The 63050-nt window shown below is 36.3% G+C and overlaps 1 protein-coding gene and 4 long non-coding RNA genes across 5 annotated transcripts; 3 read left to right on the plus strand and 2 right to left on the minus strand.

The window, feature by feature from the left end:
* The first annotated feature begins 123 nt into the window (after positions 1–123).
* LOC137749499 (uncharacterized) lies at positions 124–2041 on the plus strand. The gene is made up of 3 exons (XR_011070217.2): positions 124–244; positions 590–637; positions 1233–2041. It is a non-coding gene; the product is annotated as an uncharacterized LOC137749499 (long non-coding RNA).
* A 44921-nt stretch (positions 2042–46962) lies between these two features.
* Positions 46963–49378, plus strand: LOC148689272 (uncharacterized). Its single transcript, XR_015958170.1, has 2 exons — positions 46963–48332; positions 48475–49378. It is a non-coding gene; the product is annotated as an uncharacterized LOC148689272 (long non-coding RNA).
* A 462-nt stretch (positions 49379–49840) lies between these two features.
* Positions 49841–56786, minus strand: LOC148689273 (uncharacterized). The gene is made up of 2 exons (XR_015958171.1): positions 56681–56786; positions 49841–50228 (listed from the first exon to the last, which is right to left on the minus strand). It is a non-coding gene; the product is annotated as an uncharacterized LOC148689273 (long non-coding RNA).
* On the plus strand, positions 50606–52048 carry LOC148689274 (uncharacterized). The gene is made up of 2 exons (XR_015958350.1): positions 50606–51420; positions 51723–52048. It is a non-coding gene; the product is annotated as an uncharacterized LOC148689274 (long non-coding RNA).
* A 2838-nt stretch (positions 56787–59624) lies between the features above and the next one.
* On the minus strand, positions 59625–60476 carry LOC137709252 (uncharacterized). Its single transcript, XM_068448344.2, has one exon. The coding sequence runs from the start codon at positions 60474–60476 to the stop codon at positions 59625–59627; it is 852 nt and encodes a 283-aa protein (XP_068304445.2).
* Positions 60477–63050: the final 2574 nt, after the last annotated feature.

The raw sequence follows: 63050 nt of genomic DNA on the forward strand, positions 1-63050 counted from the left end.
GTCAATCACAAAATAATTTGAGGGTGGGATTTATGTAAGTCCAGTGTGAAAATGCACACTTCTGAGAAAGAAACAGGTAAAGCCAAATATATAAAGAACCATTGCGCACTGCGCAGTGCAAGCCCTGCCCTGAAGCTCTACAAGTATAATCCAGAGACGGCTTTCTGATCCAGTAATTTGCATTTCAAGCGACTCACACTGTCCAGAGCTCCTTCCATTGTTCTACCGTTGTGTGATCATAAAAGTAAGTGCTGTTTTTTTTTTTTTTTTTTTTTTTTTTTGTGCTTTCATTTTGTTAGTAGCTCAAAACTAACCGGCTTTTTTTGCTCACATTAACCGCCGGACCGGTTACGGTAGCATTTGAATATATGCCTGCCATCTTAAGTACTGTCTTAAGCTTGACGGCCTCTATTGATCATCTTCTTCGTCTCTAATTTCTGTTTTGGAGTTCTCTTTCGCTGGAAATTAAAAAAAGAAAACAGAGCTCTTGTTTTTCAGGAAGAGAAAACAGAGCTCTTGCGTCTGTGTGAAGGTGTGACGAGTTTTCGATCTGACGATCTGGATTTTGTGTTTGTTTTCCTCTGTACAGAAGTGTCATATATACACAGATGGATCTCCCGCGTTCGGAACTGGAAGGGTAAGCATACACTCTTCTTCCCCTTTTTTTTTCCTCGCCTTTTATTCGGAGAAAATGTTAGGATATCACATTTAATGGCACATATTTACGCAGTGGATGTAGCCCGACTTGATTGAATAACGATAAATCCATATTATTGTGCGATGAGGCCATGGGGAAGTGGGCATCCAAAACAACACTTGTTATAAACGATGTTGTGTTGGAAATGAAATTGGTTCATGCGTTGTACGTACCGAAATAGCTTATTAAAGTATGGGGGGGATACTACCCCAATTAGTGAGAGAGGGTGGGTTCCAAGATTCCATTCCCTCGTATCTAACCTAAAAATGAAGAAAATAACTGATTGATTAGCGGTTAATTTATCAAGAACTCACCTCTCGATAAGTCTAGGCATTTTTTTTTTCACAATTAAGAGCGTCGAATGTCTAGATCGATTCGTTGTAAAAATCATTTAAGAAAATAGCAGCTAGATAGGTACCCTGTTACAACTTACTATTGCTTGAGTACTTAGTTGATTTCAGTTCATATATTGACTTGATTAATTTCTAGAAATTCCAATTCCATTTAATTTTCTCTTTAACTCTATATATAACAGCACAAGCGACGAAGAACGTTCTACAATGGTATTGCATAAATATATCTCTTCCCTCATCACCATGCTAGGCATCTTCATCCAACTGAAGCAGGGAGCCAAAAATAAGTCTCTGTTCGATACAAACTACCCGACTATGATGTCTCTTATCGTTGCCATACTCGCGTATGGCGGATCACTAATTGGCTTTGGAGGCCCTAATTCGTGTTTGGCAGAATCAATCATCAATAAGATTAGCCTCCTCTTTGGAACTCTTGCCTTGGTTTTAGAAGTGGTGATCCTTGTGCCAGTTTTAGGGCTAGTAGCCGGATTGGTCTGGGTTGTTTGGTTTGTGAAAGTTGTACGAAATGAATACGCCTTCGAGTACCTCAAAACGTTGTATGAAAATGCAATTGCATTTGTTGTTCATACATTTGGCAAATTGAAAGACCATCTGAACATGATCATCCGACATTTCGCAACGGAACCCGAAGAACAAACTGATGAGCTTCCTCAAGTAACCACAGTTTAGGTTTGGGGTATTTCTTTCACTCGTTATTTTTTTTTCCTTATTTTGTTGAGTTGGACTATATTGAACTCAGCATATGAATAGTTAAGTGCGAAGTGGTGTTATGTGAAAGAAAATTCAAGCAACCACATCCTGATTGATTAGCTCTTTCATGCACGACTGCGTTTTATGCTCCGTTTTGCTGTCTCATTTCATGTGCTGCTCTTTCTTTCTAGCTCCATGTGGAGTGTATTACTATGAAACTTATTGAGTTAAATAGATAGTGTTAAAGTATTGCTATGTAAATTTATATGAATTGATTTTAGTTTTGTCTACTTTTTTAATCAGGGCAAGTCAATCTCTTTGTTTGCCAAAAAAAGAAAAGAAATTTCTAATCTAATTTTCAAATCCTTGGCCAACTTGTGGTCAACATTACTGATCAACGAAGAGCTCTTTCAATCAGGCATTAGAAAGTGAACCAATAAATTTAACTAGATTGGTTAAAAGTGAACCAACATGTGGATGGTAATGCTAAATTGGAGATGACGGTGTCCATGTTCTGTCGAATGAGGAGATAAGCTTAGAGGAAGGGCAGAGAGGAACGGAGTCTGGGTTTTGAGTGAAGGGGAAAAGCAGTGTCTGTATCACACTTTGGCGTGGGAGGTTATTGGCCACGAAACGATATACTAAGGGTTGTCATGCCATCCACTGTGGAAGGGAGGGAAAAAAACATTTTTGTGCTAAATTTTATCACCTACATCCCATTTCACTTTCATCTCTTTTCAATTAAAAACGGGTTTAGTATCTCTTCTTTGGTGAGGAAAATTTTAAACTTTGGTCATTGGATCACATGATTGTGAACTCACCAGTGTCTAAAATTTTTTTGATACGGTTGATATTTCCGTAGAAATATCCAAAAAAATCGAAAAAAGATATGGAAAACTAGCTAACTCAAATTGTAGTTGTTGGTTCGACTTTTACCATTAAAAAGTCAAATGGTTTAGAAATCGAACCAAACTTTTAGTGGCGGTTTTGGTTACGGGTGAGCATGGTTCGATTTGTTTCAATTTGACACAAAAAATATAATGAAACTAATTGCCATTTAATAGTGGGTTTGATTTTTTATCAATACCACCATTGAAATCGAACCAAATCATTGTTAATCGGTTTGATTTGGTTGGTTTATGCCTAGTCCAAAACAAATATTAAAAAAGGGTTCAACATTTTAGAGTTTTAATTTTTTAAGCATCCACACATCCTTCACATTCCAATTCAATCAAAAGATTAAGTTTTCCGATACATAAATATTTATCAAGTCAAATAAAACTATGTTTTAGTTTAAAAAATCTCAGACTACCAAACGACTTATCTAAACTACATATTAAAATAACTCTCTTTGTCAACTAAAATAGAGTGAAAATACTATTTAGTCTTTTATCACAACAACAAAATTAAGAGCAGTAATGTAATTTTACAAAACAAAATTTTGCTATTTTTTGTTTGAGCCTCACCTACATGTAATTTAACATCTCTAATTTTGATTTTGTTTAAAAAAAAAAAAAAACCTCTCTTCTTCCATCTCCACTCTCACGTTCTCTCTCACTCTCTTATTCTCTCCAAATTTAATAACAAAAATAAAAAATTTGGCACACATTTTGTAAGCATAAAAGGAATTGGATCCCATCCGGATCCACTTTGTGGGGATCCTAGGGATCCCCACGTCTTAGCTATTCATCGTGTATTGTATGGTCAGAAATTATATGATTTTTTTATATTTAAAATTAAACACAAATAGTATTTGACGAAAACTGATTACACGATTTATGATTAACGGCTAGGATGTGGAGATCCTTAGGATCCCCACAAAGTGATCTTGAGGATCCTCTTCAAGCATAAATTACACACAAATGTCTATTTGTAAATAGTCATTAAGCTTATATTATGCTGTGACTTAAAATACACATAAATCTCTAAAGAGTTTTTATCATAAATAGTCCCTGAGATTGATCTGTCCCATCAAGATGGTCTATAAAATTGAAAATTGATCAATGTGGTTCCTGAAAATGGGTCTCGCACATCAATGTGATCATTCCATCACAATTCTGTCAAAAAATCTATTATGTGCTAATATGACACATACCACAAGTCTATTTAAATACTGTCATGTAAATTAAAAAAATTAAAAAAACTATTTATATTTAAATATTAACAAAATTATTTTTGTATAATTAAAAACAAAAAATAAAAGAGGTTTTTGTTGCAACCCTTCTACCAATAGCTCCTCCGTCGCAATTTCGCTCCGTCCCTCCCTTCAATATAAACCCCACATCCTGAACCCCTCCAAAATACCAAAACCTTCAAATTCTTCCATATAAAAGTCTACTAATTGTCGATAATTACTTTCAAATTCCAAACCGCAATCCCTCCTCCATTTGATGATTCTGGACAATCTGGAGAGTGGGTTCAAGGATTTGGGTTTGATTTTTGCACCCATTTTTCTCTGAACGTCGTTCAGTTTACGTGCGCCTCCGGCATCTCAATTCGGTGAAAGTCTAAACTCATGTAGAGGATACAATTACATCAATTCGCCTCTGCATTTCATCAAAAGCAAAAGAGTCATAAGAAATAATGTACACATTCTTGTTCGGAACTCATGAATAATATCTGCCTCTTGTTTGGAAATTGGAACTCTTGCTTCGATTGTGTTAGTTCACTATTACCTGACTATTGTATACAATTAAGTGCAGTTGCTAAATTCCTTTTTGGTATTTCGTTCTAAATTCCAATTCTTTGTTTTGACTTTTGAGCCTGTGAAATAAAAAATAAAAGTTTTTTCTTCAAACTAATACCACAGAAACCTTCGAATTCTCTCCCATTTCATTCGGTTGAAGAACACAATAATCTCACATTAAAATTAGAATTGACAAATTTCAGTTTAATATCTATTAGTTCCACTTCTAATTATACCGATGAATTTTTGTAATAAAACTCAAACATTTGTCTCGTTGTGCAAATAGTACAATGCAAGTCCACCATATAAACTCATATTTTTGAAATCTTGACACATTTTTAACTTCGTCGCTGACTTTCCCTTGGGTATAAATCACTACACATCTCACTTGAAGCTTTACATATAGGAGCTTCCTTCGTGTGGGTTTACAATGAGGATTACTTGACTAATCATTTTTTGTTGGTCGGTTAAAGGATGCCATTATCACTGCGCTAGTTTATTGTCTACGGTAATAATATTTCCACGCCACGACCACTCCAAAAGAAAATGACACTCTCCGTGGCAGCGATGTCTACATCTGGTGTTTTCTAAAGTCAAAGTTGCTTGGAGGACTCGTTGGTCGAAGGAAAGCCGGAATTAACGCTTTAATACAGATCTTTTTATTTTGAGCCAAAAAAAAAAGAAGCTTTAATCCTCTTTTTACATCACAACTTCACTTTTTTTTACTTAAATTATGGCCCGTCAAGAACTTCATCGTCCACAACTGGTCGCTTTCTATCCCACAGGGCAACTTCAAGCCGGAAAACTAGTCGCCTTCTTCTGTTCGACAAGAACCCATCCCACACCAAGCCAGTCGCTTTCTTCTGTTCCACAAGAACCCATCCCACACCAAGCCGGAAAACTAGTCGCTTTCTATCTTTGTTTTGCATGTTCGAAGATGTAAGCTGAGTGCCGCTTCCTATTCCTACACCGGTATCAATATACTCAGAGACGGCCTTCTCTTCTGCCCAACATCGCGGCAGCGCCCAGTTGCATTTTTTCCCTCACAAGTTCATATTTCTGGTTCAATAATTGCATTTGAAGACGACGTCCACTCTACACAGCTCCTTCCATTCTTCAACCCTTGGCCGCTCACAAAAGTAAGTGCCTTTGTTTTCTGCTTTCATTTTTTGAGTGTAGCTCAAATCGCACTCACCGCCGGACCATTTGAATGTCTGCTTGCCATCTTAAGTACTCTCTTAAGCTTGACGGCCGCAATTGGCGATATTGTTTTTCGCAAATCAGATTTGGAGTACTCTTTTGCCGGAATTTAAACAAAACAAAACGAAAAACAGAGCTCTCTGTTTTTCGGTAAGAGAAAACAGAGCTCTTGCGTCTTTGTGTGTGTGTGAAGGTGTGACGATTCTTCGGTCTGAATTTTGTTTTTGTATTGCTCTGTACAGAAGTGTCATATATACGCAGATGGATCGTGTTCCAAACACTGCTGGTAGCGTCCCTGTACGTTCGGAACTCGAAGGGTAAGTGTATCCTCAGCTTGGTTTTTTTTTTTTTTTTTTTTTTTTTTTGTTGCATTTTATTTGGGAAGAATGATAGGGAGACCAAAAAGAATTGATTAATTAACAATTGATCTATAGAACTGATAAGTCTCTCTAAGGCTTTTTTTTTTTTTTTGGGTTCTTTAGATATACGTCCTTGAAATTCCTACTTTTCAAACAAAAACCCATTCAATTTTAAACATTCAAATAAAACTCAAATTTCAAATAAACAGCCATGTAGATAAATATATAACCAATTATCACAACACATTTAATACTTATGCCCAAAATCCTAATTTTTTCAATAAATATTATTACTCATCCTAATTATGATGAGCAATTAAATCCATATGAATATTTTACCTTTCTTGTATCATAAATATTAGTAACATATATAAATTAATTTACCATATTCAAAAAAAAAAAAAAAATAGTAGACATATCTCGTATTGAAAAAGATAATATTTTTTTAATCATGTATTTACCTACAAATAAATTAATTTACCTACTGATATAAAATATTATGGGTTTTTTTATTCACACCCCATAATTTGTTGAAAACACCCCACAATTAAATTTTCTCCCTACAATTCGAACTTTACCCTTCCTTTTGTTGAATTCACCCCAGCTCCCAAATACAAAAAATCTCACACAACCACCCACCCACCACCACCCTTCTCCGGTGATTCCATTCAACCTAGCCAAAACACAAAATTGAAATTTCGTCGCAACATCCAACCACTCTATCATAGAAACGATGGAAAGGGGTTTTGAACAGTTTTCTAGGCTGCATTTTCATCCATAATCGCAGTAGCCCAACGCATGTATGATCATTCCCCTCAATCCTATGTCAAATGCCAAACAAAAGCATAACTATGAAAGAAAGAAAATTAAGATAGAATAGAGTCATAATTATACTAATTTACCTAAGTTTAAATTAATTTACATATTCCAAAAAAAAAAATAGTGATATTAGATATTGTTTGAATGTTGTGGTTTGTGCATGTAGGTAATTAAATAAACTTGCAATCTACTGCACATAAATCATGTAGGTAAATTAGACAATTTTCGAAGTAAATTAGACCCTTTAAATTTTGGTTTGATGGAATAGGTAAATTAGACTATTTTGTAGGTAAAAATTACGGTACATATAGCTTTGTTTTGGTGCATTAAGGATTGGAGTATATATACAATAGCCGAAGCTGTTTTAGGTTTAGTGCTACACTGGTAGGTAAATTAACTTGTATATTTAATGCACAAAGTCAAGAAATTGGTATTATTATTTTTCAATCGGCACCTTATAACAATTTGAAAGTTAAACCTTGAATACAATGAATGGCATGAAATATTTTGTAAAATAAATATAATAATTAAATGGATATAAAAGGTCCAAAAACTCTATCCAGGTATTAATATGGGTAGTTTAGGTATTTGAAAAATACACAATATGAAAAGTCAAATTTAATTAAAAAATTTGCTTAGTTGGAGTCTAGTCAATGGACTTTATCAAGAAAACAAAAGGAAATGGGTTCTAGTTAAGGAAAATATAGTTTCAAGGGGTAATGTCAAATTTTTTTTTTTTTTTTTTTGACAAATTAAGAGCGTCGAATGTCTAAATCAATATGTTATTAACAAACATTGAAGAAAATGGCAGTTGGCTTAGCTAGGTACCCTGTTATAACTTCCTTACGTACAGAATTAGTTGATTTCAAATGATATATTAGCGTGATTAATTTCTAGATATCATACATTCTCATTCTTCTTATTAGTTAGAGTAATACTAGGAAGACCAGATATTTATACCACACGAGTCACTTTTCATATTAGATGCTATAAAAATATTGTATTCCTATCATTTTTCTGTTAGTTAAGATTACTATATATATTTCATTAATGCAATTCCATTTAATTTTCTTGTTAACTATATATGTATAACAGCACAAGGGAAGAATTTTCTACAAAAGTATTACATAATTTCAAAGTTGCATTTCATTTTCTAGTGATTGTCGTTAATCCTAGCTCCACACAAGCACATTTCAACCCAATGTTCCTTTCCTGTCCATGAATTTGATGATTCCTCATCCAGAATCAGATTGCCCTGTCCTCCCAAGGCGTTCAATTCCTCCAAAACATTGAATTCTTTTTTTAACACGCTATATTCTACAGTAGTTTTCTTTATGAAAGAGAAAGTCCGTACTATAGTTGTAATTACATTTTTTCTGTTTTACTTTTTTTTTTTTTTTACTCTGTTGAAATTAGTCCATACTAGTATAGAGCAATCTCCGTATCAGCAAACTAACAAGAAGTCTCCGAGTTTTGTTAGTACCAAACGGATTGCTGTAGAAATAAACGGATTTGAAAATTAGATTAGATTTTTCTTTTTTTGGGCAAACGAAAAGAGTGACTTGCCCTGATTAAAAGGAAGTTTAATTAGGTCTTTTTTTTAAGGAGAAGATTACGATATTTTATTCATTGATAATAGAGCATTACAAATACATATCATGAAGAACTCGGGCCCAATATAGTCCAACTCATAAAATAAGGAAAAAAAAAAACAAGTAAAAGTAATACCCCAAACCTAAACCTAAACCTAAACCATGGTAGAAGTTACTTGAGGAAGCTCATCAGTTTGTTCTTCGGGTTCCGTTGCGAATCGTCGGGTGATCATGTTCAGATGCTCTTTCAAATTGCCAAATGTATGAACAACTGATGTAACTGCACTTTTATACAACGCTTCAAGGTATTTGCAGGCGTACTCAGCTACAACACTCACAAACCAAACAACCCAAAAGAATAGTGCAGCTAGCCCTAAACCTGGCACAAGGATCACCACTTCTAAAATCAAGGCAAGAGTTCCAAAGAGGAGAGAAAAGGGTGAATGGCCAACACGCGAATAGAAAAGGGCGAATGACCAATCAAAGAGGAGAGAAAGCCTTTAGAAATTTTTGCCTTTTCTATTCTAATAGAAAAGCCTTTTGTATTCGCCCTCCCCTCCCGACTTTACCCTCGCCAAATATAATCAGGTACTATTACATCAGTTTGCAAGTCCTGCTCTGAAGCTCTACAAGTATAATCAGAGACGGCTTTCTGATCCAGCGATTTGCATTTCAAGCGACTCACACTGTCCAGAGCTCCTTCCATTGTTCTACCGTTGTGTGCTCATAAAAGTAAGTGCTGTTTTTTATTTTTTTTTGTGCTTTCATTTTGTGAGTAGCTCAAAACTAACCGGCTTTTTTTGCTCGCATTAACCGCCGGACCTGTTACGGAAGCATTTGAATATCTGCCTGCCATCTTAAGTACTGTCTTAAGATTGACGGCCGCTATTGACCATATTCTTCGTCTCTAATTTCTGTTTAGGAGTTCTCTTTCGCTGGAAATTTAAAAAAAAAAAACAAAAGAAAAAAGAAAACAGAGCTCTTTTTTTTCGGAAAGAGAAAACAGAGCTCTTGTTTCTGTGTGAAGGTGTGATGAGTTTTCGATCTGACGATCTGGATTTTGTGTTTGTTTTCCTCTGTACAGAAGTGTCATATATACACAGATAGATGTCCCGCGTTCGGAACTGGAAGGGTAAGCGTACACTCTTCTTCCCCCTTTTTTTTTTTCCTCGCCTTTTATTCGGAGAAAATGTTAGGATATCACATTTAATGGCACATATTTACGCAGTGGATGTAGCCCGACTTGATTGAATAACGATAAATCCATATTATTGTGCGATGAGGCCATGGGGAAGTGGGCATCCAAAACAACACTTAACTTGTTATAAACGATGTTGTGTTGGAAATGAAATTGGTTCATGCGTTGTACGTACCGAAATAGCTTATTAAGTTATGGGGGGGATACTACCCCAATTAGTGAGAGAGGGTGGGTTCCAAGATTCCATTCCCTCGTATCTAACCTAAAAATGAAGAAAATAACTGATTGATTAGCGGTTAATTTATCAACAACTTAGCTCTTGATAAGTCTAGGCAATTTTTTTGACAATTAAGAGCGTCGAATGTCTAAATCGATTCATTATAACAATCATTTAAGAAAATAGCAGCTAGATAGATACCCTGTTACAACTTACTATTGCTTACATACTTAGTTGATTTCAGTTGATAAATTGACTTGATTAATTTCTAGATATTCCAATTCCATTTAATTTTCTCTTTAACTACATGTATAACAGAACAAGCAACGAAAAACGTTTTACAATGGTATTGCATAAATATATCTCTTCCCTCATCAATATGCTAGGCATCTTCATCCAACTGAAGCAGGGAGCCAAAAATGAGTCTCTGTTCGATACAAACTACCTGATTATGGTGTCTCTTATCGTTGCCATACTTGCTTATGGTGGATCACTAATTGGCTCCAGAATATTGCATGTTCAAGCTCACCCTAATTTGGATTTGGCAGAATCAATCATCAATAAGATTAGCTTGTCGTGATTTTAGAAGTGGTGATCCTTGTGCCAGTTTTAGGGCTTGTAGCCGGATTGCTCTGGGTTGTTTGGTTTGTGAAGGTTGTACGAAATGACTACACCTTCGAGTACCTCAAAACGTTGTGTGAAAATGCAATTGCATCAGTTGTTCATACATTTAGCAAATTGAAAGATTATCTGAATATGATCATCCGACGTTTCGCAACGAAACCAAAAGAACGTAATGAGCTTCGTCAAGGAACTTCTACCACGGTTTAGGTCTGGGGTATTTCTTTTACTCGTTATTTTTTTACTTATTTTGTTGAATTGGACTATATTGAACTCAGCATATGAATAGTTAAGTGTGAAGTGGTAATATGTGAAAGAAAATTCGAGCAATGACATCCTAATTGATTAGCTCTTTCAAACACGACTGCATTTTGTGCTCCGTTTTGCTGTTTCATTTCTTGCGCTGCTTTTTCTTGCTAGCTCCATGTGGAGTATATTAGTATGAAACTTTTTGAGTTAAATAGATAACGTTAAAGTATTGCTACGTAAATTTATATGAATTGATTTTAGTATTGTCTACCTTTTTAATCAGGACAGGTCACTCTTTTTGTTTGCCGAAAAAAGAAAAGAAAATTCTAATCAATTTTCAAACCCTTGGCCAACCTGTGGTCAACATTACTGATCAACGAAGAGCTCTTTCAATCAGGCATTAGAAAGTGAACCAATAAATTTAATTAGATTGGTTAAAAGTGAACCAACATGTGGATGGTAATGCCAAATTGCTGGAGATGACGGTGTCCATGTTTTGTCGAATGAGGACATTGAGGAGATAAGAGTAGAGGGAGGGCAGAGAACGGAGTCTGGGTTTTGAGTGAAGGGGAAAAGCAGTGTCTGTATCACACTTGGCGTGGGAGGTTATTGGCCACGAAACGACATACAAAAGGTTGTCGTGCCATCCACTCTGGAAGGGAGGGAAAAATTTGTGCTAAATTTTATCACCTACGTCCCATTTCACTTTCATCTCTTTTCAAATAAAAACGGGTTTAGCATCACGAGGAAAATTTTAAACTTTGGTCATTGGATCACGTGGTTGTGAAGTCACCAGTGTCTGAAATTTCTTTGATATGGTTGATATTTCCGTAGAAATATAAAAAAAATTCAAAAAAAGATATGGAAAACTAACCAACTCAAATTGTAGTTGATGGTTCGACTTTTCCCATTAAAAAGTCAAATGGTTTAGAAATCGAACCAAACTTTTAGTGGTGGTTTTGGTTATGGGTGAGCATGGTTCGGTTTGTTTCAATTTGACACAAAAAAATATAACGAAACTAATTACCATTTAACAATTCGGTTTGATTTTTTATCAATACCACCATTGAAATCGAACCAAATTATTGTTAATCGGTTTGATTTGGTTGGTTTAAGCTAGTCCAACACAAATATTGAAAAAGGGTTCAACATTCTAGAGTTTTAATCTTTTAAGCATCCACACATCTTTCACATTCCAATTCAATCAAAAGAATAAGCTTTCCGATACATAAACTACATATTAATAAAACCCTCTTTATCAACCAAAATAGGATGAAAAGACTATTTAGTCTTCTATCACAACAAAAAAAATTTAAGGACAGTAATGTAATTTTACAAAACAAAATTTTGCTATTTTTTGTTAAAACCTCACCTACATGTGATTTTAACATTTCTAATTTTAAAAAAAAAAAAAAAACAAAACAAAGAAACCTCTCTCCCTCCTGCTCAACTCCCACGTTCTCTTTCAATCTCTTACTCTCTCCAAATTTAAAAACAAAAATAAAAAATTTGGCACACATTTTGTTTGTGGGCCCATATACTAGTTAGTTAGGGAAAAGAATCCTTGCCGGATCCTACAGAAGTATTGCATAAATATATATGTTCCCTTAATCTGCCCATATACTAGTTCATTAATGCAATTCCATTTAATTTTCTCATTAACTATATATGTATAACAGCCCAAGGGAAGAATTTCCTTCAAAAGTATTGCATAAATATATATGTTCCCTCATCACCATGCTCGGCATCTTCATCAAACTGAACCAAGGAGCCAGAAATGAGTCTCTGTTCAACACAGACTACCCGACTATGGTGTCCCTTATCGATGCGCTAATTGCTTATGGCGAATCACTAATTGGCTCTAGAATACACGTCCAAACTCGCCCTAATTCGGATTTGGCAGAATCAATCATCAATAAGATTAGTCTCCTCTTTGGAATTCTTGCCTTGATTTTAGAAGTGGTGATCCATGTGCCAGGTTTAGGGCTAGTCGCCCTATTCTTCTGGGTTGTTTGGTTTGTGAACGTTGTAGCTGAGTACGCATGTCAATACCTCGAAATGTTGTATCAAAGTGCAATGGCATCAGTTGTTCATACATTTGGAAAATTGAAAGACTATCTATACATAATCATCCGACGTTTCACAACAAAACCTGAAGAACAAACTGATGAGCTTCCTCAAGTGAGTTCTACCACGGTTCAGGTTTAGGTTTAAAGTATACTTTTTACTCGTTATTTTTTTTTCCTTATTTTGAGTTGGACTACATTGAACTCAACTTATGATTAGTTAACTGCGAAGTGGTTATATGTGAGAGAAAAATCAATCAACGACATCCTAATTTCCGTGAAAAGAGTTGGTAATTAACTTTCTGATATATTTTTCGTGTTAGAGATAGAAAATATATGAGGAAATAACTCTCGTGTTCCTCAACAATAAACATGGAGAGCTACCCTTTCCATAAAGATACAGAAGTGCATCGCAGTAGAGTTAATATGCATGGATATCTTTCCTTGGATTTTTTAAGCCGTGGAGTTGTAATTGTACACAATCCTTAATTTGGTTTCCGGTATTCAGAGTGAACTTGTATGAATAATCAAAATAAGTTTACTGAAGAATTTGTTAAACTGAGACAAAGAGAGTGTAACATAAACTGCAGGAGTCTTCGAACCCAAAATCGTGTCCATGCTGGTGCGCTTAACCACAAGGCTAGGAAGAAGGCCGGTACTTGACGTTGATTTTTGCATCCATTTTTCTCTGAAACTATTTCATTCGCGCATGCCACCGGCGTCTCAGTTTGGTGAAAGTCTCGACTTATACCGAGAATGTTGCATCTACTCGCCTCTGCATTTCGTCCCAAGCAGATTGTAAATTATAAGAGAAACAGTACACAATAACTTTCCTTTTCATTTTCAAATTCTAGTCCAAGTTATGTATCAAATAAATTTTGTCTCCAACCATAGCATTTGTTGATATTCTATAACACACCTTCTCATCAATTCTCTCTCTTTATACTAATTGTAGTACGAATGCTAGTATCGACTCTCTAACATGTAGAACCACTAATATTGAATTGATGGTTAGGGCATTCCTCTTCAATTTATTATATTTCGGATTCACATTATTCCTCTCTTTAATCTAGTATAAAATAATAATATCGTTTGTAATAAAAAACAAACAAGAAATTAAAAAAAAAATATTTAAATCAAAAACGACTTTGTTACGTACAAAGTAAACAAATAGCCTGAAACTTCTTTATAAATGGAAACTTTACACAAATAAAATCACATGCATTGGGATTGGTCTATATATATGAGGGAATCATGTCACATTCTGGTTGGAGGGGATAATCATGTCATTCTACCCAAGGGTCCATCATCCTCCATAGTCTTCTCCAGATTCCAGGAAAAGGAAAGGAAACAGTCTTGTTCGACTCAGCACAGTCAGCAGCCGCTACCGACCAGTTGCACATTAAGTCAGCACATAATAAACTCAAAAGGGAAACAATTTAATTTCTGATTGTTTAAGTTGAAAAGACTAACCTGCTCCAATTGGGCACTCAATATTTATCTGAGCCGTTGATTTAATCTTGTGCATCTTCCATCTTTTATGATCAGATTAGAAGACATAAATATTGTGGCATCAACATTTATCTGAGTCGCTTTCCATTTTGTTTTCATCGTCAACGAGTCGCTTTCCAGTGTGGTTTCATCCTCAACAGTCGTTTTCCATTTTGGTTTGATCCTCAACACTCGCTTTCTGTCTTTGTTTTGCATGTTCGATGAAGTGACCCTATTTCACACATCATTTTTAACTTCTCACACATCTTCTTGATTTGCGATTGTTGGATTGAATAAATTGAAGAACATCAATGAATCGAAATTAATTAGGGATGTGTGAGAAATAAAAAAGAAAGTGTGAATAGCACACACATTTTCGTATAGTTTCAAACGGTATAATTTCACCTTTTCGTATAGTTTCAAACTCTTCGTATAGTTTCAAAATTTTTGTATAATTTCAAACTCTTGGTATAGTTTCAAACTCTTGGTATAGTTTCAAATTCTTCGTATGGTTTCAACTGTTTTTTATTTTTATTTTTATTGGGTTACGAGCTAGGGGGTTGTCGTTGATGGTAGGCCCACAGTTTGTCGCCTATGGATGCTGGCTCGTAGAAGTTATCCTACTCATTCAATTACTAATATTCCAATACCTGTATAAATATAATCAGAGACCGCCTGCCCTTCCGCCCAACATCCAGGCAGCGCCCAGTTGCATTTTTTCACTCACAAGATCATATTTCTGGTTCAGTAATTTGCATTTGAAGACGACGTACACCCTACAGAGCTCCGTCCATCGTTCTACCCTTGTCTGCTAGGTGCCCTTTTTTTTTGTCTTTTTTTTTTTTTTTTTTTTTTTTTTTGGCGCTTCAATTTGAGAGTGTAGCTCAAAAGTAACCGCGTTCTTTTGCTCGCATTCATCGCCGGACTGGTTACAGTACCATTTGAATATCTGCTTGACATTCTTAAGCACTGTCTTAAGCTTGACGGCTGTAAATGGCCATATTCTTCGTAGCGAATTTCTGTTTTGGAGTCCTCTTTTGCCAGAATTTAAAAACGAAAAGAAAAAAAGAAAACAGAGCTCTCGTTTCTGGAAAAGAGAAAACAGAGCTTTTGTGTCTGTGTGTGTGTGTGTGTGTGTGTGAAGGTGTGACGAGTCTTCGATCTGAATTTTGTTATTGTATTCCTCTGTACAGAAGTGTTATATAACGCAGATGGATCGTGTCCCAGACATTGCTCTTAGTGTCCCTCTACGTTCGGAGCTGGAAGGGTAAGTGTATGCTCCGCTTGCCTCTTTTCTTTTTATTCCTTTTATTTGGGGAAAATGATGGGATGCCAAAAAAGAACTGATTAATTAGCAATTAATCTATAGAACTCAGATCTTGATATGTCTAGGCATTTTTTTTATTGAGAAATTAAGAGTGTCGAATGTCTATAACTCTATATCGATTCGTTATTAACAAACATTGAAGAAAATAGCAACTAGCTGTGTACTTTGTTACAACTTACCTACTTAATCAGTTTATTCCAGATGATTTATTAGCTTTATTAATTTATAGGTAGATCATACATTCTCATTCTTTATATCACATTAGTGTACCATCTCATCTGACATGTGACACATATGCAACATTCATTAATAAGATTAGCCTCCTCTTTTGAACTCTTGCCTTGATTTTAGAAGTGGTGATCCTTGTGCCAGGTTTAGGGCTAGTCACCCTATTATTTGGGTTGTTTGGTTTGTGAACGTTGTAGCTGAGTACGCCTGCAAATACCTCGAAACGTTGTATCAAAGTGTAATTGCATCAGTTGTTCATACATTTGACAAATTGCAAGAGCATCTGAACATGATCATCCGACGTTTCACATTGGAATTCGAAGAACGAAATGATGAGCTTCCTCAAGCAACTTCTACCACGGTTTTAGTTTAGGTTTGGGGTATTATTTTTACGTGTTGTTTTTTGAGTTGGTCTATATTGAACTCAGCTTATGAATAGTTAAGTGCAAAGTGGTAATATGTGAAAGAAAATTCAAGCAATGACATCCTAAATTCTAATTCCTGCGAAAAGAGTTGGCAATTAACATAATGTACTTTTGTGCTAGAGAGAGAAAATATATGAGAAAAATAAGTAACGAAGAGGGATGAAAGGAGGTTGTGGGAGGAAGGAGGGATGAAAATTATATGAAATTAAAAACTTGATATAATGATAACTATCCTATATTAAGTTTTTGTTGTGTGTGTCATTTCATACACATTATTTTTACATTTCTTCCACCATCATTCTTTCACTCTTTTGAATTTCTTATTTCTCTAAAACGTACTTTTCCTTTATGTATAACACAAAAAATGGTTAAAAATTAAAACCGAAATAAATACCAAATTAGTCTATAATTTTTGTTTTGTAACTTAAGTTCCTATGGTATACTCAGTTGTCACAGACTCTTTAATGAGATCGTGCGGCTGGAACTTAACCGTGCCTTAATTGTTGCTATCTTTTTTATTTCCTTTTTTTGTTTTTCCTTTTTCTGCCTCTCTTTAAGGAGACGCGCAGCAAACCACCCAGAGAGGTTCAATCGAACCCCAATCCCTCCTCCTTTTGATGATTCTGGACAATCTGGAGAATGGGTTTAAGGATTTGGATTTTTATTGAAAGTAATAGTTTTCTGGAGCATGGATTCAGTGATATGTGAATACTCCTCCTTGGTTCAAAACTTCAAATTGCACATCTCAATTTCTGGAAATCGGGTTCAAGGAATTGGGAGTTTCAAAGTTTTATATTCTGAAATCTTCTCTGAACGTCGTCAATGCGAGCAGATATTCAAATGCTACCGTAACCGGTCCGGTGGTCAGGGCAGGACTTGCACCGCGCTGCAATACTTGGCGAGCTGGAGAGGGCGAATAGAAAAAGTATTTTAGGTGGAATGACCTAAATGGACGCGGATAAACTCTGATTTTTTAATACTTGGGGAGGGTAAAGTTGGGAGAGGATGGTAAATAGAAAAAGATTTTTTGGGTGGAATGACCTAAATGGACGCGGATAACCACTGATTCTTGCTTACTTGGCGAGGGTAAAGTCGGGTGAGGATGGCGAATAGAAAATGTTTTTTTTGGGTGGAATAACATGCACCCGGTCTTGAACATTGACCTGGTGGCTCTTGATTTAATTTTTTTCTTTTCTTTTTCTATTTCTTGTTTGTCTTTTTTTATTACAAATGATATGATTAATGAGAAATCTGTCACAGTTTCTGTCCTCATAACCGGGGAAGCAGCAGTCGTTTCGGTTTCTTCTTCAGTTAAACATCTATTTGAATCTATTTGGTGTCTTGGACCTGAATTGTATGATTCCTCATCTATTTGAATCTGTTATTAACAAACATTGAAGAAAATGGCAGTTGGCTTAGCTAGGTACCTTGTTATAACTTCTTTACGTACTGAATTAGTTGATTTCAAATGATATATTAGCGCGATTAATTTCTAGATATCATACATTCTCATTCTTCTTATTAGGTAGAGTAATACTTGGAAGACCAGATATTTATACCACACGAGTCACTTTTCATATTAGATGGTATAAAAATATTGTATTCCTATCATTTTTCTATTAGTTAAGATTACTCTATATATATATATATATATATATATTTCATTAATGCAATTCCATTTAATTTTCTCGTTAACTATATATGTATAACAGCACAAGGGAAGAAATTTCTACAAAAGTATTACATAATTTCAAAGTTGCATTTCATCTTCTAGTGATTATCGTTAATCCTAGCTCCACTCAAACACATTTCAACCCAATGTTCCTTTCCTGTCCATGAATTGTATGATTCCTCATCCAGAATCAGATTGCCTTGTCCTCCCAAGGCGTTCAATTCCTCCAAAACATTGAATTCTTTTTTTAACACGCTATATTCTATAGTAGTTTTCTTTATGAAAGAGAAAGTCCGTACTATAGTTGTAATTACATTTTTACTGTTTTACCTTTTTTTTTTTTACTCTTGTTGAAATTAGTCCATACTAGTATAGAGCAATCTCCGTATCAGCAAACTAACACGTAGCCGGTTACGCAGATATTATCTGAAGTGTGCATATTCACATTTCTGCCCTAGAAGTGTGCCACTAGGAAATTTGCATTTTTTGCATTTTCAAGTTTCTAGAAGTGTGCCGGTAGGAAATTTGCATGTTTTGCATTTTCAAGTTTACATTTCTGCCCTCAGTTCAATTTAGGGTCCCAGTGTGAAAATGCACACTGAGTAGGAAATTTGCACGTTTTGCATTTTCAAGTTTACATTTCTGCCCTCATTTCAATTTAGGGTCTTCAAGTTTCTGCCCTCATTTCAATTTAGGGTCTTCAAGTTTACATTTCTGCCCTCAGTTCACACTGAGAAAGATACAGGTAAAGCCAAATATATAAAGAACCATTGCGCACTGCGCAGTGCAAGACCTGCCCTGAAGCTCTACAAGTATAATCCAGAGACGGCTTTCTGATCCAGTAATTTGCATTTCAAGCGACTCACACTGTCCTGAGCTCCTTCCATTGTTCTACCGTTGTGTGCTCATAAAAGTAAGTGCTGTTTTTTTTTTTTTTTTCTTTTGTGCTTTCATTTTGTGAGTAGCTCAAAACTAACCGGCTTTTTTTGCTCGCATTAACCGCCGGACCGGTTACGGTAGCATTTGAATATCTGCCTGCCATCTTAAGTACTGTCTTAAGCTTGACGGCCGCTACTGACCATATTCTTCGTCTCTACTTTCTGTTTTGGAGTTCCCTTTCGCTGGAAATTAAAAAAAACAAAAGAAAAAAGAAAACAGAGCCTGTTTTTTCCGGAAGAGAAAACAGAGCTCTTGCGTCTGTGTGAAGGTGTGAAGAGTTTTCGATCTGACGATCTGGATTTTGTGTTTGTTTTCCTCTGTACAGAAGTGTCATATATACACAGATGGATGTCCCGCGTTCGGAACTGGAAGGGTAAGCGTACACTCTGCTTCCCCTTCTTTTTTTCCTCGCCTTTTATTTGGAGAAAATATTAGGATATCACATTTAATGGCACATATTTATGTCATATATACGCAGTGGATGTAGCCCGACTTGATTGAATAACGATAAATCCATATTATTGTGCGATGAGGCCATGGGGAAATGGGCATCCAAAACAACACTTAACTTGTTATAAACGATGTTGTGTTGGAAATGAAATTGGTTCATGCGTTGTACGTACCGAAATAGCTTATTACGTTATGGGGGGGATACTACCCCAATTAGTGAGAGAGGGTGGGTTCCAAGATTCCATTCCCTCGTATCTAACTTTAAAATGAAGAAATTAACTGATTGATTAGCGGTTAATTTATCAAGAACTCACCTCTTGATAAGTCTAGGCATTTTTTTTTTTCACAATTAAGAGCGTCGAATGTCTAGATCAATTTGTTATAACAATCATTTAAGAAAATAGCAGCTAGATAGGTACCCTGTTACAACTTACTATTACTTGCGTACTTAGTTGGTTTCAGTTGATATATTGACTTGATTAATTACTAGATATTCCAATTCCATTTAATTTTCTTTTTAACTCTATATATAACAGCACAAGCAACGAAGAACGTTCTACAATGGTATTGCATAAATATATCTCTTCCCTCATCACCATGCTAGGCATCTTCATCCAACTAAAGCAGGGAGCTAAAAATGAGTCTCTGTTCGATACAAACTACCGGACTATGGTGTCTCTTATTGTTGCCATACTCGCTTATGGCGGATCACTAATTGGCTTTAGAGGCCCTAATTCGTGTTTGGCAGAATCAATCATCAATAAGATTAGCCTCCTCTTTGGAACTCTTGCCGTGGTTTTGGAAGTGGTGATCCTTGTGCCAGTTTTAGGGCTAGTAGCCGGATTGCTCTGGGTTGTTTGGTTATTGAAAGTTGTACGAAATGACTACGCCTTCGAGTACCTCGAAACGTTGTATGAAAATGCAATTGCATTAGTTGTTCCTATATTTGGCAAATTGAAAGACTATGTAAACATGATCATCCGACATTTCGCAACAGAACCCGAAGAACAAATTGATGAGCTTTCTCAAGTAACCACGGTTTAGGTTTGGGGTATTTCTTTTACTCGTTATTTTTCTCCTTATTTTGTTGAGTTGGACTATATTGAACTCAACATATGAATAGTTAAGTGCGAAGTGGTAATATGTGAAAGAAAATTCAAGCAACGACATCCTAAGTGATTAGCTCTTTCATGCACGACTGTATTTTGTGCTCCGTTTTGCTGTCTCATTTCTTGTGCTGCTTTTTCTTGCTAGCTCCATGTGGAGTATATTACTATGAAACTTATTGAGTTAAATAGATAGTGTTAAAGTATTGCTATGTAAATTTATATGAATTGATTTTAGTATTGTCTACTTTTTTAATCAGGGCAAGTCACTCTCTTTTTTTGCCAAAAAAGAAAAGAAATTTCTAATCTAATTTTCAAATCCTTGGCCAACTTGTGGTCAACATTGCTGATCAACGAAGAGCTCTTTCAATCAGGCATTAGAAAGTGAACCAATAAATTTAACTAGATTGGTTAAAACTGAACCAACATGAGGATGGTAATGCTAAATTGGAGATGACGGTGTCCATGTTTTGTCGAATGAGGAGATAAGAGTAGAGGAAGGGCAGAGAGGAACGGAGTCTGGGTTTTGAGTGAAGGGGAAAAGCAGTGTCTGTATCACACTTGGCGTGGGAGGTTATTGGCCACGAAACGATATACAAAAGCTTGTCATGCCATCCACTGTGGAAGGGAGGGAAAAAAACAATTTTGTGCTAAATTTTATCACCTACGTCCCATTTCACTTTCATCTCTTTTCAATTAAAAACGGGTTTAGTATCTCTTCTTTTGTGAGGAAAATTTTAAACTTTAGTCATTGGATCACATGGTTGTGAACTCACCAGTGTCTGAAATTTCTTTGATACGGTTGATATTTCCGTAGAAATATCCAAAAAATTCGAAAAAAGATATGGAAAACTAGCTAACGCAAATTGTAGTTGTTGGTTTGACTTTTACCATTAAAATGTCAAATGGTATAGAAATCGAACCAAACTTTTAGTGGCGGTTTTGGTTACGGGTGAGCATGGTTCGGTTTGTTTCAATTTGACACAAAAAATATAACGAAACTAATTACCATTTAATAGTTTGGTTTGATTTTTTTATCAATACCACCATTGAAATCGAACCAAATCATTGTTAATCGGTTTGATTTGGTTAGTTTATGCCTAGTCCAACACAAATATTAAAAAAGGGTTCAACATTTTAGAGTTTTAATCTTTTAAGCATCCACACATCTTTCACATTCCAATTCAATCAAAAGATTAAGTTTTCCGATACATAAATATTTATCAAGTCAAATAAAACTATGTTTTAGTTTAAAAAAATCTCATACTACCAAACAACTTATCTAAATTACATATTAATAGAACCCTTTTTGTCAACTAAAATAGAGTGAAAAGACTATTTAGTCTTTTATCACAACAAAAAAATTAAGGGCAGTAACGTAATTTTACAAAACAAAATTTTGCTATTTTTTGTTTAAGCCTCACCTACATGTAATTTAACATCTCCAATTTTGTTTGGTTATTTATTTATTTATTTTAAAACCTCTCTTCCATCTCCACTCTCACGTTCTCTCTCACTCTCTTACTCTCTCTCCAAATTTAATAACAAAAATAAAAAATTTGGCACACATTTTGTAAGCATAAAAGGAATTGGATCCCATCCGGATCCTAGGATTCCCACATCTTAACTATTCATTGTTTATTGTACGATCAGAAATTATATGATTTTTTTTATTTAAAATTAAACACAAATATTATCAGACGAAAACTGATCACACGATCTATGATTAACATGTGAAGATCCTTAGAATCCCCACAAAGTGATCTTGAGGATCCTCTTCAAGCATAAATTACATCAATTCAGATTACGTGCGCCGCCGGCATCTCAGTTTGGTGAAAGTCTAAACTCATGTAGAGAATACAATTACATCAATTCGCCTCTGCATTTCATCAAAAGCAAAAGAGTCATAAGAAATAACGTACACATTCTTTTTCGGAACTCATGAATAATATCTGCCTTTGTTTGGAACTCTTGCTTCGATTGTATTAGTTCAATATTACCTGACTATTGTATACAATTAAGTGCAGTTGCTAAATTCGTTTTTGGCATTTCGTTCTAAATTCCAATTCTTTGTTTTGATTTTTGAGCCTGTGAAATCAAAAATAAAAGTTTTTTCTTCAAACTAATACCACAGAAACCTTCGAATTCTCTCCCATTTCATTCGGTTGAAGTATACAATAATCACACATTAAAATTAGAATTGACGAATTTCAGTTTAATTTTTTATCGATTAGTTCCACTTCTAATTATACCAATGAATTTTTGTGATAAAACTCGAACACTTGTCACTCAAACACACGTCTCGTTGTGCAGATAGTACAATGCAAATCCACCATATAAACTCGTCTTTTTGAAATCTTGACACATTTTCAACTTTGTCGCTGACTTGCCCTTGGGTATAAATCACTACACACCCTACTTGAAGCTTTATATATAGGAGCTTCCTTCGTGTGAGTTTACAATGAGGATTACTTGACTAATCATTTTTTGTTGGTCGGTTAAAGGGTGCCATTGTCACTGCGCTAGTTTATTGTCTGTAGTAAAAATAGTTCCACGTCACGACCACTCAAAAGGAATCCAGATCCTCTTTTGTGGGGATTCCGAGGATCCGTCAATATTATCTGTTCATCATATATCGTGTGGTTAAAAATTATTTTAAATATTTTTATTTAAAATTAAACACAAATAATACTTAAAAAAACTGACAGTATTATATACGATGAATGGATACGATTCACGGATTGCCAAAATCCTCGTCAAAAGATCCGGAGATGATCATGTTGCAGCCGATGTCTACATCTGGTGTTTTCTAAAGTCAAGGTTGCTTGGAGGATGATGCTGTGTTGGCTACAAAAGAAAATGACACCCTCCGTTGCAGCCGATGTCTACATCTGGTGTTTTCTAAAGTCAAAGTTGCTTGGAGGACTCGTTGGTCGAAGGAAAGATGGAAACGATTCGATTTAAATTATGAATAGTCCTAGCAAACCTTAAGAAACTTGATGCTCTTTTAGCTTTAATACTCTTTTTACATCACAACTTCACTTCTTTTTTATCTAAATTATGGTCCGACAAGAACGACATCCTCGGGGCAAAGATGCCAAATTGATACATAGAAGGCCTACACAACATCCTCCACAACAATTGATACACAATGAGGTATCCTGTTCACCAAAAAAAAAAAAAAAAAAGAAAGGAACATCCTCCACAACAATTTATACATAATGATGATCCTGTTCACCATAAAAATAAAATAAAACAAACAACATCCTCCACAACTGATCGCTTTCTATCCCACAGGGCAACTTCTGTCCCACAAGAACCCATCCCACATAACTAGTCGCATTCCATCTTTGTTTTACATGTTCGAAGAAGTGACCTGAGTCCCGCTTCCTATTCCTACACCGGTATAAATATACTCAGAGAGTTCTCTTCTGCCACATCCCGGCAGCGCCTAGTAGCATTTTTTCCATCACAAGATCATATTTCTGGTTCAGTAATTGCATTTGAAGACGACGTCCATTCTACAAAGCTCAAAGTGCAGTGGCATCAATTGTTCATACATTTGACAAATTGAAAGACTATATTTACATGATCATCCGACATTTCACAACGAAACCTGAAGAACAAACTGATGAGCTTCCTCGAGTGAGTTCTACCATGGTTTAGGTTTAGGTTTAAGGTATATTTTTTACTTGTTATTTTTTTTTTCCTTATTTTGAGTTGGACTACATTGAACTCAGCTTATGACTAGTTAATTGCGAAGTGGTTATATGTGAAAGAAAATTCAGTCAACGACATCCTAATTTTCGTGAAAAGAATTGGTAATTAACTTAATTTATTTTTCTGATATATTTTTCGTGTTAGAGATAGAAAATATATGAGAAAAATAACTCTCGTGTTCCTCAACGATAAACATGGAAAGCTACCCTTTCCATAGAGATACAGAAGTGCATCGCAGCAGAGTTAACATGCAGGGATATCTTTCCTCAGATTTTTTAAGCCGTGGAGTTGTAATTGTACACAATCCTTAATTTGGTTTCAGGTATTCTGAGTGAACTTGTATGATTAATCAAAATAAGTTTACAGAAGAATTTGTTGAACTGAGACAGAGAGGTAACATAAACTGCAGGAGTCTTCGAACCCAGAACCGTGAGGCATCCATGTTGGTGCGCTTAACCACAAGTATTTCATTCACGCATGCCACCGGCGCCTCAGTTTGGTGAAAGTCTCGACTCATACCGACAATGTTGCATCTACTCGCCTCTGCATTTCATCCCAAGCAGATTGTAAATTATAAGAGAAACAGTACACAATAACTTTCCTTTTCGTTTTCAAATTCCAGTTCAAGTTATGTATCACATAAATGTTGTCTCCAGCCATAACATTTGCTGACATTCAGTAACACACCTTCTCATCAATTCTCTCTCTTTATACTACTTGTAGTACAAATGTTAGCATCGACTCTCTAACATGTAGAACCGCTAATATTGAATTGATGATTAGGACATTCCTCTTCAATTTATTACATTTTAGATTCACATTATTCCTCTCTTTAATCTAGTATAAAATAATAATATCGTTTGTAATAAAAAAAACAAACAAGAAATAATAAAAAAATATTTAAATCAAGAACCACCTTGTTACAAAGTTAACAAATAGCCTGAAGCTTCTTTATAAATGGAAACTTAACACAAATAAAATCACATGCATTGGGGTTGGTCTATATAAATGAGGGAATCATGTCATATTCTAGTTGGAGGGGGATAATCATGTCATTATACCCAAGGGTCCATCATCCTCCATAATCACATGCACAGTTGCACATTAAGTCAGCACATAATAAACTCAAAAAGGAAACAATCTAATTTCTGATTGGTTAAGTTGAAAAGACTAACCTACTCCACTTAAAAATAGGCAGTCAACATTTATCTGAGACGTTGATTTAATCTAGTCCATTTTGATTTAATCTTAGAGTAATGCTATTCATATTGTGTTTTTAATTTTGCTCATACTGTGTTTTTATACCATTTGAAAAATTTTGCAAAACTCAAGGAAAGGAAGGAGAAAGACTTCTCATATACCACAATCATGATTTAATTAACTAGTTTTTCTTAATTATTAATTTATTAAATAATGAACTAAATTTAAAAATATGATTAATTTAAATGATGTGGACAACCATATCAAAATGAAAATGTGATACAAAAATATAGTATGAATAACATTACTCTTAATCTTGTCCATTTTGGTTCTACGCCTATAAATATAAATCAGCGACGGTCTTCTCTTCTGCCCAACATCCCCGCAGCGGGCAGATGCGTTTTTCACTCACAGGATCATATTTCTGGTTCAATAATTTGCATTTGAAGATGACGTCCACTCTACAGAGCTCCTTCCGTTCGTCTACCCTTGTCTGCTCAAAAAATTAAGTGCCTTTTTCTTTTGTGCTTTCATCTTGTGAGTGTAGCTCAAATCGCAGTAACCGCCGGGCCATTTGAATATCTGATTGCCATCTTAGGTACTGTCTTAAGCTTAACGGCCGCAATTGGCCATATTCTTCGTCGCAATCTGTTTTGGAGTTCTCTTTTGCTGGAATTTAAACAAAACAAAATAAAAAACAGAGCTCTCGTCTTTCGAAAAGAGAAAACAGAGCTCTTGCGTCTGTGTGTGTGAAGGTGTGAAGGTGTGATGAGTCTTTGATCTGAATTTTGTTTTTGTATATCTCTGCTCAGAAGTGTCATATATACGTAGATGGATCTGTAAGAACTGATTAATTAGTATCCCGCTACGTCCGGAACTGGAAGGGTAAGTGTATGCTTGCACTTTTTTTTTGCCTTTTACGTGGGGAAAATGATGGGAGACCAAAAAGAACTGATTAATTAGCAATTAATCTATACAACTCAGCTCTTGATAAGTCTAGGCATTTTTTTGACAAATTAAGAGTGTCGAATGTCTAAATGTCTTAGATCGATTCGTTATTAACAAACAATGAAAAAATAGCAGTCAGCTAGGTACCCTATTACACCTTACCTACTTAATAAGTTGATTTCAAATGATATATTTACTTGATTAGTTTATAGATATATCATACGTTATCGATTAGTTGATTTTAGATGATATATGGACTTGATTAATTTATAGATATATCATATATCATACGTACTCAATTAGTTGATTTTAGATGATATATTGGCTAGATTAATTTTTATTATATATATTCACAAGTGATGTATATAACCAACATTCAATGAGATAAATTCATTAATTGATGTTGTTTGTACACATCACTTGCCATATGATATTAGTACACAACAAAAATGTGGTCTCCTCAACATTTTCTTATTAGTTAAGATTACAATATATATTGCAGATGCTTCATTAATGCAATTCCATTTAATTTTCTCATTAACTAAATATATATATAACAGCACAAGCGATGAACGTTCTACAAAAGTGCATAAATATATATGTTCCCTTATCACCATGCTAGGCGGTTTCCTCCAACTGAAACAAGGAGCCAAAAATGAGTCTTTGTTCGATACAAACTACCTGACTATGGTGTCCCTTACCGTTGTGCTAATTACTTATGGCGGATCACTAATTGGCTCTAGAATACTCCACGTCCAAGCTTGCCCTAATTCGGATTTGGCAGAATCAATGATCAATAAGATTAGCCTCCTCTTTGGAACTCTTGCCTTGATTTTAGAAGTGGTGATCCTCGTGCTAGGTTTAGGGAAAGTCGCCCTATTCTTCTTGGTTGGTTGGTTTGTGAAGGTTGTAACTAAGTACGTCTGCGAATACCTCAAAACGTTGTATGAAAATGCAGTTTCATCGATTGTTCATACATTTGACAAATTGAAAAACTATCTGAGCATGATCATCCAACGTTTCTCGACAGTACCCAAAGAACAAACTAATGAGCTTCCTCAAGTAACTTCTACCACGTTTAGGTTTTGGGGTATTATATTTACTCGTTATTTTCTTTTTCCTTAGTTAGATTATATTGAATAGGTTGTTGGGTTTTCACCTATGCGTTCCCGGTTCAAAACTCTCCATGCCCTGAATTATTGTAATAGTTTTGAAACTCCCCTCCCCTAAATTATTGTAATAATTTTGAAACTCCTTTCCCTAAAATCATTGTAATAGTTTCAAACTCTCCATCATCTCCTTAATAATAATAATTTAAAGAGAGAATACATTGAACTCAGCTTGTGCTATATTATAAATATATGATTAGAAAAGTAAGCCTAGGTATCAAAACTGTAAACCTAAAAAAATACTTGTGTCATAACCACAAGCATGGGCGAAGAGTGGCAGCCGCCCCTCCCCTCGCCAGAGAAACACGCATGGAGCGCAGTTCAGCCCCTCGCTTTGCCGGAAAACCCAACTGGTTTTGCTGCTGCTGCGCAGTAAAGCTGAGTTAGTTTTGTTTATTTGTTCTTTTTTTTTTTTAATTCCAGGACAAAACGACATCGTTTTGGTCCTGGTAAAAAATTGAAAAAATAAAACGAAACGGTGCGGTTTCGTTTATATTGGAAAAAAAATACATATATATATATATATACACATATACATATATACATATACATATACGTATAGGTGGATCGCGTGTCCCCCGTTGGCCCGTTCCCTTCAGTTTCTCTTTTCAACCTCCAATCACAGCAAAGGTGCAGCAACGCATCCCTAAGTAAAACAGTAAAAAAAAAAAATCAGCAAAAATAAACAATTTATTATTATTTAGGCATTATTGTGCTAAATTTTTCTTTTTATTCCTCTCTCTTTTTTGTGTCTTTTAATTTGGACTTCTTTTATTAATCAGTTCTTTTCATGAAATTCATGAATTTATGATCTTAAGCCATATAAGGTTTAGGAGCACTTTGGCATTTAAAAGAACTATATATAGGACTAATACATATAGAATTTGGTTTGTACAACAAACTGTACAAGGAATTCAAATTAGTAAATGACCAAGTATAACAAGTGCATCTCCCGATAAATTGGAATTAAAAAAAAAAGGCGTAATAGCTCTCTCTTGATCATTCTTGAAATGTGTAGTAAAGAGTCAATGGTTATCAAATATGACAACTTTTTATCATTTTGATCTTCCCAAAAATCACAACTCCACCTATATTTATCTAGGACACCATCACCAAGGGCGGTTAGGTCATTTGATAGGTACATATTATAACAGACATTAATATTGTCCACTATTTGGTTGTCTAAATTTTTTAAGACCTTTTACCCTTTGAAGTCCCGCCCCTCTCCCTGAAAATTCCTGACTTCGCCACTGACCATAAGTAGGAGTAGTTTCAGGTATATAAGAGCAGCTAGGAAGCTAGATATAGGATGTACTTACGCATGAAAAGATGAAGAAGAAGGGGTAGTACAGTACTGCTCATAGTTACAAGAAGATTCTCAACTGGTTGAATCATCATATTCATATATCGTGCTGCACAAAGTACAAAGCCTTGTTTGATGGAGGTGAATGCAAAGATGCAAAATCTGACCTGGAATTCCACCGACCACCTGTACACATACTTTACACCAACCCACCGTATATAGGTTAAAAAGGGATTTGGATCCCTCTAGTCTCTGCATCCTATCTAGGAAATTAATTTTTTTTCAAAATAAAATAAAATAGTTTTAAAGAAATGTGGTATATACCTATAAAAAGACAATACATGTAACAGAAAACGATGAAAGCATATATGATATCTCCACTTTACGGTTAAAATACATGTATAATATACCTACATTACAGGGCAAACACAAAAAACCCAACTTTTGCCTACGCTATAGTGGAATATAAAATTTGTAATAGAGATAGATAGATAGATTACATTGGCAAACACAAAAACAACTCGTGACAGAAGTAGATTAAAAAAAATGGTACAAACTGCCACATCCCCGCCCAGGGGGACCACTTCCCAGGCCCGCTCCACCACCATAGCACGATATTGTCCGCTTTGGGCTTACTATTCCCTCACGGTTTTGTTTTTGGAAACTCACGAGCAACTTCCCAGTGGGTCACCCATCCTGGGAGTGCTCTGACCTCCTACTCGCTTAACTTCGGAGTTCGGATGGAACCCGAAGCCAGTGAGCTCCCAAAAAGCCTCGTGCTAGATAGAGATGAGAATATACATTTAAGGATCACTCCCTTGGGCGATGTGGGATGTCACACAAACAGATAAATACATTTAACGTAAGACGTAAATGAAATCCAACAAAAACTCAAAGATATGGTAGAGGTAGATTAAAATATCTTGTGTCATAGGTAGATAAACAACATGCTTAATTAGAGGAAACCTTTCATAAAAGAAATACCATGTTGGTATTCAGAACTTCTTCCATGTTTTATCAAATCAATATATAAAGATGATAAAAAATGATCTCAAAGAAAGCAAACAGTGGCAGAGAAGATAAAGAAACAGAGCAGATGAAGTTTTTCATGAAGGGACTTTCTAATATTTCCTTTTGGATATTGTTAATTTGTTACCAGGACAGCTCCCGAAGACCATAGCGCGGCAACATTACAATTCATCTCTGCCATACATGTGGCAATAGGTTAGAGTAACAACTGCTAGTACATTTTCCTTTTCTTTCCTTTTGCCCCACCCTTTGCTCCTTTTTCATATACTTCGTCATGTATGTCTGTATGTATGTATGTATGTATGTTGTATTTTGTTCTCATAGTTCTTGATAGTTTTATGGAAAGCTCTTTTTCCCCTTTCTCAATTTTGTTCTTTCAAAGTCAGCTGGGAAAAAAGTTTATGTGTTCTATGTAAAACCCGTTGTTAATTTTTTGAAGTGAGTCCAAAAAATACTCGAGGCAAAATAAGCCTAAAATATTGGATTGGGGTGGGCTTCTTCAGTTTTTTTAGGTTTATGCTCTACTCCGAGTAAAATCCACCCGATTTGGGGTTGCACATATATGACAAATGCTCCAATACCACGTCCTTTTGCTACGACTTTCTTTTTACAATTTATTTCACGTCGTATAATAGATATTCAATGCATTTATCATATTACTTGATTGACTAACAGTTTGAAATCACTTCTATTATAAATAAATAAAGAAATATAATATGATAGAAATAGTAATCATAAATAGATTTATTACTGATTTTTCGTGTTTTGACAATTTAACTTGATTAAATTGGCTTTTTTTGGAATTGAATCAGTGCCTGTTGGATTACTATTTCATTTTTAATATTTGTGTGCAATAAATAGAGGAGAAATATGTAGATATATGGAAGAAATGCCGAATGAAGAAGAGCAAAGAAACGGGGTCTTGAATAAGCTCATGTTCTTAATTAGCTAGCAGGTTGTTATTCACGAGTCATGAAGTAACCAGGAACCTCTGTTAGTCATTAATATTAACAAAATGCCACTTATTTCCATGTAATTTTCATATCCTAATCCTATATGTTCTTTATAATACAGCACCACTAGGGAAGGAGGAGGGTAGTCAGTACAATTCTCTACTGGCAGTACACAAATGTACATTGTTTCTCCTCTCCATGCTAGAAGTCCTCCTCCAGGTGAAGCATGCGACCGGAGATTTGCGTGCCTCCATTTGTCAAAGACCACAACACTGTGGTGATGTTGTTTGCTGATTTTATTTGCTTACGTGGGGGCATTGGCAACTGTCAAGATTCTCCAAGCTTCCAATGATACATACATGTGTGAATTGATGAACAACCTCAGCCTCTGACTTTTACTTTACTCTCGCATGTTGGGCTGTATATTGTGCGATAACTGTGAATAGTCCTACCAAACCCTAAGAAAACTGTGTACTGCAGGACACCGAAGAACCCCAAAACCAGAACGGGATGTCTTAACAAATTAGTTAATAAATGACTGTTAAAGTTTCTAAACTGATAGTTAATAAATGACTCTATTAGTGACAACTGATAGTCACTTTAGCAACCTAAATGACTGTTAAAGTTTCTAAACTTTAACCTTGCAAGTGCACAAAGATGTTGATAGTATAGTAAGCTAGTAAGGGTCAACCCCACATAAGATTGTTTAGTACTTTGCAACTCAACACACACATTTAAAATGATTCGATTTGGTTTTGAATTAGTACTAAACAGAAAATTAAATGAAAACAATAAACAACATCAAGAATTGATTTAAAAATCAGATATGAGACCTTCATAACACATCCTAGCATGATTTTTACTCAAGTTAACAAAATAAAATCCATTAAGCGCAAAGAGAATATGAATATCACAAGAACCTTAAAACATGTTGTATATTACTAAGAATTCAAGATATTACTTCACTTATCATAATTAATTAGTGCCATGGAAAATATGATAGATATGATGATCATCACATAATAACAACAATAATAGCCTAAGACGTGATTAATAAGGTCATCAGTAAAAGAAACAAGTCATATGCATCCATTAAAATAGTAAAATAGCATTCATCCACAAACTGGAAATTATAAACTTGAGACATATTATAACGAAGCAAGAATCCTGTCTAGAGCTTCATACTAAGCTCTAAGTACAACGAATTTAGTTACTCATGTCCAATAATAAAATAACAAATTGAAAACACATCAAAAGCTTGAAAATTTGAGAAGAAACGGAGGAACGAGGAAACACTTTTATAAACTCTTGTCGTGCGGTTGCTATCTATCTAAAGTTTGACAAACTCAGCACGTAACAAACTCCAATTTTGCCATTCAGTACTACGGTCTAGTGATATTTATCTTCACTTGTAAGTGAGAGGTTAGGTTCGAAGCTCGTGGATGGCGAATTCAGTACCAAATTAGATTGCTTATTGTTTGGTTTAGCCGAACTCCCCCTCCCCTTAGACCATCTCCAACCCTTGGAGTGAAACCTAAAAGCAGTTTTTCTGCTCCAACCCTTCTGTGTAACATCCCACATTGCCCAAGGGAATGGATCCTGTAAGCCTTATATGTATATCCTCATCCCTACTTAGCACGAGGTGTTTTGGGAGCTCATTGGCTTCGGGTTCCATGGGAACACTGAAGTTAAGCGGGTAGCGCGCCAGAGCAATCCCATGATGGGTGACCCACTGGGAAGTTCTCGTGTGAGTTCCCAGAAACAAAACCTTGAGGGCGTGGTCAGTGCCCAAAGCGGACAATATATTGCTACGGTGGAGTCGAGCTCGGGTTGTGGTGGGGGCTCGGGGCGGGATGTGACATTCTAGCCTAAATTTTAGCCCTGGATTATTAAATAATGAATTTAGGCTAATTTTAAAAAAAAAATTAACTTAAAAAAAATTATGTAGACTATCCTAAAACATTTTAACCTAAAAATATTTAAATTCCGATAAATATTAAAAAAAATTACTAAACCGATGCCAAGCATAGAGCAACATCTTCCTCAAAGGTCCAATTATGACCTCTAATATGATCTTTCGCCATCTTGAAAATTTTGGAAATGGGAACAAATGGTTGTGGAAGATGGTAGAAAGAAAAATTGGAAGAATTGTAGGAGAAAAGTGAGTTTTGTGTGGATGTTTGAACAAATCCATAGGTATTTATAGAGTTTTTGGATGAATTTTGAGTTAAATATATTTTTTAATTATTTTAACCGTTGGATTTAAATTTGGGTAGGTAGATTTTTTTTTACCATTAGATTTGATTATATTAGATCTTAACTGTTGGATTCAATAAATATATAAATATAAAACTAAAAATTAAATAAATTAAAGTGGACCGTTGGATCTCCAAGATTCATTTGAATTCTGGTCGTCAGATCACCAAAAAGAGCCGTTGGGCTCGTGTCACGGGCCGACAACAGCCCCATATACCCACATGGGTGGGCCAGCGAAGCTGAGGCGGGCTAGGTGAGTGAGCGCATGATGGGCCTTTGGCACGTCTGGGCTAGGTGAGTCTAGTCCACTTCCCTTGTTCCACTCTCACATATGAGCTCTATTACTAATTTTGAGCTAAATCTTGGGGGGAATTTGAGTTTTTTTTAGGTTTTAACACTTAACCCAATTTTAGAACAAGGGTTAGAGAGAAATGGGAGGGGAATAGAAGGAAAAATTTAGGACTTACTCCAAGGGTTGAAGTTGATTTTAGTGTAAAAATATATTGTTGTACTCAAAAAATAAACTCCAATTTTTGACCAACCCTCCTTTGGACCCCTTAGGCTAAAAAGACTAACCCATTCCAATTAGGAATAGGTAATCAATATTTATCCGAGACGTTGATTCAATCTTGTGCATCTTCTACCCTTTATGATCAGATTAAAAGACCTAAATACTCCTCCTTTTAATGTCTTTGGACGCTACTAAATCTCCAAAATTTCGAGAATATTTGCAAATCTACGAAAATTTTCATTATCCGTTGTCTGCACCAAAATAACAATAACGTCTTCTAGAAAAATTGGAATGGTGAATCGTAAAATTCTTCAGAAACTAGACATCCAGAGATTTCCAAGCATATAGGGCATGTTTGGTTGGCTGAATGAAATAGCTTGTGACCAATTAAAATGGACTTGAGTCTAGTCTTTTATTTATTGTATCAAAATGTAAGATGGATAAGACTGGACATAATAAGTTATGAATCCACAATAGAGTGAATTATCTAACATATTCTTATACATACAAGTTCTGTCTTACAAGTCCATACCAATCTAATCTTATCTCTTAGGTCTAATCTCATTTAACCCACCAACGGGCCCTTAAGGCTCAACATCTGGTTATTTCCTAGAAAGTATAGTTTAATCTTTCAACTTGACCACTGATCAGCACAAAAAACCTCCACTTCCATGGTGGAAAATGGGTTTCATTCTCAGTAAAACTTTTTTTAGCTTTAACTTCAATTTTCTTGCTTGAGAACGCATATTTAAACAAACTAATAAAAAGTAAAGTCAAACATGGGATACGACTTTGACCGATTTGTTTTCAACAATAAAAAAAAAAAAGAAAATTAATGAAAATGGTTTGAAAACTTTGAGTTTTAATAATAAGGACAAAATAAAGGGTAAAGTGAATAGTACCAGGATTGACTTTTTAGTGTAAAATGTGGTTTTTCGTTAAAATGAACAGTACCGTGAGCTTTTCGTTAAAACTCCCTAAAAAAAACTGTATTAATTGGACTAGAATTTTCTCGCAATTCTCTTTTTATCTCATCTTCTCCCTACTTCGCATTACTTTTCCATTGTTTTCACTCTGCTGTTTTAAGAGTAGTGCTGGTGATGTTGGCTTGACCTTTCCCTTTTTGCAAGAGTAGTGCTGGTGAAGTTGACTTCACTTTTCCCTTCGTTTTCATCCTCTCCTGTAAGAGTAGTGCTGGTGATGTTGACTTTACAAATATATATGCCGCCACTCTCAAAGATCACTAAACAGAGTATTGTTTGGATATTGCTATGAACTTTATTTGAGTTATTATAAAATATAAGCTTTGGTAAATTATGACGTAAATTTAAGTCCACATCACAACGTCAGTAATGGAGAAACCGTCGCTTTCTCTCTGGAAAAATGCTGTTTCGAAGAATTGCATACCCAAGTCCGGCTTCCTATACCCACACCATATATTTATATTCAGCGACGGCCTTCTCTTCTGCCCAACATCCCCGCAGCGCCTAGTTGCATTTTTTCACCCAGAAGATCATATTTCTCGTTCAACAATTTGCATCTGAAGACGACGTACACTCTACAGAGCTCCTTCCATTCTTCTACCCTCACCTGCTCACAAAAGTAAGTGCCTTTTTGTGCTTTCATTTTAGTGAGTGTAGGTCAAATCGCACTCACCGCCGGACCGGTTACGGTACCATTTGAATATCTGCTTGCCATCTTATGTACTCTCTTAAGCTTGACGGCCGCTATTGGCCATATTCTTCGTTGCAAATCTGTTGTGGAGTTCTCTTTTGCCGGAAATTAAACAAAACAGAACAAAAAACAGAGCTCAAGTTTTTCGAAAAGAGAAAACAGAGCTTTTGTGTGTGTGAAGGTGTGACGAGTCTTTGATCTGAATTTTGTTTTTGTATTCCTCTGTACAGAAGTGTTATATATACGCAGATGGATCGTGTCTCAAACGTTGTTAGCTTCCCTCTACGTTCGGAACTGGAAAGGTAACTGTGTACTCTGCTTGCCTTTTAATTATTTGGGGAAAATATTAGAGAGGAATCACATTTTTGTACCACTAACACGTGATGTGCAAAGTCATGTACACTTGACACATAATTAATAAATTCATCTCATTGGCTAATAATTATATGATTCGTTTGCAACATTATGTGTTACACGGTACACCAATTTATTGAAAGGCTCGATACAACTCAGTGTGGATGAGGCCATGGGGAAGTGAGCATCAAAAACAACATTTTACTTGTATATAAACTTACAAATGTTGTTGTGTTGGGATTGAAAATTGGTTCATGCGTTGTACGTACCTAAATAGCTTATTAACATGATATATTGACTTGATTAATTTATAGATATATCATACGTTCTCAATTAGGTGATTTCAGATGATATATTGGCTTGATTAATTTCTAGATATATCATATGTTCTCATTTTTCTTATCAGTTAGAGTGATACTAGGGAGACTACATATTTATATTACATTGGTGTATCATTTCATGTGACATGTGATATATACAAACAAGATCCAATGAGATAATGATGTGATATGTACGCTTCACTTACCACATCATATTGGTACACAAAAGTAATACAAAAATGTGGTCTCCCTAGCATTTTCCTTTTAATTAAGATTAGAAACTTAAAATATATATTGTAGACAATTCATTAATGCAATTTTCTCATTAACCATATATAACAGCTCAAGCCAAGAACGTTCTACAAAGGTATTGCATAAGTATATATTTTCCCTCATTGCCATGCTAGGCATCTTCCTTCAACTAAAGCAGGGAGCCGGAAATGAGTCTCTGTTCGAGACAGATTACCTGACTATGGTGTCCCTTATCGTTTCGCTAATCGCTTATGGCGGATCACTAATTGGCTCTAGAATACTCCACATCCAAGCTCACTCTATTCCGGATTTGGCAGAATCAGTCATCAATAAGATTAGCCTCCTCTTTGGAACTCTTGCCTTGATTTTAGAAGTGGTGATCTTTGTGCCAGGTTTAGGGCTAGTCGCCCTATTCTTATGGGTTGTTTGCTTTGTGAACATTGTAACTGAGTACACCTGTGAATACCTCAAAAAGTTGTATAAAAGTGTAGTTGCATCAATTGTTCATACATTTGGCAAATTGAAAGGCTATCTGAACATAATCATCCGACGTTTCGTAGCGGAACCTGAAGAACAAACTGATGAGCTTCCTCAAATAAGTTCTACTGCGGTTTAGGTTTAGGTTTAGGGTATTATGTTTACTCGTTAATTTTTTTTTTCTTTTTGAGTTGGACTATATTGAACTCAGCTTATGAATAGTTAAGTGCAAAGTGGTAATATGTGAAAGCAAATTCAAGCAATGACGTCCTAATTTCCACGAAAAGAGTTGGTAATTAACTTAATTTACTTTTCTCTATATTTCTTGTGCTAGAGATAGAAAATATATGAGAAAAATAAGTAAGGGAGAGGGACGAAAGGAGGTTGTGGGAGGAAGGAGGGAGAAATGAAGAAAACTATACATATGAAACTAAAAACTTGATGTGGTGATCACTATCCTATATTAAGTTTTGATTTTCATACATCTCTTCCATGAAAATAATTAAAATTGTTTTCAAATTTTAGTTTTAATTTTGTGTCATTTCGTATAAATTGTTTTTATATTTCTTCCACTATCATTCTTTGGCCTTTCTTCATTCTTGTTTCTCTAAAACATACTTTTTCCCTTATGTATAGTACAAAACATGGCCAAAAATTAGAACCGAAATGATTATCAAACTGAGTCTTATAATTTTTATTTGTAACTTAAATTCCTATGGTATATTCAGTTGTCATATTCCTATACAGGCTTGTTTTGTATATATGACTCAAAACAGAAAAGGTCTTGTTTCCTATAACTTTCGCTTTCCGGCCGCGCACTCATAAAGTTCCAATAACCGCTTGGGACTTCCTGAGAAGTTATCTATTGAGAGTAAATCTCACGTTGGGGAAATGAGCGACTTGTATGTGCTTATAAGTAACTAAGCTATTCTTTATATTGTCATTTAGTTTTTATGGTGAAACTCCAACTTTTTTCAAATTGATTGGTGAAGAAATGTTGCTTTTTAATTTGGTTGGGGAAATTCGATTTTAATTAGGAAACGTAAATTCTGCTAGTTTTGATGTTCTTTGTTTGCAAAACACAGTTGAAAAGATTAGGCAATGATACTCTACTTTTTTTTTTTTTTTAAGTACATAAATATTTTTACGTTAGGGGGAGTGGGAGTTTGACTAAGTCACACAATTGACAGCTTAATTTGGTATTGATATTTCGTTTTTGTGAGGATTTATGTTTGATTGATCTGAGGTGCTTGTGCAACAAGGGTTTCACGTATACTGCATACAAAAATTACAAAAACTGTACGTGTATATGTGCAATGGCATATATCGTTAGCTTTTGTGTCAACCAGCTCGGTCACTCGGAACCAACTCATCAACTCATTCGCTTCCAATACAGGAAAGACGGAGTGTATATATGTATTAATTTCCCGAACGTTTTTTAGCTAAAGGCCAAAATTGTGCATGCGCATATATATATATATGACCGTTAGGTTTTTATGAAAGTCAAAACTATTCAAAATGTATGTGGGTTGGCTGCGTACTTCATAGACGGGTAAATTATATGAGTTGATTTGCTCTTTCATGCACGACTGCATTTCGTGCTACGTTTTGCTGTTTCGTTTCTTGTGCTGCATTTCTTGCTAACTCCATCCTCCACGTGGAGTATATATTGCTATGAAACTTTTTGAGTTAAATAGATAATTTTGAAAGCATTACTCTGTAAATTTGTATAAATTGATTTTAATATTTGATAGGATTTAAGCGTTGCGGATGATTTCATTTTGTTCAAACTTCTGAAATTCTACAGTTTTAAACTTTTGTTCATAGATTGTAACGTAGGGCCGAGATTAGAACTAGCTCATAGGCTAGATTAAGGACATCTCTCATACCGGATGGGTTGTTTACGTTGTGCATCTGCCTGCACGTGAGGTGAGTTGCGTGTGTGAGTCCGCATTCAACGGCTACATCTCTCTACCTCTCATTCTCTCTTTTGTAAGTTACAATCGAATGCAATACAGTAGGGGCTACGTCTCCAATTTGCTCTCCTCTTCTTCTTCGTTCTTAGCACTGCTAGATGAAATCAATAACTCAGATTTCAATCTGAAGCATCAATTTATATTCAAAACAAATACAAAACAAACACTACCGGTATTCTCTACCTTTTGTAGAAATACTTCAAATCTGTAATCGTAGAGAAACAAAGCGCGCTCCTTAAGGACGTAACCTTTTAATCAGGGCAAGTCACTCTTTTTGTTTGCCTAAAAAAGAAAAATCTAATCTAATTTTCAAGTCCGTTTATTTGTACAGCAATCCGTTTCCCAGACTTCTTGTCAGTTTGCTGACATGGAGATTGCTCTATACTAGTATGGACTAATTACAGCCAGAGTAAAATAGTAAAAGAGTAATAAAGTAATTACAACTAGAGTATGGACTTAATTTCTCTTCAGAATGTAGACTACGGTTCGCTTGTGTTAAAAAATGAATTCTTTGTTTTGAAGGAATTGAACTCCTTGGGGGACAAGGCAATCTGATTCTCGGTGAGGAATCATACAATTCCTTTGCCCATTATGCCCTCACATTTCAAAGATTCCAAGTTGTTCATCGCTTTAACCGAGCAAACACAGGAATACTATGCACGCACACAACCATCACACCGGCAACCTATCAATCTCTCACCAGAGCTGACTGCTCCCTTTCTGAGCTGGAACCCTTCATAATGTTACTGATATAGGGTGCTACTTACAGTATTCAATTTCAAAGGCTTACAAGAGTACTTATCCATTACACTCACACGTACATTATAAATACAGTACATATAGGGAAGCCCCTAAAAGAGCAAACCATCACACAGCGCTAGCAAAACGCGAAACGTATTGTATAGTACATATTAAGTTATTAACTATTAATTAAAGTAGATCAAAAGGCAAGTGTATGTAGTAGAAGTGTATAACTAATTAAGGAAGCCCCTTCCGCTGATCATGAAGAGCTCTTTCGATCTGTTAAAGGCATTAGAAAGTGATGCACTTGCACCAATATTCTTGAACAACTCTTTCAACTTGTCAAACACTTGAAGAAGCTGTTCAAGTGTTCTTTAATACAACCTTTTCATAACAACTGCAATTTCAAGGTACGACTTTGTTACTGCGATCATAAGGCAAATGCTCCATGCCGCGAAGGTGAACCACCCAAAAGCTGGAACCACGATCAACAATTCTAAGGTTACGGCAAGAATTCTAGACGGGAGGCTAATCTTATCCATGAACTCAGACAAATCTGGATTTTCACGAGCTTGGAGTATCTTGACAGCCAATGAACCGATGTAAACCAAAAAAGCAACAATAAACGCCACTACTGCGACGTATTCAGTGAAAAATAGAGATACCGCAGCTCCAGCTCCGTACCTATGTTCGAGAAGCACGGCTAGCGTGGTGATGACGGAGATAATATACTTGTGCAATGCCTTGGAAGAACTTTGACGATAATGTTCCCGACCCTCGCTCGTGCTGTATTATATATAATTAATACGGTTAGAAATTTATGTTGGGTTATAAGCAATTTCCTTCTAGGTATGTAGTGATAAACAATTTAGGCGCCGCATGGTTCATCACTAACGGCATCAATATGATTTCCATTTAAGCACTTATTACTAAATGTTGGGTTTTATCATAAAATGCATCGTTGATATTGAAAGTAAAATCTCTCGTATTTTAAATGTGACACTCTGACTTATAATTTTGATGATAGAAACAACGAATAATTAAAAGCATGCATGCAGCGTGGATATGGTGATGGCCTTGCTTGTATAGAAATAGACGTAAGTCAAACTATTATATGGAAAAACTTATTTATGAGCGCGTTAATATTGTATATCTAAATATCATTGATTGAAGAAAGAAAATGCTCAAAATTTGGAACTTCTACTTATTTTTGTGAAAGGAAAAAAATTGTACTTATTCTCTGTAATTAGACATTTTCTTTTGTTTGAAATATTTTGTAATCCCACTTTTCAAGCGCCTCTCATATAAAATCATAAACTTCATGCGGTGAAAAAGTATAAGTGCAAGCCTATGTACTTTGCCACACTTTTAATATGTGGGGTTTACAAAGTATGACTGATATATCATCTTATCTTTTTTTTTTTTTGTCAAACGATAAATTTTTGTTTGATTAGATGTTAGATTAGCCACTAACGGGATTGCTGTCAAGGAAGGGCTCAACTCATTTTCACAACTGTGATAAATGACCACTTGTTATCTATTTTTTAGATTAACATATTTTTACCACGAATTTTGTCATTAAAAATCATTCATTTCCTTAATTATCATTTGATGATCATCTATACAAAAAAATGAATTAAACCTTAAATTGTTTTTAATGTTTTATATGCATCCTTTTAGGATTTTCAATTTGATATTTTTTTTTAAAAGATGGTCATTATATGATGATTAAAAAAATAATTGCTCCGATTTTAAAATTTAAACTGTGATAAATATGTTAATTATAAGTATTTTAATCAAAATAGTCGCAGATCCAATGTTACTGAAAAGTTCATGGTCACAAAGGCTACTTTGCAACAAACACTAAAAGGGTAATGTTGGGCAAACATACTTGTTCATGACTAAAAGTAGGAGTAGTTTAAAGTACATAAGAGCAGCTAAGATGCTAAGATAGGAAGTACTTACGCATGATGAGATGAAGATGAAGGGGAAGTACTGCTCTCAGTCACTGGAAGGTTCCAGCTGCTTGAATCTTCATATTCGTCGTGTTGTACAGAGCCCTTTATCCAGAGATATAGATTCGGTTAAGTGTTTATATATAGCAAGGAGAATAAAAAGGAAAGAAGACAAGTGTTGATGATACGATTTATCAGGAAGCTACCACAATGTGCAGTCAGTGATTCTCGCTGGGATTGTAACCGTGGTGACGAAGGGGGGAAGGAGGCTGTAATTGCGTGTGGAGTGGGATGCCTTGGATAATTAGTTTAGGCCGAAGAGGCAGGGCCGTAGGAATTGCTAGAATTGGCGGGATCCCCCTGCATGCAGAGAAATGCGAACGAAATTGTTTAATTTGGTGGGTGGGTGTGTGTTTGAAGAATAATTAACCTTTTTTATTTTTTTTTGGGTAATCGAAGAATAATTAACTTTGAAGCAATGTAAGTACGATTATAAAACAAATTTAGTTGGTGAAAGTGCGATCCAGTTGATAGGTATTTATAGATGTGAATGTCTTGTATTTTGAATGATACGTGGGCAAATGGAAATAACCATCTTTTAATAAAAATAAATCTATTTAATTATTTTCATATAGATAAATCTTATTATATAAAATTTAGTTTGATTAATTAACATGAAGATAATTTATTCAAATAAGGGTAATTTAGTAATCAAGCTATTTTAAATTCTGATTCAAGTGAATTAGTAAACAACATGGAACCAACATTATTCCTACTCTGATTCCAAATAAGTTCAATAAACAATATCAACATGAATGTGATTCTGATTACACATCATTCCAATTCCTTCTCAATTCAGTTCCACCTTAATTCAATTCATCTCAATCTGATTATAGATTAGTAAATGAGTCATTAGGGTTTATACGTTGAAGAGGAGGCAAAATATTGGATGCGTGATTTTTTGTGTTGGTTGTGATTCTTTTTACAATTTTGTGTATTTTCTAATTGCTATTGGGTGTTTGAAAGGTCAAAAATAAAAGTATAAAAATTGTTATCAGATTAGACTTCCTATTTATATTTGAATGGTCAAAAATAAAAATAAAAGTATAAAAGTATAAAATTGTTATCAAATTCTTTTTACATTTTTCATTCCCACGCATGCCTCAGCCGCCACGGCCTCCATCTCCGGCGTCCCCCGCCTCTTTGAATAGCCATATGAATTAATTTCAATTTCGTATTTTTGCTTAGTTAGGAGCAAGGCCGGTCCTGAGATTTTGGAGACCCTATGCAAGACTCAAACTGTGACATCCCCAACACAAAAGCTGTTATATTCCCATCCCTACCTAGCACGAGATCTTTTGGGAGCTCACTGGTTTCGGATTCCGTTGGAACTCCGAAGTTAAGCGAGTAGCGTGAGAGTAATCCTATGATGGGTGACCCACCGGGAAGTTCTTGTGTGAGTTCCTAGAAACAAAATTGTGAGGGTGTGGTAGGGGCCCAAAGCGGACAATATCGTGCTACGGTGGAGTCGAGCCCAGAATGTGGTGAGGGCCCGGGTCGGGATGTGACAAAAACGGAGGCCCTTGCATGGTCTAAAATTTTGGTTGCTATATTTTCTTTTATATTTTTTATTGTGTGTAAATTGATATAACGCAAAAGAAAATAAATACAGAAAAATGAAGCATAGTGTGGTAGTCATGTACCTATTTGCGTTCTCTATATTTTTGGTTAGAATCTTCATGCTTTTTAAATACAAAAACCATGGTGATATGACTATGTACCTATCATATCACCATACAAATATCATAAGCAAAACCATTCATGCTCTTTTTATCATCTAGAGTTCATCTCAAGAAAAATTTATGTGTTAAACGAATCACTAGTTATGATATTAGTAGTATCTTATAATGAACCTTTTTCATTTCATTTTTCGTCACACCCTAAAGTGAGGATGATTCTCACTCCCTTTCTCCCGTTGATTGCCATTAGATTAGTTAAAATTTTGAGATTCATGTCTTAAACAATTAAACCAACTTAATCTAACAATATAGGTGTAGTTGTATTATAATTTTCTTTTTGATATGGATGACTCAATAGTCTTCAAATGGATTGAAAAATAGATGACCTTTAAATGTTGACCAAATGAATAAACGATTCTAATTATGAAGTGTATTCTATTAAATGATATCATATAAGGAATGAGGGCTTTTAAAGATTATATCAGATTTGAGAATTTTAATTTATTATGATATTCGTAACTACAAATTTATTAGCAAAATTATCTTGTATAATGAAAGAAATTAAACTACAAATTTTTAAAAATAGAAAAAATCCCAAAATAGTTACCCTGCACATGCCCTATGTGAAAGAAACATGGCTGAAAAATAAAAAATAACAAATAACAAATATGAGAAAGTAAGGAGTCAAACCCGTGCACTACCACATGAAGGTACCAGCGCTTGACAAACATGCTAGGTAAACATATATAAATTATTTCCCATCTTTTTTTATAGTCTAAGGTACAAAAAATTACCTCAACTATTGGTATCACGACACTTTCATACCTCATCTTTTAAAATTGACAATGTCATACCTCATCTTTAGAATTTGGTCCAATGTTATACCTTCCGTTATTTGGCATTTTACTTTTCAGTTAAATGCTGACGTGGCTTGATCCGTGTTCCACTTTCTATTAAAAAATTAATAAATATTATTAAAAACTAAAAGAAATCATTTAATAAATTTTAAATATTAAAATAATAAAAAAAAAGTAAAAAATAAAAATAAAAAAAACCTTATGTTCGTACCCTTTCCAATGAGGAAGAAGAAAAACAAAAAAAAAAAAAAAAAAAAACCCGAAATTGCTACCTAGAAGAAGGAGGAGGAGGAGGAGGAGGACGAAGAAGAAGAAACCCAAATCTGCAAAAGAAGTAGAAGGAAGAAGAAGAAGAAAACAAAAAAAAAAATAAATAAACCCGAATTTGCAAAAGAAGGAGGAAGAAGGAGGAGGAGGATGAAGGAGGAAGAAGAAGAAGAAGAAAAAAAAAAAACTCAAATCTGCAAAAGAAGGAAGAAGAAGAAGAAAAAAAAAACCCCAAATCTGCAAAAGAAGAAGGAAGAAGAACAAGAAGAAGAAAAAATAAAAAAAATAAACAAAAACCCAAATCTGCAAAAGAAGGAGGAGGAGGATGAAGGAGGAGGAGGAGGAGGAGGAGGAAGAAGGAGGAGGAAAGTGGGATAAACATATATATATATATATTACTTTTCTTTTAATATTTAAATTTTTTTTAAAAGTTTTTAATAATAATTTTTTAATTTTTTAATAGAAAGTGGGATCCAGATCAAGCCACGTCAGCATTTAACAGAAAAGTAAACGGCCAAGTAACGGAAGGTATAATATTGGACCAAATTCTAAAGATGAGGTATGACATTGTCAATTTTAAAATATGAGGTATGAAAGTGTCGTGACATCAATAATTGAAGTAGTTTTTTTGTACTTTACCCTTTTTATATATAGAATATTAAGATGGATTTTAGAATTTGGGGGCCCCAGAAAATCGGGGGCCTATGCGGTCGCACTCCTCGCACCTCCTCAAGGCTGGCCCTGGTTAGGAGGCAGATATTAGTAAAAAGAGTAAATTGTAGTAATAATCCATTAATTTTAACTCAATTGGAGCAATGATCATTTAATTAAAAATTCATTATCATTGGTTTCTCAACTCATCAAAATGTGTAGCTATAATCCCTCAACTAGAAATTCATTACCATTGGTCTCTCAACTTTAATCTAACCAGAGAAATAATCCCTCAACTTTAATCCAATTGGAGTAATGGTCCCTCAACTTTAACCCAATTGTAATAATGGTCTTTCTAATATAACTCATTTTGACAAAATTTTGACGAAGTTGACGAAAATGATAGAGCTACATATTTTGATGGGTTAAGGAACCAATGGTAATTGATTTTTAGTTAAAGGACTATTACTCCAATTTGATTAAAATGGAAAAATTATTGCTACAATTTACTCTAAGTTAAAAAAAAAAAAAAAAAAAAACTTGGCTAGTTTTCTGTTGATCGAATTGTTCTTTAAACATACAAAAAGAAAACAACTCTCTCGCTCTTGTACAGTGTTGGTAGTACTGCAAGTCTGTAAATATTCCGACAGCAGTACTCTATAAAAGAGAATGAGAACGAGGGTAAAGTAATGCAGCTTGTTTTCTGTTGAAACAAATGCCACATCACTATCACTGGGGTCCAACGTCTAGCATGCGATCTCCTTGCCTTTTTATGTACTGTTGTAGATGCTGCTGGGCCCACAATCTGTTGATGCCAAATGTGATGTGCATAATAGATTAATGTCAATCACGACTTCCTTGTACTGCACGAGAAAAAATCAAAATCGTTGGCCAGAAAAAAAAAAAGAAAAAAAAGTTTTATAAAAAAGTTCGCGATATTGTTCATTTTAATGAAAAATCATATTTTTATATTAAAAAGTTAAATTTAGTACTATTCATTTTATCCTTATCATTAAAACTCAAAATTTTCAAACTTTTTTCATTAGTTTTCCTAAAAAAAAAAAATTGTCAATGCTCTTGCGTCCGTGGGAATGGGGATGGAGTTCTTCCAAGTACCGTCACTGGGAGGAGATATCCGTCATTTGCTCCATTTGAGAGCAAGTTCACCCATTGCGCTGTATGGCGGGCTGATTAATTTGGTGATGATGAGGACGTCAGCTTATTTAATATTATTATTATTTGGCTATTTATTCTTGCATGATTCTCCATGCTGCATAGCACACAGAGGTACAGAAGTAGAGACTAAAATAGGCTCGGGTTGGATTATCCTTCAAGTAACCTAGCTTGGGGACCTTTTTGGTTTGTTGGCTCCTTCTCCAAGTAGACACTGTAACAGTACCTCTATTCCTCCCAACTGTCGAGAAGACCGATCGAGTGACTGAGTACCTACTTATCTTCTTTTGTACGTACAAGACCTCTGGGATGAATCATCAAGATGCTAACCTTCCTGTAAGCTCCGTTTTACCTGGATACTTTTTTCTGTGAATACAGTCACTAAGTCGTACCAATTAATTGCAGGTGTTGTGGCCAGTTATCACCATATCGGGGCTGCAAACACTGACACCGTTCTCATCTTTAGAGTTTATGGGTATTGCAGGTATAAAATTTAGAATCTTGATGGATACCATTTTCAGGAATTCAAATATCTCATCCCACTCAAGAATCGGACTCCGGCCATTTCAGGACTTGAATTCCTAATTTTATGTGGGTCTCACAATTATTTTGATTCCTGATGGTTTGGTAAACACTGGAATGGATGTGGATATGTGCAATTCATGTTCCCACCATTCCATTCCCCCTTGGTAAACACTAGCAATAAAGCCCGCGCTACACAACGGGTTTTGAAACCGTAATTACAATTTAACACTCATTTCTAAATAATTTAGTAACCAATCAAAGCAGCTAAATCCACATGCTAAAAATAAATCTTAGGTTACATTCATATTATATTGAATTTACATTAAGAGGAATACAATAAAAGAAAGAAGGTCCGCCTGAATTTCTAAAACTGTTCATATTCATAATTCTTTCAATTTGCACCTAAATTGTAATAAATTTAGACTGACAGCCTATGTTCAACAAATTCTGACGATCTTCAAACACAGAGAGGGAACCGGCACATCCCAAGGCTCAATGATATTTAATCTGTTGAATAGTGGCCAAATTAATGGCCAACTTGGCATCCACTCTGGGTTAGTAAACAAAGGAAAAGAAAAAAGGTGGACATCATTCCTTGTTTTGGGGAGAAAAGGAAAAGCAACAACACCTTTCATTATTGTGTTTGTTGTCATCAACACCCGTGAGTTTTAGCCTTTGTTGAAAGGCAGATGGAATTGGGTTGTTTCGGCTTTTTCTTTTGCAACTTGACAAGTGCTTGTGCTTTAGGAGAAAGAGAAGAAAGAGAGCCTTTTCTTTTTGGTATATAGGGAGAAGAGCTCATTGTTTTCGGATGTGGGGGGAGCGGCAGATGAGAGAAACCAGGGAGAGCATTCGGCTCTCCCATTTGAATATGAGCTGCTCCTTCCCACCATTTGTAATAATCCCATTTTGTTAGTAATCACTCAATCAAAGATGTTGGTGCTACTTGTGTAGCTTTTGGGAGAGAAGGATTTTGATATGTGTTTCTTCTTCTCCATTTGTTTCTTAGTTTGAGTGAGAGCTATTGGTTGTATGTGGGATTTGGGTTTGAGAGTTAAAACTCTATTTGTAATCTCCTTTTGACATTAGTGGAATTTCCTCGCCGTCTCGGAACTGGATGTAGGCTTACGCCGAACCAGTATAAATCCTTGTGTTTTTTTGGATTATTTGTCTTGTCATATTTTGCCGTATTAGCTTTGGTTTCATATTTGAAGCTTCCGCACAACAAGTGGTATCAGAGCTCTGGGTTTCGACTTGGAGGCTTTGTACTAGTATGTCTATGAAATCTTCGAATGACGGTGAAATATGTTTTTTTGAAAAAATTCGACAGGAGGAATGACTTTGGTATTTGGTCAATTGGAGATGCTGGCTGCAAAATGTGGGCTGTTGTCGACGAGTTGAGTGGGAAGGAGAAAAGGTAGAAGCAGTTGAAAATTGAAAAGAAAATGTTGTTTTTTTCTTTCGGCATTTGTTTAGGCAGAAGGACATCATGATGACAAATGATGTTGTTGGCTGGAAGAAAAGGGAAAAAAGGCTAAGGCTAAGTTTTCTTTTCTTTGGCATTTTTTCAACGGCAGAAATTTTTGGTTGTTTTTTCCACTCCCATTGGTTGACTTTGGAGCAAGTTGCTGGAAACATTGGAGGAGTTTGTGAGGGCCAATTTGTTGAGTTCTGCAAGTTTGGATAGTGAGGCACCACACTATTTTGGATACACCACATGCACTGCAGAACATTTGTGTGGAACCCTCTTGTAGAAGGCAAGTTATATGCTTTCTAACTTTGGTCTATGGACATTTGGTTGGATTTGTTTGCCACTGCTATTTGGTCTGTTGGTCTCCATCATCTGCAATTAGTTTTCTTGAAGACTCCAGTTGAGGTATGGTTTTGGATCTCCTACTGATTATTTGAATTTGAAATTTTGGTTGTCCTGTTGGTGCTCATGTGATGATAGTAAACTTGAGTGAAGGGCATATTTTCGTATGTGGTATGTGCGACTATGTTGCCAAATTTGTAATCAGTTTTGACTTGGAGAATATGCCATGCTATGTGAATGAGTTTATTGGTGCAGTTTCAGACCATGGTGTTTGTGAGCAGGTGGAGTTCGTTGTGTGTCCAACTTTGGTATGGTGTGCTTGATCTTTGGTTGGTGATATTGAAGAATTTCAGTTCTTCGTTTGAATCACCTTTTGTTTTGATCAAGGCACTTATGGTTTGCAAATTTGGAGAAGACGGTAGAGAAATGTTCACTTTTGTTGGCTTTGGTACAATTTGGCCAAGGTGGAGATTGTTGAATAGTGGCCAAATTAATGGCCAACTTGGCATCCACTCTGGGTTAGTAAACAAAGGAAAAGAAAAAAGGTGGACATCATTCCTTGTTTTGGGGAGAAAAGGAAAAGCAACAACACCTTTCATTATTGTGTTTGTTGTCATCAACACCCGTGAGTTTTAGCCTTTGTTGAAAGGCAGATGGAATTGGGTTGTTTCGGCTTTTTCTTTTGCAACTTGACAAGTGCTTGTGCTTTAGGAGAAAGAGAAGAAAGAGAGCCTTTTCTTTTTGGTATATAGGGAGAAGAGCTCATTGTTTTCGGATGTGGGGGGAGCGGCAGATGAGAGAAACCAGGGAGAGCATTCGGCTCTCCCATTTGAATATGAGCTGCTCCTTCCCACCATTTGTAATAATCCCATTTTGTTAGTAATCACTCAATCAAAGATGTTGGTGCTACTTGTGTAGCTTTTGGGAGAGAAGGATTTTGATATGTGTTTCTTCTTCTCCATTTGTTTCTTAGTTTGAGTGAGAGCTATTGGTTGTATGTGGGATTTGGGTTTGAGAGTTAAAACTCTATTTGTAATCTCCTTTTGACATTAGTGGAATTTCCTCGCCGTCTCGGAACTGGATGTAGGCTTACGCCGAACCAGTATAAATCCTTGTGTTTTTTTGGATTATTTGTCTTGTCATATTTTGCCGTATTAGCTTTGGTTTCATATTTGAAGCTTCCGCACAACATAATCACGGCTGAGCCATTAGGGTGTAGAACATTGTGTGTACCCTCCAATATTTTGGTTGCAATTAGAAGCTGCTGCCCCACTCTTTGACCACTTAAAGCTTACCAAAAGCTGCTAAAGATGAGTTGATTGAAAGTGTGGCTTCACAATATAATTTGTATTATTTTTCTTGGCATATATGTTGAGTCGGTCCGAATTGGGGATCCAGTAATTGGTTCGATTCGATTGTACAATACTGTCCCAACACTGATGACTCTACCATCTGAAAGATTGAAGAAAGGACTTCACTGTAACGAATAGTTAACCATTGAATCACTGAACTTCTTTGTATCTTATTACAAATTATTACATCTATTCAAATTTTAATATTCACTGAAAAAATTAAAGTTAAAGTCCTTACATAAGAATCTGAACCGAGGTTTAACTCATTGAATCACTATACAATGCATTAAATTCAAAGTTACAATTGAAACAAATACGAATCGAAAACTCTGTATTGGCAACACAAATAGCTCAAATTGATCATTTACGAACATTGACCATAAACTGACACTAATTTACAACAAGATAACCTAATGATTGATGAAAACAAAGAACATTGAATTGAATTGAATTACACAAAGAAATGGATGAATCGAAGTAGAGGATACCATCTGAATCTTCGTCGTCATCGGAGCGAGGGAAATCAAGCCAAGCCTCTGGATGCATAGAGATATTCCTGACGAACGCGAGAACTTGCTGGGTCACGTCGAGATCACCGCGGCTCATCCTGAAAGAAACAGAAAACTAATTGAAAGACAAAATAAAATCACAAAAAATGAAAGCACAAAACTTGATTTCTGAAAACAAAAAACTAGGTTGTGATAAATAAGATCGAGAGAGGTGCGGGTTCGAATTCCTCTCCCCGTAGTTTTAAGTAAATTTATTGTAATTTTTCTATCTTCTGTCAAAAGGAAAGGAAATTAGCATTAATCCCATAAAATATTAAGAATTTTTTAAACATCAAAGAAAACAAGGGTTAGTGTTAAACAAATAAGGAATATGGTTGGAGTCCTTGTGTAATTGTATATAATATTATTATTGGAAGAATAAGCCGTCCTACAGCCGTCCTACCTTGTCCTACCTACACACTAGCCGTCCTACAACCGTCCTACCTTGTCCTACCTACACACTAGGACGGCTATCTTGTCCTCTACAGCCGTCCTACCTTGTCCTACCTACACACTAGGACGGCTACCTTGTCCTACCTACACATTTGTATCATGTATATATATCCTTGTAATCTTGTAGAGAAATATAATGAAAAAATTAAGCATTCTCTTCCATTCGCATTCTCTTCCATAAGCATTCTCTTCCATTTGCATTCTCTTCCATTTTTCCACATTCACGTATCAATAACAAATATATTTTTTAGCCTACATACCTTTTTCTACATGGTATACAGAGCAGGTTTATAACCCTAGCCCTAATTTTTTTTTCGGCAGCTTTCTCTGCCGTTCCCATGGCTGTTCGTGGCCCGTCCCGTCCCTCCTCTGCTCGTCCTCCCCTCCACTGCACCTACTGCAATTTTGATTATCATACCCGAGACACCTGCCATAAACTTCATGGCTATCCCGTTGGCCATCCCCTCCATGGCCAACCGTGGCGACCACCGCGCCGTGCCACTGCTTCCAGTTCTTCCCGCAGCCATGCACCTTCCAGTCCTCCCCGGCAGCCACGGTTTTCTGCTTCCCGGCCCCATAATTTCACCCAGGCCCATCACGTGCAAGGCACCCAGGCCCCCGCCTCCTCTTCTACTCCAGCGACCCACCAAGTGCACGGGACCCAGCCCACTTTGCATGACTTGCAGCTTGCCATGCCTAACCTCTCTGCCGAGCAGCACTCCCGTGTTCTAGCTGCTCTACGTGACACCACCACCCCTCCTCAGGCCAATGCCGTGCTCACTACTGATTTTGCCCAAGGTTTGTTACCTGTCACCTCTCGTCATGGTCAATGGATTCTTGACAGTGGTGCTACGGATCATATTACTTCTTCCGCTTCATGTTTGGTTAATCGTTCTCCTTCACATTTGCCGCCTGTTTCTTTGCCTAGTGGTGCTTCCGCTCCCATTACTTTTACCGGCACTCTTCCTTTAAATTCCTCAGTTACTTTGAAGGATGTTTTATATGTCCCTAATTTCCGAGTGGACCTTTTATCGGTTGGTAAACTTACAGATGGATTATCGTGTTCCATAACCTTCTTTCCTTCTTCGTGTGTTTTGCAGGACTTGGTTTCGAAGGCGATGATTGGTGTGGGTAAGCGACGTGGCGATCTGTATTACCTTGTGGCCCTTACCTCTTCTCTCCCCACCCGTCAACCTCTCTGCAACATCATTACCATCCCCTCCTCCCTCTGGCATAGACGTCTTGGTCACCCCTCCTCCACTCGTTTGCAAGCTTTAGCATCTAGCTCTCTTAATTGTACTTTTGATTCTAGTCATATTTGTGATGTTTGTCCGTTGGCAAAACAAACTCGTCAACCTTTTCTTTTGAGTTCAATTTCATCAACTTTCCCTTTTGCTTTAATTCATTGTGATATTTGGGGCCCGAATCGTCAATCTTCTCTTTCTGGTGCTCATTATTTCTTAACCATTGTGGATGATTTTTCTCGCTTTACGTGGGTCTTCCTCATGAAACATAAATCCGACACTCAACAATTAATTAAGGATTTTTTTGCTTATGTCACTACCCAATTCCGCACTACCATCCAATGCATTCGTACTGACAATGGTGGTGAATTTTTATCTTTTCGTAGTTTTTTCTCTGATCATGGGGTGCTTTTACAAACTTCTTGTGTTTATACCCCCCCAACAAAATGGCGTTGTTGAAAGAAAACATCGTCATCTTCTTGAAACCGCCCGCGCCCTTCGTTTTCAATCCCATCTTCCTATCAAGTTTTGGGGGGAATGTGTTCTTACCGCTACTTATCTCATCAATCGTCTCCCTACCCGTCTTCTCCATCATAAATCCCCATTTGAGGTTCTCTTTTCGAAAACCCCATCTTATGACCACTTCCGCGTCTTTGGTTGTCTGGCATATGCCACCTCTGTCACTCCCACCACCAAATTTTCCCCTCGGGCTCATCGTTGCATTTTTCTCGGTTATCCTCATGGACAAAAGGCCTATACCCTTTACGATCTCGACAATCACCGCATTTTCACTAGTCGAGACGTCATCTTTCACGAAAGTACTTTCCCTTATGTCGTTTCTCACCCTCCTATCCCATCCTCTTCGCCTACCCTACCCATCCCACCCCCTCTGGACTTTACATATAACCCACCCCTTCCTGCCCCGACGCCTCACCCTCCTCCACCTTCCTCCCCTTCCACGCCTCCCACAGATTCCCTTGCTGCCCCATTACCCGTTCCTCCCCATGCCCCTGCCCTTTCGGCATCCCCTCCTTCCACCCCCCCCCCCCCCGCTACTTCCTTACCTTTCACCCTTTTACCCACGGACATCTCTACCCCCCACTACCTACCAATCCTCCCCTTCCCCGCACCTCTTCCCGTGCCCATAAACCTCCATCCTATTTAAAAGACTACGTTTGCTCGCAGGTGATTCTGCCATCCCACCCATCTTCGACTTCGCAACCCGGTTCTACACAAGGTACGCGATATCCACTTTGTAATTTTCTCTCTTATCACCGTTACTCTCCCAGGCATTTTTCTTACATTAACTCTGTCAGTCGGACTGTGGAGCCTTCCTTCTTTGCCGAGGCTGCCACTGACCCCAATTGGCAACATGCTATGACTGAGGAGCTTCAAGCTTTACATGCTAATGGTACTTGGACTTTAACTTCCTTGCCCCCTGGCAAAATTCCCATTGGTTGTAAGTGGGTGTACAAACTCAAGCACAATTCCGACGGCTCTATTGACCGCTACAAAGCTCGTTTGGTTGCTAAAGGCTTCACTCAGGCTGAAGGTATTGATTATCATGACACTTTTTCTCCTACTGCTAAGATGATTACGGTGCGTTGTCTTCTTGCTCTTGCTGCTAGTCAGTCTTGGTCTCTTCATCAGCTTGATGTTAATAATGCTTTCTTACATGGTGACTTACATGAAGAAATCTATATGTCTCCTCCTCCTGGTCTTTGGCGACAAGGGGAGAATCTTGTGTGTCGCCTTCACAAGTCACTTTATGGTCTTAAGCAGGCTTCTCGCCAATGGTTTGCCAAATTCACTAGTGCCATCATTTCTGCCGGTTTTCAACAATCCAAAGCTGACTATTCATTGTTCACTAAAAAGTCTGGTATTTCTTTCACAGCTTTGCTCATTTATGTGGATGATATTGTGATTACAGGCAATGATGCTAGTGCCATTAATTCTCTGAAGTCTTTTCTCCGTGATCATTTTCGGATAAAAGACTTTGGTGATTTAAAATATTTTTTGGGTATTGAGGTTTCTCGTTCCAAACAAGGGATTTATATTTCTCAACGCAAGTATGCATTAGAGATTCTCAAGGACTTTGGTTTTTTGGGAGCACGACCCATTGCTTTTCCTATGGATGACACAAAATTATCTGATAAAGGAAAACTTCTCAAGGATCTTGAAAAGTATCGACGATTAGTAGGTCGGTTAATATATCTCACTATCACTCGGCCGGATATCACCTATTCTGTGCATGCTCTAAGCCGTTTTATGCACGAGCCAAGGATATCTCATATGGATGCTGCGCTTCGTATTGTTCGTTATTTGAAGGCTACTCCAGGTCAAGGTTTATTATTTCGTTCTGACAACCAGACCAAGTTAACTGCGTTTTGTGATTCTGATTGGGCAGGTTGCCCTATCACTCGCCGTTCGACTACTGGGTATTGTGTATTCTTGGGCGGTTCTTTGATTTCTTGGCGGACGAAACGACAGAAAACCGTTTCGCTCTCTTCAGCAGAGGCGGAATATAGGGCCATGGCAGGTGCTTGTTGCGAGATAGTTTGGCTTCATTTTTTGTTGAAGGATTTGAACATTCCTTTGGATGGTCCTTCCATTTTATTTTGTGATAATCAAGCAGCGTTACATATAGCTGCCAATCCTGTTTTTCATGAACGAACTCGTCACATTGAGATGGATTGTCACTTTATACGAGATAAGATTGTAGATGGCACAATAGAGACCAAGCATGTGGGTACGGCACAACAGTTGGCAGACTTGTTTACCAAACCTCTTGGGAAAGAAAAGTTTTCGGGTATGTTACGCAAGTTGGGAGTTCTTGACATCCACTCTCCAACTTGAGGGGGAGTGTTAGACAAATAAGGAATATGGTTGGAGTCCTTGTGTAATTGTATATAATATTATTATTGGAAGAATAAGCCGTCCTACAGCCGTCAAGCCGTCCTACAGCCGTCCTACCTTGTCCTACCTACACACTAGCCGTCCTACAGCCGTCCTACCTTGTCCTACCTACACACTAGGACGGCTACCTTGTCCTACCTACACATTTGTATCATGTATATATATCCTTGTAATCTTGTAGAGAAATATAATGAAAAAATTAAGCATTCTCTTCCATTTGCATTCTCTTCCATTTGCATTCTCTTCCATTTTTCCACATTCACGTATCAATAACAAATATATTTTTTAGCCTACATACCTTTTTCTACAGTTAGAACTCAACCCACTTCTAGATTATTAAGAATAAGAAAGATTAAGCTTAATCTAGAGTGAGAAACACAAAGATCAAAACATCAAGCATTTATTTTTGAAAGACAAAGATTAAAACTTTAGGCAATTACTTCTGAAACAAAATAAATGAACAAAACCATCAGCATAAAGGAATGATTAGAGTTGATGGGTGCAATATGGAATATAAGTTTGTAGAGAGAGAAACAACCAAACTTCACACTGAATCATATTTTTTAGAGAGGGAGAGAGTTGGAAGTACATTTCAACAGCGGAGAGAACAGATTCAATCTTGGGCAAAAAAAAAAAAAAAATAGAAGCTTCACAGCACAATAACTAACCACAATCCTCTGTTTTTCTAAGTGCAAATAGAAAAACGAAATCAAAGTATTCAACCTAAAATCTTCACATTAGCTCAAGAACTATATTGTTTCAGAGCTTTCCAATTTCCCAGCACGGAATGACAATTGAAAATCACGGAAAGAATGAAAAACCGGAACAACAAAATCTGCAGCAAGATAATCGAAACATTTTAAGGAATTCTTCTTCTGAACCTTATATATTTTCCACCATAAATACGAATGGATCATGCATGTGGAAATCACACTTGCATGGCAATGGCAAGCATGATATAAATGGGCAAACAAAGAGATGACGCTGCCCGCAATGCAGATTGCCTTCGACTTGTTTTTGTAATGATTTTGATCAAGCCGGATGCTTATCTCGGCTAGAAAAATAAAATTTTCAAGTTGTAAAATTCGGAACTACCAATAAAAATTATGAACAAAAGCACTTTAATTCTTAGAAAACAACATTTAAGCGGCAGTACAAACACATCGTAGCACCAGTAATGATCTACTTAATGTATCTTGTCCCGTTCGTCGTTCAAGGATTAGGCACCCCAGCAATCATATTTAACCTATATATATCTTCAAAGAGAACTTCTCAACCAATACAAAGAACTCAGTAGGTGGTGATGAATGAAATAACTCAGAATTTTTTGTACATTTTTATTATTTTCCAAGTTTTTCACAGAGCCAAATTAAACCAACATGCTTAAAAAAATAATTGATACTTGTAAGGCCGGAGACTGCTTTCAACGCCTTTTGATTTTTTTTTTTTTTTTTTTTTTTGTCCTGATGTAAATCCAATTTCAGCACCACCTTCTACAGAATGAAAATACTTTTCAATTAACAAACTGTTTTGAGAGAGAAAAAGGAAATTCATTAATTCAAATGCCAATACCGATTCCTAGGATTTTAGGGTTCTCTGTTACCCTTGCAACTAAAAGCCTAAAATCCCAGAAAAATGAGCAAGAAGCTTAAGCAGAAAAAATCATATTTTCAACAACCAAAACCCAGTACCGATTTAATCACATACGAAAGAAAAATTTAAACAGAAAGTCACAAATTAACGAAACCCTCATCGAATGACAACAAAGGCAGACCTACCCCTAATTCTAATTCTAAATGCAAACTCTATATGCACAGTCGGGAACCCTTGCAGGCAAACTCTATATGCACAAGGCAAATTCTAAATGCAAACTTGATATACAATGTTTTTGAAGTTACCTCTCAAATTCTTCCAGACCCAAAACTCTGTGATAAGATCCAATCTCAGGACCTTAACTCAAACCTGCAAGTATGTAACGATGGCGGATGGAGTCTAGAGAGAAGGATATTTTTTTGTAATATATTTCTTTCCACAAAATGACCCCCTTTCTTTACACCCACAATTGGCTACATATATTCTTTCTCAAACTCTCACTTCCAGCTGGCATAACAAACTAACTAAACAAAGCTTATATAAAACTCATTAAAAACTTACTAATTAATAAATTGTGATTAAGATAATCACGAGCCTAACATTTACCCTCTCCTTCGAGTAAGACCTTGTCCTCAAGGTAGTATTTCAAAGCTTAAAGCTTGGGAACCTAGCTGCAAAATCTTCAAAATCCTCCCATGTAGCTTCATCAACCCCCTTGTCCTTCCATTGAATTAGTAGTTAGACCCCAGCAACATTGTTCTTCTTGTAAATTCTCCTCTGCAACATTACTTTTGGTTCCTGAGCTGGTAACCCTTCATTAGTCACCAATGGTGGTAGTGGTATGAGACTCACATTGGGATCAATATGTTTCTTCAAGCAACTGACATGAAAGACTGGATGAATCTTTGAAGTTTCTGGTAGTTTAATCTTGTAAGCCACATTGCCAATTTTCTCCAATACTTCAAAAGGGCCATAGAACTTAGGGTGTAGTTTATGGTAAGCATGTGTAGCCAGTGATTGCACCTGGTAAGGAACTAATTTCAGATAAACTAGATCCCCCACTTCAAAAGTCCTCTCACTCCGATGTTTATCAGCTTGCACCTTCATTCGGTTTTGAGCAATAATTAGATTGGTCTTGAGCATGGCTAATATCTTGTCTCTGGCCAACAACCCCTATTCCACATTGTCCAATTTAGCCGATCCAAGTTTATAGGAAGCAATATGGGGATGAGGCATACCATACACAATCTCAAATGGAGTGAACTTGGTAGAAAAGTGAAATGAAGTGTTGTAACTCCATTCTGCCCATGCTAACCACTGTAACCATTTCTTGGGTTGGAAACTACACCTGAGGTAAGTCTCCAAACATCGATTGACCACTTTTGTTTGGCCATCACTTTGAGGGTGATAGCCTGAACTCATGCAAAGTTTGGACCCTTGGAGTTTGAAAAACTCTTCCCAGAAAGCACTAAGAAATAATGTGTCTCGGCCACTCACTATAGTTAAGGGCATACCATGTAATTTGAAGACATGATCTACATACTCCTGAGCAACTATTACAGCAGTGTAAGGGTGCCCCAATGCTATGAAGTGTGCATACTTGGAAAGTCTGTCAACCACCACCAATATCATAGATTTTCCTTTGCAATTTGGTAACCCACAAATAAAATCCATACTGATATCTGTCCAGACTTGTTGTGGTAATGGGAGAGGTTGTAATAAACCAGGAAGTGAGATAGTTTCATATTTGTTTTGCTGACAAGTTCTACATTCAGCCACCCACTCCTTGATGTTTCTTTTCATCCCCACCCAATAAAATCCCATCTTCAACCTCTAGTAAGTTTTTAAAACTCCCTCATGGCCAGCAATAGGAGTAGAATGGTGTTCCTTAAACACTTTCCTTTGCCAAGTAGATTCAGCACCAATGACAATTCAATGTTTGTACTTGAGGAAACCATTGTCAAGATGGTACTTTGATAGCTTGGTATTGTATAACATAGCAGTGGTATTATCCTCGACTTCCTTCTTTTTTTGTAACACCCAACTGTCTTGCTCTATATCCCTTCTTAATTCATCTAACCAACCAAAGTAAGGATAAGTAATAGAGCAAATGTCTCCTTTGTTGTCCACAGAAGTCTCAGGTAGCAAAGTAGAACCTGAAACTCGGGAAAGTGCATCAGCTACAATGTTGTCCTTGCCCTGTCTATATTGCACTTCATAATCAAAACCAAGCAGTTTTGATACCCACTTTTGTTGAAATGGGATGTTCGTTCTTTGACTTAGAAAATACTTCAAACTACTGTGATCTGTCTTGATAATAAAGTGGCGACCTTGCAAGTAGTTTTGCCACTTCTTCACTACATACACAATTTCGATTAACTCCCTTTCATAGGTGGACAAAGACTGATTTCTAGGACCCAAGGCTTGGTTGGACAAAGCTATAGGTCTCCATTGTTGTTGAAGAACTGCCCCAATGCCATTACCTGAGGCATCACATTCAATCACAAATGGTACTGAAAAATCGGGCAAAGCTAACAGTTGAGGAGAAACCATGGCTTGTTTCAAAGCCTTGAAAGCCTGTTCAGTGCACGGAGACCAATTAAAACCTTCCTTGCTAGTAAGTTTGTACAATGGTTGGCAAATCTTACCATAACCAGGTACAAATTTTCTGTAATAGCCTATCAATCCTAAGAAACCTTGTAGTTCCTTCACAGTTTTAGGAGTAGGCTAATCCATAATGGCCTGGATCTTAGTAGGGTCAGCTGATACCCCCTCACTAGACACCATGTGCCCCAAATACTCGACTTGGTGTTGCCCAAAGGAACATTTCTGTTTTTTGACAAAGAGTTGATGCTGTTGAAGAACTGCAAATGCTTGTTTCAGATGAGATAAGTGTGTTTCCCAAAAAGTACTATAAACCAAGATATCATCAAAGAAAACAAGTATGAACTGTCTCATATATGGCTTGAAGATATCATTCATGAGGCTTTGGAAAAAGGCTGGCGCATTAGTTAAGCCAAATGGCATTACCAGAAATTCATAATGTCCGTCATGAGTCTGGAATGCAGTTTTTTCAATATCAGCCTCATGCATTCGAATTTGGTGGTAGCCGGACCTAAGGTCTAATTTATAGAAGTATTTAGCCCCACAGAGTTCATCTAATAAGTCATCAATCAAGGGGATAGGATACTTATCCTTGACTGTGATCTTATTCAATTCCCTATAATCCATGCATAGTCTCAAAGTCCCTTATTTCTTCTTAACCAATAAGACAGGAGAAGAGAAAGGGATGTGTCTAGGGCGAATGAACCCGGAACTGAGAAGTTCCTTCACTGCCTTCTCAATTTCATCTTTCTGCACAGGACCATAATGATATGGTCGAATGCTAGGTGGTCGGGCGCCAGCAATAAGTGGGATCTTGTGATCATGTTCTCTTACAGGAGGCAGGTGAGTAGGAATGAGAAATACAGCCTCAAATTCATCTAAAACAGCTTGTAACTCTTCTTGTTGGCTAGTAGTTAGGGTGGTGTTGTCTAGAGGATAAACCTTGTCCACAGAATACAAGAGAACCCCTAGGTTTGAACCAGATAATTCTTTCTCCAAGTTTTGAACAACCATGTCATCAACAAGAGGGTAAGTTGGTGCACTGTGGTACCGTTTGTAAGAGTCAGTTCCCATGTGGAATTCCATGGTAAGAAGTTGGAGATCCCATAAGACAGGGCTCACAGAAAAGAGCCATTGAACCCCCAGAACCACATCACAACCCCCTAGTGGAAGGGCAAAAAGGTCTATATCACAGTGATAGCCACCCAATTCAAGAGACAGGTTCTTGCAACAACCTTGGCTTCTTACTTTGCCTCCATCTGCAATCATGACATCAAAGGGTTTTGTAGCTTGAAGAGGCCACCCAAGCTTCCTCACTAACATGCAATCAACAAAATTGTGGGTACTACCCAAGTCGAGCAAGATGCGAACTGGTTGGTTGTGGATTGTCCCGTCCACCTTCATAGTCTGTAAAGTTTGTTTAGTAGAGGTCCCATATAATGCACAGGAACTAAGTTCCATGGCCTGCAGCGCACCCTGGTCATCAGTGGTAACCATCTCACCAAAATCTTCCTCATAACAAACATCTAACATAAGAAGTTGTTTTTTAAGGCACTTATGTATTACTTTCTTCCACTTTTCTATTAAGCAATAAAAAAACTAACTTGTGTATTACTTTCTTCCACAAATACAAACGTATTTCCATATCTCCCTTTTAGTCGTGCCCCATTTTTCATAGATGAACCTAAATCATGATTTTATGTTGGAGATTATTCAATTAGTAAGAGTGAGATGTTGATTTCAATTAAGTTTGAATATTGATAGTTGAGCTTTGTATAAAAATAATGTTCAATTTTTTTTTTTTTAAATAAGGAGGGCCTTTTTATTAAATTTGCACAGGGCCCCCAAAATGTCAGAGACGGCTCTGGCGGCATGGTTCACCCTATCATCATTGACATGGTCTCAACTTAAGCACTAATTACTAGGTGTGGGGTTTTATCATAAAAAACCTCGGTGATGTTAGAAGTGAAATCTTTCGTATTTCTAATGTGAGACTCTGACATATAATTTAAATAATAGTGATGGCCTCACTTGTAGAGAAATAGAGGTAAATCATACTATTATATGGAAAACTTACTTACGAGTGCGTTAATATTGTATGTCTAATTACATGGATTGAAGAAAGCAAAAGCTAAAAATTTGGAACTTTTTACTTATTTTTGTGAAAGAAAAAAAAATTGTACTTACTTTTTGTAATTAAACATTTTTCTAATGGAGTGGATGCAAGTATTTTTGTAATAAAAATAGTCTCAGATTCAATGTAACCGAAAAGTTCATGGCCGCAAAGGCTACTTTACACCAAATACTGCAAGGGTGATCTTGGGAAAATAGTTGTTCATGACCAAAAGTAGTAGTAGTTTCAAGTATATAAGAGCAGCTAAGAAGTAAGAAGCTAGATAGGATGTACATACACATGATGAGATGAAGATGAAGATGAAGGCAGAAAGCTCAAATACCCATGAATGAAGCAAGTTTTTTTATCCAAAAATCAGCGCTTCGAAGGAGTCTACAGTTAAAAAGCAAGTTCTTGGTGATGGCGATGAAGAAAACCCAGAAGGCAGTGATAAGAATTTGTGCAATCAATCGACAGAGAGAGAATTTGAAGAAGAAGGAATACTTTCAGTTAGAGAAGAAGATGGCCGCACAAGCAGATCGCGAGAGAAAGAGAAAGAATGATGAAATTATATTTTAGCGTTTTTGAGAACCTAACTAAAAATACAGAGGTTTATGAGCGGAGAAGTTATACGGCGTGAGCCATATAGAATGCGTGGGCCCTGATAAATTAACCGGTGGCTATTTAATATGTAGTAGCACCAAACATTTGATTCGTATTAAATAGTCATATCCGATGTCTAATACGGCATGCCAAACGAGACCTCAGTTAAGAAACGTTTATATATAGCAAGGCAAATAAAAAAGGTGTTTATATAGGAGACAAGTAGTGTTGATACGATTTATGAGGTTAGTACTTTAGTTGCCGGTTAGAGTTTTAGTTGCTTGTTTGTTTGTTTTGTTTGTATTAGTTGCGACGTGAACATGCGTTTAAAATTGGTATAATCACCATGTCATAAAATTGGCATAACACCATGTCATAAAATTGGCGACCGGCTCACTCCCAACTCAACTCACTCTGAAGTGTGAATGCGTTTCTGGTTGGACTCTGAAGCTGCAATTTGGGATTGGTTTATATATGATGGATATACCCAAGGGGGGTTCATCATCCTAGCTAGGGGTGGAATTTTTTGCTAAATTACCATACCAACCGTACCATATCAAGGTTGTGCCAAAAAATTTGTACCATTGGTAATGGTACGGTATTTGTACCGTACCATACATTTTTGGTACGGTAATGGTGTTCAAAACCATTACCAGTGGTATACCGTACCGTACCGTACCACTACTATTAATGTTATATCATATTTATTCATTTGTATATAATTATGTACTATTATCATTATATATGCACTTTATTTTTTTCCTAGTCATTTATCCAATCATCTCACCCTCTAACCTCTACTTTCCCAATAAAAAAACCTAAGCATTCTTGCGTTGCAACTCTTCATCTTTTCACTCATCTAACCACCGACTTCATCTCTATTGCTCCAATTCCAGCGACTCTCTCTCTCCGGAGTCCATCTCATCTTCTCCTTCATCAAATTGGGATGTCTTTCTCCTTGGCTTCGTCTATCAAGTTAATTTTTGTACAATTTTAAATAACGTAGAGATGGAATTTAGGAATCTTTGTACTATTTTTTTAGGGATATTGGGTTCTTTCAGCAATTCTTCCATCTATTTACTTCTTGTTTCTTAAATGAATCTCTATAAAATTCTCATAATTAAATAAAAAAGTTTTAGAAACCCAAGGGGAGTGGCCAAAACACGTTTGGGCCTTGAATTGGGTTGGAAAAAAAAATCAAATTTTGGCCCAAAACAAAGTGGTAATTACCCTTACCATACTATGTTAATCGAACTATTTAGCATGCCGACATTTAGTATACCGAAAGTTTGACACGGTAATGGTAATAGATTTTGTCATACCAAAAGTTTGGTATGGTAATTTGTACATGAATT

The sequence above is a fragment of the Pyrus communis genome, chromosome 17 (assembly GCF_041283825.1).
Source record: "Pyrus communis isolate YQ-2024b chromosome 17, ASM4128382v1, whole genome shotgun sequence".
NCBI classification, from domain to species: Eukaryota; Viridiplantae; Streptophyta; class Magnoliopsida; order Rosales; family Rosaceae; genus Pyrus; species Pyrus communis.

What these genes read in the sequence shown, in the direction of transcription:
- LOC137709252 (XM_068448344.2), bottom strand. Translation starts at nt 60,476, where the DNA reads ATGGTTACCACTGATGACCAGGGTGCGCTGCAGGCCATGGAACTTAGT.